This window comes from Cupressus sempervirens, chromosome 10 (assembly GCF_028749045.1).
Source record: "Cupressus sempervirens isolate cs-2001-9-10 chromosome 10, ASM2874904v1, whole genome shotgun sequence".
NCBI lineage: Eukaryota > Viridiplantae > Streptophyta > Pinopsida > Cupressales > Cupressaceae > Cupressus > Cupressus sempervirens.
The window spans coordinates 238,461,234-238,533,322 of NC_143127.1; the positions used below are offsets into that span (position 1 = coordinate 238,461,234).

The following is a 72,089-nucleotide window of genomic DNA, read 5'->3' on the forward strand; positions in this document are numbered from 1 at the left end:
AGAAGAGTGAAAAACAATAACAAGTTAAAATTGGTCATTTTTTCCAAATTGGGTTTCCACATTAAATCCTAGTGTCATATGTGTTCATGCTATTTCTTTCATGCTTGCAAGTAAATTACTGACAATATCTTAAGGTCTGCTAAGTTAAACACATTCTACATTTATCAAGTTACAGCATTTTGTGTGTTTATCAAGTATCAACAGTAATCTATTTTATCATTCTGAATTTTATATTTGACATCTAAAGGATCTAGAATTTATTTTAGTAGTAATTGATTCACCCCTCCCCTCTCAGTTACTCCTCTTATATTTCCAACAATTGGTATCAGATCTTTTGGTGCTTGCAAAGAAGGTTTAAGGACCTAAGCTAAAGATTAGGATGTCTTACAAAAGAGAAATTCCAAAGCTGAATAGAGACAACTTTGCAGCATGGTAAGGACTTATGATGCTTCATCTGGCTACCATCAATGATTCATACTAAAAATATCTTGATGAAGAATACAAAACTCCCATTGGAACATTATCAGTTGAAGACATTGCTGAGAAAAAGAACCATAACATCATGATGATTGATATTGTATCTGCTCTCAGCTATGCTAAATTTGATGAGGTCAAAGACTATAAAACTACTTTTGATATGTGGAACAAACTAAAAGAAACCTATGGAGGAGATGACAATGTAAGAAGAGCCAAAACAAAAAGCCTTAGAGGATAATTTGATCAAATGAGAATGAGAGAAGATGAAAATGTTGCAAAATTTTTGGAAAGAATTAAGGCCAGTGTTAGTGCAATCAAAGAAACTATAGGAGAAATTAAAGAGGAAATTGTTGTAAGAAAAATACTTAGAACTCTACTTCTCATCTATGCAATTAGAGTGTCTATTATTCAAGAAAAGAGATACGATCCAAATAACAAGATAGGCTTGGATGCCCTAGTAGGAAGATTGATAGCTTTTGAACTAGACAACTTTGACAACTATGTTCTGGCTTCTAAGAATATTGGGTCTACATTTGATGCTAAACTCTCACTCAAATAAAATGGCAAGGAAATAAAAGAAAATCAATCAAGAATTGAGGAAGAAACTAAAGAAAGTTCTAATAGTGATCTTGAAATTATTGAAGCCCTACTTGCAAAGAAATATTCCAGGAGTAGAGGAAAGTACAAAGGTAAAATTCCTCTAAACTACTTTTCTTGTGAAGAAATTGGTCATATTCTTGCTAGGTGTCCAAACAAAGAAAGCAAGGAAGAGAGGAAAAGCTACAAGTACAAAGGCAAGAAGGAATTTATAGGTCACAAATCCTACAAAGACAAAGGTAAGAAAACTTGTTTTATGGCTAAAGATTCTGATAATAGTGAAGATAAAATAGTGTATATTGTTGTAAAAGATGAATCTGATGATGAAGGAGATAAGATGGCACTTGTCTCTCATGTTAGTAAAAATGATACTTGGATCATAAATAGTGGGTGTTCTCACCATATGACTAGAAATAAAACTAAGTTTGAAAATTTTGAAACACTATGATGGAGGTAATGTAAGATTTGGAAACAGTGAGCCTTATTGCATAAAAGGAAAAGGTTGTAGCTCATTAACCAATGAGCTTGTATATGACAATGCATTCTGGGTTGAAGGACTAAAACATTATTTACTGAGTGTGGCATAGTTGAACAACATTGGATTCAAGGTAGACTTCATGAATGGCAAGGCAAGACTGTTGGATAACAAAGGAAATCTAATTGGATCATGTAGGAAAACAAAAGGTAACCTATTTTATCTTGATCTTAGTGATTGCTTTTGTTTCATTGCTCAAGTAGAAGAAAGTAGGTCATGGCATAGAAGACTATGTCATGCAAACTTTGATAATATGGTTAAGATAAGAAAACTCAAAAGAGTAAGAGGTATCCCTACTTTGAAGAAACTTGATGTTGGATTATGCAAAAATTGCCAAATTGGTAAAATGGGAAAGATTAGTTTTAAGAGAAAAAAATATCAATTAAAAGATGTCTTGGAAATTGTGAATACGGATTTATGTGGACCCATTGGAATAGAAAGTTATAGTGGAGAAAAAAATTTGTTCTTTTTGTTGATGACTATTCTAGAATGATGACTATTATGTATCTAAAGAAAAATTAGAAGCTTTTGAGAAATTCAAATGGTATCTAGAAAGAGTATAAAAAGAAACTAGAAAAAGATTAAAATGCTTTAGATCAAATAGAGGTGGTGAATTCATCTCAAATGAATTCAACAATTTTTGCATTGAAAGAGGGATCAAAAGACAAGTATCAACCCTTGGTACTCTTGAGTAGAATGGAATAATTGAAAGAAGAAACATATGCATCATGGATTGTGCAAGGACACTAATGATTGAAAAGAATGTTGCTATCAAATACTGGAAGGAAGCTATCAGCACTGTAGTTCATACTTTGAGCCAAGTTCAGTTGAAAAAGGACTCAAACAAAACTCCCTATGAACTGTGGTATGATTGCAAACCCAGTGTAAGTTACTTGAAAGTATTTGGTAGTAAATGTTGTATTTGGAAAGAATCTAGAAAAGGAAACTTTGATGTAAAAGGTGATGAAGGTATATTTCTAAGATATTATTGTAGAAGTAAAGCATAAAAATGTCTGAATTTTTCCACTCACAAAATTATAGAAAGTGCACATGTGAGAATTGATGAGTTTGCAAAAAAGAGTGAAGAAGAAAGAAAAAAGGAGCTAGAAGATTACAAAAGATTTTTTTACTATGAAACTGATACATTGATAAACATATTTTACAAAAAGAAGACTTCATCTCCAAAGCTATCTAAGTCTCCAATAGTTGTTGAGTTAGAGGAAGTGCAAACTAAGTCACAGGGACTCGAGTCACATTTAGAGGCTACCGAGTTAGTGCATACCAAGTCTGAAGGACCCTAGCTATAAATAGAAGGACCCAAGCTTGATGTTGAGATTCAAAATGAAGACAGTAAAATTCATTCAAAAGTCAAAGAACCTATATTGGCTAAATATGACAAAAGGCATCATGCACTTGATCAAATCATTGGAGACAAATTAGATGGAACAATTACAAGAAACAAACTAAAAGGTTCATGTTTACTTGCTAAATTTGAACCTAGAAGTGTTAAGGATACACTAGAAAATAAAATTTGGATTGAGGCTATGAATGAAGAAATAGAATAGATAGAAAAGAATAAAACTTGGACTCTTGTTCCTAGGCCCAAAGATAAAAATATAATTGGTACAAAATGGGTATTTAGAAATAAGTTGAATGAAGATGAAAAAGTGTCAAGAAACAAAGCAAGGTTGGTATGTAAAGGCTATTCTCAAGAAGAAGTCATTACTTATGGTGAGACTTTTACCCCTATTACAAGATTAGAAGGTGTTAAGACATTACTAGCATATGCATCTCATAGAGTATTCAAAGTATATCATATGGATGTTAAATTTGCATTCTTGAATGGAATTCTTGATGAGGAAGTCTACATTGAACAGCCTGAAGGTTTTATTGATCTTGACAAAAGGGACATGGTTTGCAAATTACACAAAGCCCTATATGGTCTAAAACAAGCTCCTATAGCTTGGTATGAAAGACTACATAACTATTTTATATAGATTGGTTTTCAAAGAACAAATGATAATATTAGTCTATATGTCAAGGAAGGACCAAATAAGAAGATTTTGTTGGCAAAAATATTTGTGGATGATACTCTATTTATAGGAAATGATGACTTATGCAAAGCATTTTTAGAACAAATGAATAAAGAATTTGAGATGTTCATGTTTAGTGAAATAAAATTCTTTGTTAGATTGTAGATACAATACTACATAAATGGTATCTATATCACTCAATCTAAGTATATCAAAGAGATTCTCAAGAAATTTGGAATGGAGGATTCAAAACTAGTTGGAACCCCCATGTGTACTAGACTTAATCTTACCAAATATAATGACTCCAAAGAAGTAGATCAAACTTTATACAAATCAATGATTGGGAAATTATAGTATGTAGTACATACAAGGAATGAGATTGCCTTAGCAGTAGGGACAGTAGAAAGATTCTCAGTAAAACCCAAAGAAAACCACATGATGGCAATAAAAAGAATCTTTAGATATCTGAAAGGTACTAAGACTACGGCTTATGGTACAAACTTGGAGACAATCTTGACTTAAAAGTATTTTTTGATGCTAATTGGGTAGGAAATCTTGATGATAGAAAAAAGAACTAATGGTGGAGCATTCTTTCTTGGTAAAAGGTTGGTATCTTGGACAAGCAAGAAGCAAAACTACACATCTCAATCCACAACAGAAGCAGAATATGTGGTTGTAGCAATAAATTGCTCTAACATTGTTTGGTTCAAACAATTGTTGCAAAGAATGAAGGTTGAAATCAAAGAGTCAATAGTCATGTATTGTGATAACACCAGTGCAATCAACATATCAAAAAATATAGTGATGCATTCCAAAACAAAGCACATTGCTATAAAATATCACTTTGTAAGTGAATTAGTAGAGGACAAAGAAATCAGATTGGAATATGTGCATACAAAAGAACAAATTGTAAATATATTCACCAAGCCATTGCCTAAGGAAGCATTTTTGTATCTAAGATGTAAGCTAGGAGTCATTCCCCTATCCAAAGCTCACTAAATAAAGTTTATTGATGCATCAATAGGAACTAAGTTGAAGATCAATTAGTTAATGCAGTATTAACAAGGACATATTACAGATGAATATGTACTCAAGGTACATTAACACTAATCAAAATTGTCTTTGGCATGTGTTGTCAAAGAGGGAGAAGTTTATTGTCACATCATCTTTCTAAAATTTTGTAATTCCAAGAAGGAGAAGTTAAGTAGTTCCTTCATAGAGGGAGAATACTATAGGAGAATTTTTTTTGTGTAAAACCAAAGAGGGAGAAACTTTTTGATAGAGAGAGTCATGTTCTCAAAATTTCATCATGCTATGACACGTTGTGTTGCGATCAATGCCAAAGAGGGAGATTGTTGGATACAATTGATTAATTGTGTGTTGTCTTTGATGTTACATGAATGTCATATTAGTTGATAGTTAGTGCATGCTGAGCTCACTTGGTCAGTGAAGACAGTTTTCCTAGTCTACTGAGTGTTCCTAAGTCTGCTCTATATAGAAGGCAATATCTACTGAGCTCATTTGGGTGTTGAATGAATTTATGTAGAAAAGAGTGTTAACTGAGCTCACTTAGTTAACAAAGGGAAAATTAAACAGAGCTAGTATTAACTAAGTTCACTTGATTACCAAAAGAATTTTGTAAGTCTACAATGTTAACTGAGCTTCTGTTGGTTAACACAAGAAATCACTTCAGAATTAGTTTTTACTGAGCTAGGTCAAATACAAAAGGATTTTCTTATTTTGGTATGTAAAGCTTAATTATTTTACCTACTAATTCTAGCCAACTATGGTAATAAATATTAGTTATTCTAATTTTTATTTGAGCTAAGTTTATAATCTAGAAGATAAGTAAAAGGTCAAATTGTGATTTCAAAGTATGAAAGTTGAATGAATTGAAAGAGATAAGAAGAGAGGAAGTGAACTTGAAGGATCAAAAAGTATCCTTGTCGAGCAAAAAAGTGTTATTCGATCAAGAAGGATCAAGCATAAGCTAGGAAAAAGATTTATAATCAATAAATCAGTTGCATCACAATTAGGTCATTTCATTGTTACTCTCTAACCATTGTAGTAGTGATCCAAAATCTCTTAACACAGTTAGTTTAACAGCCATTTGTAAATCCTCTAACAAGGTGGAAATTCCATTGAATTATATCAAGACCTCTTATAAGGCCACTCCTAATAGGGTGATTAAATCCTTTAATAGGGTCACACCTAATAGTGGGTTTTGTAACCTTTAATAGGGTTGGCTCCTAACAGGGCTCACTTTAGAAGAGTGAAAATAATAACTAGTTACAATTGGTGGTTTTTCCCAAATTGGGTTTCGATGTTAAATCTTGGTTTCATATGTGTTCATGTTATTTCTTTCATGCTTGCAAGTAAATTACTGACAATATCTTAAGATCTGCTAAGTTAAACACATTCTGCATTTATAGAGTTACAATGTTCTCTGTTGACTGAGTATCAATAGTAACCTATTTTATCAGTCTAAATTTTATATTTGACATCTAAGGGATCTAGGATTTATTTTAGTAGTAATTGATTCACCCCTCCCCTCTTAGTTACTCCTCTTATATTTCCAACACATCCAAGGCATGATTCTCCTGAACATGGATGCATTGCAAAAACACATTGCACATGCAAAAACTCTTATCCATGATAATAAATTCTCCATAACTGATCACATGATTGAGTTATCAACAGAAGTAAAGATTGCATTACATACAAGCAAGGTGTTACAAGGAAATTGGGACAAGATAATGGCATTAATTTTAAAGATACATTTTAACTTCTTGTCACATTTTGGCATTACCATGTAGCATACACCTTTGGCATTTATGTCAAGAAGGGGGAGAAGATGAGATATAAAGACATGATATATATATAGTAAGTAAAGTATAATATGTATGTATGTATGGGGTAGCAATATAATGTTTATGTATAGTTAATCAATAAACATCTCTTACAAAAGCAATTTTGAAAAATCTCAAAAATAGAGCATGTTACCAAGTTGAAAACATAGGATGGAGACTAAAGATTCTTTTGAACTTGAAATTTTGAGAATTTATTTTTTGATTGATAAGTATTTTAGTCACTAGTGTCAAAGGGGGGGATTATTGAGATTATGGTCAAGTTTTTTTATTAATGACTCACACTTAGTCAAATGGTTAGCAACTATTGAGCTTATCTTTTCATTTATAGTGTCAACCGAGTAATTCAGGTTCTATTGAGTTATATAGTTGATACTAAGTTCCAAAATTAGTATTTAGTCACATTGAGCAGTATCTACCAAGTTGATGAATATTAGTGCAAACTGAGCTTCATAGTATTTACCGAGTTGCACAATGAAAACTATGGTCTCTAGTGTTTATTGAGTTCATAGCATTAGTGATGTGAATCAAGTGTTGATCAAACCAAGAAGTGTCAACCAAGTGATTCAGTTTATATTGAGCTCATAGTGTCAGTGTTGAGTGATTCTTGCAGCATTAACCAAGTGATTTAGTTTATATGCCGAGTTTCATAGTGTTCACCAAGTTACTAGTCTTGACCGAGTTTAGACTACTTGGAAGTGATTAGCATGAACCAATCTTCTATGTCTATCAAGAGCATGATGATGTAAAGTGTTGAAAATGGCTATCAAGTATTAGAATCTCATCAAGTTTGTCTTCAAAACCTAAGTACTAGCAATTGAGATAACTTTGTGTATTTTGGTGAAACTTGTATTGTAGCCCACTTTGAAGAATCGTAATTTGGATTGATATATATGTAATGTATTGTATCAGATCCAAAGAAGATAATAGAAGAACACATTATGTGAATATAATAAGAGTAAAAGTATGAATTAAGAAGGGTACAAGAAATATAAGGAGCAGCAAAGATTTATCTATCATAGTAAGGTGATCATTACACTTCAAAGGAATCTCAACCAACAAATCAAATTTACAAATCAAAGATCAACCACTGGTTCATCCTAATAGGTGTATGGGTTAAATCCTTTCACAAGGTAGACTTAATTTGAAAATATCTTTACTAAGTGCATACTTCATGGTAAGTTTTGTAAATCTTTTAGTAAGGTGGACCTAGTAGTCCTTATTGCTTCTAATAGGGCAGATCATCAAAAGTGATCAATTATAAGCCTTAACTAGCCAACTTTATACTACAGTAATAAATCTTGTGGGTATCATCCCCACCTTAGTTTTATTTTCTATTTGGAAGGTTTCTAGGTCACCATATCTTGTGTTTAAAGTGTTATGAATGCTTTAATGCTTTTAGTTTTTCATGCATGCAATTAGATCAGAATATACATGAAGGATTAATTGGTGAAATAAGAATAAGTTTTATTGGTTCCTAATTCAATCCTCCCCTCTCAATAACCTACCCTATCCTATATTTCCAATAAATTATAAAACCTTTCCTACAACCCTTTCTACCATTTTGCAACCAAAATAAAGGACAATAACATAATGCCAAAATGCAACTTCACTAATATACCTAACAAAAGAAAATAAAGCTTTAGAGATTTCTAAATGTTAATTATCTTCTTATGCTTTGTTTAATCATTGTTTAAAAATGAGCTCTATCCTATAGTTCTCTGGCAGGAACTAATAAACTAGCACTTACACCAACAAGGCACAATGGTTAAGGCAATAGCGAGATATGCTATAAATATTATACTAATAAAAAATATTGAAATTCTATAAATAATAAGTGTGAGAAAAATGAATATTCTACATGAAGAGGAGAAGATTTTGAAGTTCCTTGAATTAGGGAGCTCTGTGTAGAGGAAATACAAAATTTTGTAAGCCTAGAGGGGTATTGTCATTTGTTTGGTGGGGCAGATTGTAATGGTCACGAATCTTGTGGATAGTTTAGATCATTGTTGAGCTTGATAGCAATAAAAGCAAACATATCACTTTAGGTGTGTAACTCCCTAGGAATGACATATATTGATTTGTTGCTCTTAAACCTAATCCTCTATGATTAACTATTCTTCTCTTAAAGATTGCCCAAAGATGATTTTTATGGAGAGAAGGTTCTCAATTTTCTATTATATGAAAAACTTAAGTGGAGTATGCTAGTAAAGAGTGTAGAATCTTGTCATGAATAATTTCAAGGGGATATTCCCTTAAAGAGAAAACAAAGAGCCCAACTATAAGAAATAAAGGAAAATATTATTATCCCTATTAAGATCAAATTGGCATGCTTTAGACCTTGGTCCTTGTATATTTAAATAGAAGTTTGAGGTTGGGTATAAACCTTGGTGTAGAGAAAGGTATAAAATATTTTTCTATATAGTTTTTTCCATTTAGGATCTTTTTAATGTGGTATTTTAAGCTAGACTAGTTATTTTAGATCCATTCATTTTATGATTTGATATCAGATAGGTTATGCTTTTATTATGATTCTTCTACGTTATCCACAATTTTGTTTACTTTGCTTCAATGGATGGGAACTAAAAGAAGACATTTTTTTCCTAAGAGACAAAGTTTGTTGATTTATAGATTACAAGTTCATCCATCCTGTTGAGAAGAGTAGGAATATCAGTACAAAAAAAAACCAGCCACAATCATAGTAACTTACAATCCCAAATAACATATCAAAGTGTTCATCATTCCAAATAGGTATGAATTTTTTCGTGTTCCAATAATAAGACATGGGAATTTGAGATCTTAGTTAGCTTCCATATCCTAGGTTCTCATTTCCAAACATTTCATGATTTCCTAGTGTGAACTGGCCTTGTTACTTCTTTTGCAAGTTGTCTTGTAATCCTCAATCATTACCAAAGCAAGGATGGGGAAGAGGTGATTCTCAATTGAAAGCTAGGTTATCATGTTCTGCTATTAAGGCTTGGAAATTGGTACTCATATGGTTTGGGTACTGGCTCTTACCAGGATCTTCTTGGATTTATCCTGGGCACTTGAGCTTTCTAGGGTTCCTTCTATGAATGACCCATTCCAAACCCAAGCACCCAAGAAGTACCTGAGGGTAGTGCCCAAGAATAAATACCAAAATATGTGCACATACATGAGATAAAATATGCATTACTTATAAATTATCATAAAATATGTGTAAGAATATACCAAGCAAATATCTATATTAAGCCTTTACATATTTACTGAGTAAAAGCCAATTAATTTTATTAGGTTTAAATGCATAAAATATTCATAAATCTTATCAAATGTCTTATTTTAATGATAGGAAACTGTGATCTTCTTAGGACTACTCTATCTTATAGCTTATTTACAAGAATGCAATGAATGTGGACTATTTCACATTTCCAAGCCATGCAACCTATCTACAATGGTCTATAGGCATTGTTGATGGTACATTCATCTTTTTGAAAAATTTGCATGTAGTTGATGCCATGCAGCCAAAACATCTCCATTTTTTAGCCATTACTCATTATTGTACATCCCCTACCATTGTTTACTCTTATATTTTCCATCATCAATTTGTAGTATGCACTCTAACTAGACATTTAGTTAATCACAAATTAGGAAATAAAAAGACTAGAAAAATTCATGTTGTTTCCAATGTTTCTATTTACTCCTGCATTTTTTTTCAGTTAGATATTGCACATCTACACACAAATGTAGCTAAAACTCTGACATTGTGTTTCCATAGTGCATCTCTCACACAAATCTCCTTTAAGCATTTTTAGATTTTCCAAAAAATAGCAATGGTACCTTCAAACTTTGTTCAATGAATTTACTTTTCTTGGGAAAATCACAAACCCTTGATTCCCTTAGTATGATTATTGAATAAATCTTTCCATCCTTCCCTCAAAATAGGATCCAATCATATACACTAGGTATAATCATGATTATGGATTTGAGCCTAAATGAATTTGGCAGAGGGTCGCAATATTTATGATGCCCAAAGTTATTTAAAAGAAAAATATGAAGTACCCAAATCTGTATATAATGCTTCTAATGGAATAAATATGATTACTAAATGTCAATTATAATTTAATTTTTCATTGTGCAATGACATTTTAAGACTTAAGTATTTTTATTTTTGCAAATTATGAATACGATATATGATGTATTTTATTTACAATTTTAATGGAAATTATATATTTATGAGTATCGCTCTTCTTGTTATATGTATAAATTTTCAATTTACATTAAAAGAAAAACCATAAAAAATGTCTAATTAGGTTAAAGATACCCAATTTAATATTCAATATCTAGAATTGGTGTGACTTAAATATGTTGAGAATGTTTCAAAAAAGTATGTGGTTAGCCTAATCCTTACCTTCAATTAAATTAGCTACTTCTTAGTTTTGTGCTATATAAATGAATCTATGGATAATTTTGGTTGGCTTGAGATAGTGCTAACTGATCAGATTCAAGATTTTGAAAATATTACAATTGGTACCCTCAAATGCCCTTTTAATCCTATTTGATCTTGAAGAGGAATTAATTTTTTTACTCAGTTGGTAGTAACATTGAAAAAGTGGTCACTACACCTTTCGTTAGTGTGCCAAAGGAAAAAAGATGGGATATATGGTTATGATTTCTGGTCCAAAAGATGACAATAGCAGTCTTAAACACATGATTTGTGATGATGTTATGGAAGATAACATCTATGTTTAGGCAATGGGTGAAAGCCATGATTTAGACCCTAAAAAGGGAATCTAAAGAGAGCCCTACTAGAATGTAAACATGGTTAAAGGGTAAATTGTGGAATATAACTAGCTATTTGCATAGTTTTTCAAACCCTAAGATGGCCTTGAAAATCCCATCATCCACAAGTTAAAAGGAACAATCATCAATTGGAAGGTTAGTAGACCATAAGCATATGATATGAAGATAGAGTATACTATGGTTATGGATAAAATATTAATTTTTTCAAGTACATCAAGTAAAGGATTATGTAAATTCCAAGGTATGGCATCTTGATTAAATTTGGCCTAAAGATTTTCATGTTCTTACTAAGCATGAAAAAAGTTAAGGGGGATATGGAAAAATATTTATTCATGAATGGATTAAAACCCATTGAGGCATAAAAATAATTTAGGGGATTTGGTAAACTTGGTGTAAAATGGGTACATTGAGAGCATACATGATTCTATACTAAACAAACTCCTTTTGAACAAAGGACATTTTCTTAATCCTATTGTTGATCAAGAAAGTTTTGTGACTTATTTCTCACACAATATCCAATCATCATCTTATTGAATTAGTTTTTAGGTGCTTCTTGTCTCTCTCAGATTCTCTAAACTTCAAAATTATTGGGAGGGATTGTTTACCTACAGTCACTCAGCACCAAGAAGAATGCTTCCAATGGACCTGCCCATGTTCATTGCTTTCTAAACTAAGACAACCAAATAAAGCATCCATCTAGAAGTTGTAGGAATCAATTCAAACTAGAATAAGTTACCAATGAAGGTTATGCATCATGTGATATGAAAAACACAATTTTTCATATTGTGCATATGAATTAAGTACTAAGCAGATTCTACATTAAAAAACCAAAATGGAATGAAAACCTTATTTTCTTATTGATGTTCAAAAAATACCTATGTGGTTCATTATCTAAACAACTAACATTGATTAATGAAAAGGCTATTTGGTCAAGAATAATGATGGTCAAATGTGTGCTTCTATTGGCATTAATTAATCATAGTATATAGAATTCACAAAATATGGAAGCTCACTATGAGATTGAAAATTTTGGAGTGAGTCTAGAATATACAGAAATACCCTTTTTACTAAGCCTTTTAGTTTTTCATGAGAAACTAAAATGTCTAGAATTGTGTTTCCATAGTAGCAAAACTCTTTTAAAAATCATGATCAAACACAAAAAAAAAAAAAATCACTACTCAACTTAGTTGGCAATCTGATATGAACTAGATTGTTGATGTTTTCATCTAGTAAGTGGCATAATTCCAAAGTTTCCTAGATGCCTGCTTTAATTTTAAAAAGAAAAATATAAAAATTGTTTTGGACTACATATGATGGAAAATCTAGTATTTATTCCTTTATTTTCCATTTATTTTAAAATACAAAATTTTGTAAGCAACTTATATTTGCATGTAATAAAATAATTATTGAAGAATGGCTTGCAAGTGTTGGAAATAATCAAGACTAGCTAGTTTACTAAGAGAGGAGGGGTGAATCAGTAACCTCAAAATTTTTGAACACATTTAGCACTTAATAACATAATCCATTTTTCATTAATTAATCTATTGTATGCATGAGAAATTGTAAGCACAAAACACTTTGAACACAATATTTGATTACCCAAAAACCTTCCAAATAGAAAGTAAAACTGGGGTGGGGATGATACCCACAAAACTTCAATACTACAGTATAAAGTTGGCATACTAAGGCTTACAATGATCACTTCTGATGATCTTCCCTATTAGGAGCAATTAGGACTGCTAGGTCCACCTTGTTAAAGGTTTTACAAACATACAATGAAGTATGCACTTAGTAAAGAGATTTAAGAAAGGACTATTAGGTCTACCTTGTTAAAGGATTTGAAGTTGATTCACCTGTTAGGATGAAATAGTAGATTTGACTTATAACTGAATTGCTGATTAAGATCCTTGAAGTACTAATCACCTCTTTGTGATAGATGTAACTTGAATGCTCTTGATTTGACCTTGCTATACACTTAGCTCTACTTCTGATTCACATTTGCATGCTTATCATCACATTAGCATTCTCATGCATCAAAACATTACTACTGTTCTATTGGGTATGATACAATACATTACATATATACCAACCCAATTCTCATAATTACAAGTTCAACCAAAACACAAGTTAACACCAATATTACTGAGGTGACCCAAATGTAGGAAATCAGGTTCTAAAAGTTGATTTAGTGAATTTTTGATACATGACATCTAGTGTCATTAGTTGACATCATCATGCACTTAGTAGAAGTAGAGGCATGGTCCATACTAATAACTCATTGTAGTTTTGAACTTGGTACACACTAGAGACTCAGTAGATACTATGTCACTTGGTGGAAACTAAATTCCATGTTTACCATGCTTGCACTTGGTAAACACTACTCATCCCATCACTCGATTAACACTAGCTTCACTTCACAAGAACTAATGACTCAGTAGACACTGCGAAGCTTGGTAACCATTGAACTGCTCGGTAAGAATTGTTGAATTTCACACTACCTATATTCACTTGGTAACCACTAGAATGCTCAATATGAACTATGAAACTTGGTAACGACTGAATTGCTCAGCAAACATTGGAGACTGATCTAAGAGCTCGATAACCATACAAAATCTAAATAAGTGTTGTCACTAATAACAAACATGACTTAATGCCAACAATCTGTCCCTTTGGCATTAGTGACAAAAACACTTATTTGTTAAAACTTATATATAGTGTCATGTTGATTTTAATTTTTCAAAAAAATTCTTTGTAACTCTATTGTATATACATTTTATATATATCTCCCCCATACAATGTACATATCATATTAGGAATAATAACATACTAAGTGTATATACAACCTCTCCTCCTTATATACATGTCCCTCCCCCTTTTTTATAGTAATGCTAAAGATTTATGCACAACATATTTATATAGACACCAAAATGTGAGAGGAACTTAGAATGTACCTTAAGAATAAGAGTTAAGGTCCTATCCCAATTTTCTTGCAAAATTTTGTAGGTTTGAAGTGCAACTTGGACTTCTGTAAAGAGTTCAATCATATGATCTACAATTGAAAAGTTATTATCATGGATCAATGTTTTAGAATAAGCAATGTGCTTTTGCATTGTATCCATGATAGGAAGGATCATGTTCTAAATGTCTATGAGTGTAGACTGGATCCTTGCTTCGTCTCTCAATAACTTCGCTTGCATATCTAATAGGAATCTAATACTCATGTGATGTGTAGAGCTTGAACTAGGGTCAAGCTGCAACTTCTAAGCACTAGCCTTCAGATCCTCATCAATCTTATTCTATTTGCCCTTTATTTCTATTGGTCTGATTTTTCACAATATAGGAAAAATCTAAGATTTTGGTGAAAAATCAGTTAGGCAATTACATTTTGTAGATTAGAGTTTTCATTCCTCATATTTTTCAAAAAATTTAGGTTACCCTAGACATGCCCTGATTCGTGTGTTGTTGAAATCTATTAAATTCTCAAGGTTTGTCTCTCAAAATTTAGTCATTATAATACCCTAACTATGAAAAACCCTAGGTCTCTTTTCAAATCTTTGAAAAGATTTGTAAAGCACTCAAAATTTGGCTCTTTATGGTCTTACGGTGTAGGGTTTCATGTAGGAGCAGAATACTTTCTTCCTCATGTTTCTGTGGTCATGCAGCGTAAAAGCATAAAGGATTTCATGTTTTACAATGATATGCTTTTTCTTTTCTTAGTAGTGGAATAGTTCATCCTAAGACTTCTTGGTCATAGAGTGGTCTTTGAGCAAAGAAACATAAAGGCTTATGAATGCTTTGGAAGCAGTTTCATTGCTTTTTGGTAAACAGTTGAACCAGTGAGTGGAAGAGTTTTAAAGAAGCATACCCAATCATACAATATAGTGTTGAGTGTATGATCGTAAAAGGTCTTGAAAGATGTGTGTTATGCTACTTTACAGGGATATGAGTAAGCAATTGAGCAAAGGGGTGGGAAGGTATTGAGTTGAGATCTACGCGTTAACATACTAATGGATGGTGTAAGAGCATAATACCCCAATATGGTGAAAAGGAATGGTTTGCAAGTGCACAAAATGTTTTACAATCATATAGGTAAAGTGGATTCGTAAGAGCAAAGGTGTGATGTAGTTGTGTTTACGTGCATATGATCTTTAAGCTAGTGAGCAACCATAAAGCCATATTATAGCATTGATCATTTCAAAGTGGGACCTGTTGAGTTGTCAGAAGGGCCCTGTATAAGAAAATCAAGTGGTGACATGTCATCCAAGTTAGATGGGCCTAGCTCGCATGGCAAAAAACTTAGCTGCCCTATTTTGCATGTGCCTAAAATCAAAGGTGATATTATTTTCTTTTTGTTTATGCTAAAATCTGGGTCGTTCATTAGTGAAAGGTGAAGTTTATCATTATGCCATTACACTTACAAGATAAGTGTATGAACGAAGATTTTTTTCATCCTTTCTTCATGTTTACGAGTTAGGCTTGAGCATGTAAGCATAAAAGATGAAGTGAAGGAATGAATACAAGGCTTTACACTTATACAAGAAAGGAAAAACATAAGAATGGGATGCCATTTCAAAAGGTTTTTTGGTATTACGAGATTAAAGCTAACTTGGAGAAGCGTAAAGGAGGAACAAAGAAAAGGTAAAAGGCCTTATGATGCCATGAGTTAAGCTTTGTGCATATGACTAGAGGATGGATATGAGGAGTCTTATGATATCTCAGGTAGAAAAATGTGTGTGTGAGCATAAAAGATAAAATGAGGTTATAATAAAGGCTTTACGCTCATATGGTACAGGTTTTGAATTGTAACAATGAAGATCCTAGTTGAGAAAGTTTGAGATCCCATGGTGTAAAGGGTTGCATAGAGGTGTAAAAGAAATTTCAATGCAGTATTTTAAAAAGCCCTAACACTTCTATGCCTGGGATGTTTTAAAGACTCATCGAGGAAGTGTAAAGGCTAGCTAGGGGTGTCTCTGGGGGTACGAAGATTGGAGATCTGGACTCAGTGTAAGAGTGGAAGACTAGAATTTGAAATAAAGTAGCTAATGTGTCATACCAGTTAAGAAAAAAAGATAGAACCGTCATAGCCAAGTAAAATAAAACATTGAAAAGTATGAGAGGATCAAATTTTGTAGTCGATATTACCTTGCTAACAACTTGCATGAATGGTTTTAAAGCTCGTGCATGCTAAATTTATTAAAAGAGCTAGTAGTTGCATGATTAAAACATCAAAGATTTGATTGAATGTCACAATATTTGCCACTTAGAAGAGCTAGTTTCCTGTTCCATTTTGAAATTTGAAAGTTGCAGAGCTTTGTGTATCCTGTGTCACTATGTAAAGAGTTCTACAGCATACTTGTAGAAAAGATGGCTGATAAGAAGGTTGAAGAAGTGCTTGAAGAAGAAGTAGAAGTTGAAGTTGAGGGTGATGATGTGGTAGATGTTACAGTAGAAGGAAAGAGGAAGAAACCTGTTGTTAAGACTTACAAGAAATCAAAAGTTAGGAAGCTCAATAAGCATGTTGAAGATTGGTTGAAACTTCTTCCTGGGTCATTGAATGCTATATCAACTAATGACCACATCTTCAAAGACCCTTATTTCATGGTTAGGGATGCACAGTGCCCCAAAATTGATGGTTTCAACCTATTTTTATATTTCTACCAGAATAGGATAGAAAAGGTGCCAGTCTATAACTCATGGAACAGAAACATGGCCAAGTTGATTTTTCTAGAAGTATTTGTTGATGTAGACCAATTAAAAGCATTGATAAATTCCTACAATCCAGTTACCAAGACTTTTCAAAGACATAATGGGATTTTTTTATGCACACTAGATAGAACTTCTTTTATAGAAGCTTTTGGATTGGAAGGGCAGATGGATGTACCTATTGACCTAGAAGACTTGTAGAGAAAATTTGGCAGCAATAAGACTTATTTTGTAAATAATTTCATGTTACCCCACATCCCTTATAATGTGAAAAAGGTAGGAATGATTCCAAAGAAGGTGGGGGATTTTTTGCCATTGAGCAAATTCAAAAATTATTTCAAGAACATAGTATATGGGTTACACAAAGTTCTAGGGAGTGATGGTGCAAAGGATTGTGTTTATGGCTCCCTGTTCTTGATGGCATGTGATATACAGGACCCCTTCCACCACAAGGAGTATGACCATCTAGCCTTTATCATAGACAACATGCACAATCAGCTTGTCAATGCAAAGAAGGGAGAATTGAAGAATTTCACATTCCACTATTACTCACTACTAATGTATCTTATTTTGTATCACAACATTGGTTACATCAGCCTGGACTTCTTGATCAAACCTCTAATAAATTTGGTAAGTTACCTATGCAATGATGGACTCGAATTTGGGATAAAAAAATTCATTATTCAAATGCACTTGTGTTTTTTAATTTATTCAATTCTGTTATCATGAGGCAACTAGATCATACTTTCTTTAGGGAACCAAATGTTTTTAAGACTTTTCTTAGGCCCTCATTTCTAGATGAGAAAAAAAATTAGATCATAACTAGGGAAGTATCTTTTTACTCAAAGAGTGGACTTTGATGAGAATCTATGCATGCCCACAACCTCCTCACCTTTTACCCAAATATTTACCCCCTAGATTGGCCATTATTGAATTCTTTTGGCAGTTTCTATTGATGAATAAAGAAATGATCCCTCCCTCTCTGCACAAGCCTACTTTTTTCTATAGAACCTTTAAAGTGGGATATTTTGAAATAGCCAAGAATGCATTTGAGGAATTGAGTGAGTATTTAGGCCAGTACAAATTCGCTACTAGGCCCTACAGGATGTATGACCCTGACAATTACATTACCAATGAGATCAAGGCCATTAGGGGATACATCCTACCTCCAAGCAAGCCAATCCTTGTAGAGGACATAATTTTCAACATAGTAGCAATAGAGGAGGTTGATGAGTTATTAAGGAAATATGAGGAGACAAGGAGAGTAGAGGAGGCTTTGAAGAGGACCAACCCTGATTTTAAGGGGTTTTATTCAGAGATTCCATATCCTAATAACTTGAGAAAAATGGTGGATAATTTTGACTATATCATGTCACAAATGCCACATGAGCTAGAGGGAGAGGAAGTCATTGTAAATAGAGAATCCCTTGAGGCAGGTACACAGTTGGAGATTGAGTTGGAAGAGGAGCAACCATCAGCTTCAACTTGGGTGCCAAAAGGAAATAAAAGACAAAAGACAATGCACATCCCTAAAAAGGTGGTAAGTAGAGCCCTACAAGTAATGCCAGGGAATAGTGAGTATTTTGTTGATATTAGGAAAAAATATTTACATCAAAGGACTACAAAAGTAGGGAAGGCCTCTACTGATCTTCAGATTGTAGCATCAAGATTAGATGACAGGCTTATTCAATCTGAAAAGTTCATGGAAGATGACGATTTCATAAAATCATCACAATTAAAAAAATTTATTTATAAAATAAAACAAAATGAACTCACTTTAAGTCTCATGCCCATAGAGGATCTAGAGAAAAATAAGGAATTAGTTGAAAAAAATTTAGCCTATGATCTTGAAAGTGAAAAAATGACCTCTGTAGAAGCCAGAGAGCTGGTACATAGGAGTGGTATGATTCTAATACCACATTGGGATATTGAGAAGGCCTTTGTTCTAGATCAAATGAGAAGACAAGACAAGGCTATAAGTTATGAAGCCACTAGCAGTGAAGGATTTAAGAGAGGGTCAGGGTTTAACATAGACACAAAAACCCTAGCAGTATGGAGTGTGGCCCTTGACACAAAGAAACCCAAAATGATGGATATACAAGAAATTGCATAGGGCAATATGATTGTGTGGACATTGGAGAGCACTACTAGAAAAGAGATCTCTAGCTTGGTTAAACATTTTGCTCTCATGAATGAGGTAAAGGTGGATGAAATTGAGGATAAGCTAGCCATAGTGTACAATAAATGTCTTGACATTAGAAATATGTATGAAGAAGAGCTCAAAATGAGCCATGTACAAAATCAAAGAATAGAAGAGTTGGAGGAGAAAATTCAAAATATGGAAGCAGAAATAATATCCCTTAAAGAACAACTCAAGAATGCATTAGAGGCAAAATAAGCACCAAGGCAAGTGGAAGAAAAAAGGCACACTGTAGAGGCAAAGATTCAGATAGATGAGATACCTATAGTGGTAACAGTGCCAATGCCAGTGGTGAATGTAGAAACAAAGACTCCTCTATCTAACAATGAAACTAAGAAAAGTGTTATGATGAATGTATTAAGCCATAGGATAAATATTTTGAAAAGAATATCTCAAGATGCCTATAGTACATTCATTAATTTGTAATCTTCAAAATAGGTATGCAAGGATGTAGTAAGATGGCTTGATTCAATTTTCCAGCAATGGGGACCATATATGTAATTCTTTGACAGATTGATACCATTGTTAACCAAAAAGCCAAACTCTCTGGATAAAGTTATTGTTGTGAAAGAAGGCATGGATAAGGTAAAATATTTGTTGCATTTTTTTACAAGGAAGCTAGCGGTAATAAAAAGTAAAATGAAGGTTTTGGCAAAAGGTTTTCATTCTTTAATTCTTTCTATTCTTGATTCTAATGGAAAAGTGAAGGAACTCAATGAGTGGTCTAATTCCTTTGATCATATTGTAGATTCACCACAAGTGGCATCTATTTTCCATGATGATATTGATGAATGTGTTTTGAATGAGTTAGTTGATACCCTATTCAAAATTGAAACTAAATTGAATAGGTTTATTATAGAAGGAAGAGTGATTACTGATGCCAAGTGGCAAAAGTCTATTAATGAATTAGCAATAGCCAAGACATGCGAGCGGCCCACTAAAAGAGAAGTCATTCTTTGGGAAGAAATCACAAAAATAAAGGCTTTGCCAACAAGGAGCAGTTAGAGAAAAGGACAAATTTGAAGATTTTATGCTCTAGCTATCCTCTATAACTTCTTTTCTTTGTTCTTTTCGAATTAAAGTGTCCAGATATTTTGGAGTAAAAGTTGATATACTCATTGTTGTAGAGGGACACTTTTCAATCACAATTTCCCTTTTCTTGCTGCAACTCATGTTATATAAATGAGTTTTCAAGGCATTGTGAGGGTCTAAGACTTGTATAAGTTTTAGTCTTTCAAGAAAGTATAGTTGATCCAATAGTATGTAGTTGTTTTGTTTTGAGTTTTCTTCCAATTGTACTCCCTAATGATATATTGAAATGAAAAAATCAACAAGATGTTGTAGGCTTTTCTTTGAGTTCTATTGGTTATTGTATTAGTCAATTTAAAAGGATAATACAAAGGGGCATTTACAATATATTTGTGTCACCAATTTCTGTCTCCATTTTATGAGTTTGTTTTCTTTGAAGTCATTTAAATAAGGTTTAAATTGGCTGAGTGCAATCTGGATGGGTTGTATGCTAGTTTCATTGTTGCTTTTAATTCAAGGAATTATAGAAATGCTTCAGTAAACCAATGGGGTTTGTGAGTTTATAAAAGGTATATTTCATAAGAATGGAAATCGGTGATTACAATTGATTAATTCATTTACAAGTTATTTGAATTAGATCTCCTGCCAATAGCAAATTTTCTACCCAATGGATAAGGTACTGGTCATATAAATTAGAGGTGATTTAAAGTAGATTCTGCTTCTACATGTCAAAAATAATTATAAATTCAAAGTCATTCTTATTCCATTTTTGTTCAAGGTTGTAATGCTGGTCTCCACTCATTTATATTTAGTTTTCTGGGTCCTAGGTAGCCATTGTTTCTAGGAACACTTGTAAACTCAAGGAGAATTATGACCATATCTACTTATATGGGATTCATATATATTTGAGAGATTTAAAGAAAGTTGATAAACTATGTATGTACCTGAGGGTAAAGGATGAGAATCAGAATGAAACAAAAATAATTTTATACCACAGTTTGCAATAGAATCATCCCTAGGTATACCCGCCTTGGTTTAGCAGGGCCTAAAGAGTAGGAAACCATCCATGGTTTTGTTTAAGTTGGGTCCAGATGATCTACTTGTGTCATTGATTATAGGAATTGGCTAATCTTTAGAGTATGTGAGTATTTTCATTCTGGTATTGAGCATTTTGTTGCTCAGTAGTTTCAAACACCAACAATTTCCTTTGGATGCTTTGTAACATCACATAACTTAGCACAAAGAGATGTTACATTTATGAAAGAATTTTCAAGATTTGCCAAAATTGAAGAGAGCTCTACTTGCTAAATAGCTATCTGCTGAGAAATGTGCTCAAACACTTTATTGTCAAACTTCTTTGCTTTCTCTATTAGCTTTTCCTAGCCATTGGAGTCCTTATTGAATTTATTAACTAGTTCTTCTATTTGTAACAAAATGTGTTGAGAAGAATCAACATCAACACCTATAGCCTCTGTCAAAATATTTTTAGTACTCTCAATGATTATGAATTCTCTATCTCTTTCTTCTCTTAGTTACTTCTATTTGGCCTTCTTTTCAAGAAGTTGACTTACTAGTCTCATCTTCTCTATAGTAGCATTATCAAAATCTAACTTAGGAATCTCAATATCCTTATCCAGATCTATATCTTCATCAATTTCCTTTCCACTAATTAGAAGTTTTAGTTGTGCCTTTGGTTCAACTTTTGACATTAATTCTTTAAATTTTGACACAAAAACAATGCTGGAAATAGTAGGGCTTGTAGTAGAAACTTGTATAGTGCCTACAAAATGGAATACTTACTAGAGTACTAAAAGAATCCAAAACTAATGTACTTGAAAAAATTGAAGTATTTATAGGTGGAATACTGATAGAATTATTTACATTTGAAGAACTGACTGGTGCAAGCAAAACTAAAGAATCTAAAACTATAGAACTAGAAACTGTACTTACTACTAATGATCCTGACTCAAGGACTAAAGAAGAGGAAGGTTGCAGCACATTAGATGAAGTGGTAGACACTTCCACTAGAGATACTTTGAGCTGAGAGGGAGAAAAGAGTGATTGGACATTTGATGTATCTGTTGTGGTCACAATCAAACTTGTTGTAGCTGTCTCCATGCTTGATGATGTTTCTTTTATTGCTAGAGAGTGAGGAAGGGAGGCTATGACAGCTACAACTATCCTAACTGGATCACCTTCTTCTTCTTCTTGTCTATCTTTGTCTTCAGCTTCTTCCTTTTTATATTCCTCACCATCCTTTATCAACTCCTGATATTCTTTAGCATCAATGGTGACACAAGGAGTATTGTCTTCTTCATTTTCTCCATCCTTGTCACTATCATCATCATCATCTTTGATTTCAATAGGATCTACACTAGGCTTGTGAAGATGGAATACATTCTTCCATAAGTTTTTAGAATTCTTCACAACATACTCAACATCTTTCATTAGAACAAGACAAGTATTGAACTTTAGAGTCATTTTTCTTTCATTGTCTTTCAATGCTTTATTAACCTCTACATTTGTCAAGTTGGGCACCAACTATTTTAGTGTTTGAGAAAAAATGTCCTTGACAATTTGAATGGTGTTCTCCCATCTACTCTTGACGTTATCCAACAAGATTGTAGAGACTTGAGATGCAAACTGATCAGGAGAGAATTTCCATCTATCTAACTTGTCCATGATTAGATCTCCAACCTCTTTTTTTCCTTTTGGAGTCTTGGTCTCATATTTTAGTGCTTTAAAGTTGTTTGTTCCAGCACCTTCTTTTAATTATTTCAATCTTTCCTGAAATGTGGGAGGTGGTCAGTTAGAGACAACATCACTATCATCTTTTCCCAGTTTCTTCTTAGATCTTATTGTGAATATAGTTGTAGAGGGCTTGGGTGGCTTGGTGATAATCACCTTGCCTTTCTTCCTTGCAGGCTCTTCTTCCTTTTCTAATTCCTCTTCTTTCTTAGATTCTTATTCATCTTCACCTTTTCCCTTGGTAATAATAAGAGGGGCATTTGTTTTTTTCATTTTTGAAATCCTCCTATTTCCCTTGTTCACCACCTATGGAAGCTTGATCTCAAGTTCTATTCTGGCTTTGGCTTCATCATAGGTTCCAAAGAGAGGTGACTTTAGATCTACAAGCTCATTCACTAAGGCTTCAATTATTTCCTTTGTCTCATCAATATTAACCTCATAAGGAAGAGGTTTTACCCACACTATTCTAGGTCTTACTGCCTGGATGTATACCCTGTCACTATCAACCATAAAATAGACATCATCCTTATAGTCTTCAACCAATTTTTGTGGTATCTGAAACCTATTATTCATCTTTTCATTGAATGTTTCAAAATAATTGTCCATGATGCTATCAAAATTTTCACCCATTTCAGCAATAAACTCATTTCTCTGGTATAAGACGGGTGTGTCTTTTCTCCATACCATAGTGCCTTTAGAGGGGAAAAACTTTTGAACATAAAAAAAAGACATGTCAAAAATGAGTCAAATTTGCATGGATTATTCTTTGAGGTCCTAACGCTTTCCATATTCTTGTTCAGCTATTTCAACATTGAATCTGCTAGGTGATATTCCAAATTCTTCTTAACAACCTTATAAGCTAGGTCAACTACCTCACACAACACATTATTGAGTCAACTAGAGCTATAAATCTTATGAGCTATGATATGAATGCCAAATTTGAGTTCTACATTAATCTTATGAGCTATGATATGAATTCCGAATATGATACATTGCTAATTTTCATTCCTCTATTGTCCCACTCGGCTAGGGTTTTCTTCTGAAGTTCATCCTGACCTATGTTTTTTGTGACTTTAACCTTGTTAAGCATAGGGAGACTCGTAATTCAATGAATCATTTTCTTTGTAATCAAAACTAGTTGCTCTAACCACAATTGACCATTATGGACTTGGCTTAAGGTATACCTAATCCATTTAATCTGAAAATTTTTATGGAGGTGAGGAATATGGGTCTCTCTTCTAGGTGTTTATGCTCGGGTTTAAGAGTTCCATCCACACTGAGTTCACCTAGGGCACTATCCATTTCTAAGGTTCCTATCTCCTAAACTACACATTTGAAATGAGTTTGAATGTCATTGATAAGAAGTACCTTTGGTAGAATCTGTGACTGAGCTCCATTCGAGTCGAGGGATTCTACAATTTCTAGCACCAATTTGAAATTTGAAGCTTTCCACTCAACACCTTGCACCAACATTTTAGATCCTTTCTTTGCCTTGTTGTTGCTGCTAGATGCTATGATCACTCGGTAAACTTGAGAAATTTCTTCAAAAAAATTTGGCTACAAATTATGCTCAAGATCATTGGAATGCTCTACAAATTGCTCTATTCTCAATACGTTGAATTCATGGTGGAAATGAAATCAAATTCCTACCTTTTGATAAAAATTTCCCCTTAATTCTCAGTATGATGAGAGCCATAATGACATAGTGTGTGATAGCCTGTCATCCACTATCTGTGCAGATCGCTCGATAGAAGCTTGTAACTTGGCAACCAAACAAAACTTTATTACTCCCAACTTTGCTTGGTATAACCCAACCTTACTTGGTGATTACTAATGCTAGACTTTTTTGATCCCTCTATATCTAGAATACTAATTTGGATCTTTTCTTTCTTTCAATTGGAACTGTTTAAGATTTTTTCTTGAAGACACAATTCTAGTTCTTCCAAGTAAGAACTTAATTGGAAATGGTGTATTCACCCACTTCTTGAGTGACTTGACTACCATCACTTGAACTAGCTTGCTCAGTAGATTTAGGAATCCACTGTTGTCTCATCTTCTTCCTAATGTTATCAGCTTTTGCTTTCTTTTCATCTTGAACTCTACCTATATTCATGCAATTCTTACCTATATGACCAAGTTCAATGCATGTGTAGCATCTTATTGTAGTATCCTTTCTTCTCATGTGATGTCTAACACAATTTATGCCAATGTGTTCATATTCTCCACAGTAATGACAACTACACCAAGTATTTTAGTCCCAACCAAATATTACTTTTATAATTTGTTCAGCTAGATTGAATGGTTTAGATCTACATTCAAATGCCTTGTGACCTTGTTTCTTGCATTTGTGACATTTGCCTTCAAATTTTGGTTTCTCTTTGCATTCATTAGCTTTATGACCATCCTAACTGCAATTGTAGCATTTTCCATTGAATTTTTCCTTTCCATTACTCCAACATTTATTTGATGTATGACCTATCTGCAAGGAAACTCAGGTGCAGAAACAATTTCCTACACTAATCTCTTAAGAGAAGTATGGTGTGAATCCTATTAAAATATTTTCACTTACAGATTCAATATCATGTAAACAATAATATTTTGACCAAGCAAGCATAAAGAAAATAGACAGAGAAAGAAACACATAACACAAAAAAAAATTGGTGGGGAAAAACCTTTCGGTAAAACAACCCCACCCCTCCAGAACCTGCACAATGTATTATCTTCAACACAAGGTTACAATACACTTGCAATGCAAGTTCAACAGCGACAACAAAAGACTCTAGTAGTAACTCACAGTACCAACAATACAATTCTTTGCATCATCCTCTTCGCAACCCTAAAAATGCTTATAACATGCGCTTCACTTTTAGGGCTACTCCCAAAGGTAACCGTATTAGGGTTTTACCATTCTTAGAGAAAATAGGAACCCTAAAAAAAATTTCAGGCCGATGCCCTAAACCCCACTATTGGGGTAGAGTGTACAGTACTCAAATTTATCAGTTGACACATGTCTTCACCTATCATCGAATCTTCCTAACCTAGCTCTTACATGTCATAGGAATTCGTCATAACTATTTTAGCTATAATCTCCTTATACACAATTAAAGATGCCGACACATCAACATTATTTGCAAGAAATACATTTTACAAAACAAATGATAAGATTAGGAATTATCCAAGGTTGAGACACCTTATTCCTAACACTATCTTACCACAGTAATTGCAAGTAGGTCTTTGATTCCTTTGAGCACCTTGTTTGGAGGATTCACCTTCTTCTTTGTATCCAAGTCCTACTTTGCCCTTTTGCCTATAAAGATTCTGCTCATTTTGTTGATTCAATTGGTCCATGTCTGCTTGAGATTTCATTATTTTTTCATTGAGTTTTTTCTCAAAATTTATATCAACTTTCATCCTTTCATTGATTTTCTTTTCAGTGCTTAAATCATTCCTTAACCTTTCATTTTTAGATCTTAGACTCATGATTTCTTCATTTGCATTGGAGATCTGATCAATGAGATTTTCTTGCTGAAGGGATTGATTTTGCATTTCATTTTTCCTTTCCTCCAAGTCTTCTTTTTCCTTATTTATCTATTCCAAAATTTCACACAATATTATTGTCTGAATTTCCTATTCTCGTTTCAATTTTCTTACCTCTTCCTGCAGGGAGCCATTCTTTTCTAGAAGTTCTTTGATTGCATCATTTGCTTCATTTGAAATGCTTGAGAAAATTTCTTCAATCTTCTCTTCAACATATTCATTTATCTAATTTGCAAGTTCCTTACTTCTTTTTAGGGATTGAGAAAGATGCTCTTTTGCTTTCTTGAGTTGAGCTATGGCCATCTCTAGATCTAGCTTTTCATTGTCAATAGCTTTGTCAAGTTTGAATATCTCCATTATCCTTGATCTTTTCTTAAGCTATCAAAATTTATCCTAAGAACCACAAAGCTCTGATACCAATTGTTGAAAATAATCAAGACTAGCTAGGTTACTAAGAGGGGAGGGGTGAATCAGTAACCTCAAAACTTTTGAACAAATTTAGCACTTAATAACATAATCAATTTTTCATTAATTAATCTACTGTATGTATGAGAAACTGTAAATAGAAAACACTTTGAACACAATATTTGGTGACCCAAAAACCTTCCAAATAGAAAGTAAAACTGGGGTGGTGATGATACCCACAAAACTTCAATACTATAGTATAAAGTTGACATGTTAAGGCTTACAATGATCACTTCTGATGATCTGCCCTATTAGGAGCAATTAGGGCTACTAGGTCCACCTTGTTAGAGGTTTTACAAATATACAATGAAGTATGCACTCGGTAAGGAGATTTAAGAAAAGACTATTAAGTCTACCCTATTAAAGGATTTGAAGCTAATTCACCTATTAGGATGAAATAGTAGATCTATCTTACAACTAAACTGTTTGTTAAGATCCTTGAAGTACTGATCACCTCTTTGTGATAGATGTAACTTGACTGCTCTTGATTTGACCTTGCTATACACTTAGCTCTGCTACTGATTCACATTCGCATGCTTTTCATCATATTAGCATTCTCATGCATCAAAACATTACTACTATTATATTGCGTATGATACAATGCATTACATATATACCAGCCCAATTCTCATAATTACAAGGTTGGCCAAAACACAAGATAACACAAATATTACTGAATTGGCCCAAATGTAGAAACTCGAGTTCTGAAAGCTAACTTGGTGAATTTTTGATACATAACATCCACTGTCATTACTCGGCATTGTCATGCACTTAGTAGAAGTAGAGGCATAGTCCATACTAATCACTCAACGTAGTTTCGAACTCAGTACATATTGGAGACTCGGTAGATACTGTGTAACTAGGTAGAAATTGAATTCCACGTTTAGCATGCTTGCACTTGGTAAACACTACTCATCCCATCACTCGATTAACAATAGCTTCACTTCACAAGAACTGATGACTCAGTAGACACTGTAAAGCTGGGTAACCACTAAACTTCTCAGTAAGAACTACTAAACTTTGTATTGCCTGTATTCACTTGGTAGCCACTGGAATGCTCAGTATGAACTGTAAAACTTGGTAACCATTTAATTGCTCAACAAACACTAGAGATTGATTGAAGAGCTTGGTACCCATTCAAAATCTAAATAAGTGTTGTCACTAATAACAAACATGACTTAATGCTAACAACAATAGATGTGAAGGATTGTTTGATAAGGTACTACTAGTTATCAGTGGAAAAAGATGTTGCTTCAACTAATTCGAAGGTACTTGCTATTGAAGCTTTGTTGGGTTCTCTTTCAAATTTATTTTAGAAAGGTAATCTTGCTTTTAACATTTTTGTTTTGAAATTCTACTATGGTTGTTGGCCTGGGCCCAAGCTTACACACAAACTTCCTCAGTTTGATTTTGCAAAAAAGTTGAACATCGCATTTAAAATTTCTTTCAAGCACAATACTCTAAGAAAAAAAGCTTTGATTTTTTTGGACACAGCCTTAGTAAATTATGGGTGTTTGGCCAAAACCAGAGAAAATTGGATCAATCTTTACTAGAAGCTCTTCTCAAAGTGTAGAATTAGCATTTAGTTTTATGAAAAGGAATTTTATGTCATCTTCCTTAAGCTAAAAGAGAGCAAGGATTAAATTTTAAGAAATGATCCTTATTTTAAGAAGGAAGAGGGTTTTATTTGATTATTTGATCATTAGGCCATGGATTTCCATACAATAGAAAATATACTCAATGCAGCCCCTATTTGAATGAAACTTCTGTAAACAACTAAAAATCCTTTAGAAAATAAAATATTTTTATTTTTTGAAAAAAGTTCCTAATGACATCATCATTTATTAATTAATTAATTTTTTATGCCATTAAATCCCTTTATCTTAATTTAAAATATTTAATTAAGGAATCCCTCCCAAAACCGTTTAAATCTTATTTAAAAATTATTTCCTTATTTATTAATTATTTAATTAATAAATTGACCAAAAATTCCAAAATAAATAAATAATTTATTTTTTGCCCAAAACTTAGCCAATTTCCTTAAGACCACTAACCTCTTCCAAAATCTTCTAATCCTTCTTTAATTTCGATTAAAGGCTAATCCCATCATTTCCTATCCCTAATCCCAACTCAAAATATTTAATTAAGATTAAATATTAATCCTCATGTTATTAAAAATGTTTTAATAAATATCTCCTCAACCCAAACCCTTGAAATAAATAAAAATTTATTTATTTTCTAAAAAACTTTTTTTATCCTCATCCTAGGAAGTTCTAGACTCTTCTAGAAAGTCTTCATCCTCATCCAAAGCCTAGACTCTTCTAGAAGATGTCAATCCTTATCTTTAATCATAATCCTAATCCCCTCCTAACCTTGTCACATTCCCTAAACATGGGTTAAGACTTGCTAACCCAAGCCAAAGTTAACAAATATCTCCTCCTTCACCCACCCTCATTTATTGCCATCCACTTGCCTATCCCTAAGCTAATCCTAAACCATCCTAATCCATCCTCTAATCATTTGCACAATCCTAAGCAAGCTTAAAACCTTCCTAATCCAACCCAAGTCGAAATTCCTCACCCTCCAACATGAATGACCCTCAAATACCTCTTACACTCTCCTCCAATGCTCTTACAAAGCACTTATGAAGGGTCTTTATGAAGATATTATACCTTGAGCCTCCTTTATTGACTCATCCTTGCCCTTTCCTCCATCCTCTCACCCTGCGACATGTGTCACTCCTTGATTGGTTGTAAAGAAGCACAATCCATGTGCTCTCCTCTCATTCAATCTAAGCCCTCCATAAGCTTTCTCCTTTCCTTCCATCTTAGCCCTCCATCCCTCAAGCCTCTTTCCTACAAATTGGATCCTTCCCCTTTGCAAACACAACACAATCTAGAAAGTAAAGCCATAATGCCATTTTGAGAAGCCATTTTTACATCAAATCCATTCATCAAAATCTATCAAAAATCCTCCATTGAAGCCCATTTGAGCATTTGAACATACATACATAATCAAGCCATCTTAGCTATTAGGCACACCTCTACATCAAGTGATCATCCTTGTTGAGAGAGGCTATCCATGGCTCATATTCTCATTTGAGGACTTCACTTTGTCTCTCATGAAGTTATGTTAAATTAGTATGCAAATTCTTTTTGATTGTTTTAATTTAGTGTTTCTAACATACTAAAGTAGCATATACAACTTCCACATTGCCTTATTAATTATTGGGATGACAAGTCTTTATGACTATCATAGACAAAACTATGGACCATTTTGTTGATAAGTTTCAGTCTTAAAGAAACTTTCTCCACAACCTAATCTACAAGGAAGTAGAGTTGGAGAAAGGTCTCTCTAAAGCTATTGAGATAAATCTTGATAGATTGTCATATATCCATAAACTTTACTATAACCAATTGCCACTCAAATGTAATAGATGTCATGGACATGGCAACTTTGTCAAGAACAAAATATGCTTCAGACGCTCCAAAATTCTCAATACGCATTTAACACAATCAAACCAAATAGACAAACTAGATTAAGATACCAAATAAGGTCAAACTACTATTATTTTTAACAGATTTGAAATATTAGGAGAAACATCTTAAGGTCTTCGTAAGAGGAATTGCATAATCATGTTGAAGTTAATTCACAAGAAATCCATAGGGAGGTAGGAGGATAAAGCCCTTTTGGAAGGATATTTTGAAGTTTTTTTTACGAGTGAATCCATAGAAGGAACTTACAAAAATACTATACAAGACTCAAAGGAAAGAAATTCACTCACAAAAATGGAAAATAATAACTTGAAAAATGGGAATGATGAGGAAGAATCTATTAACAAATGGAAATGAGGAAAGGATGTCAAAGAAACTTGATTTCTTTTTACCTTTCCCTTGTCATGATAGTTTAGGTACAAGATTTTGATATTATAGAAATTACAATGTGAACCAACAACAACATTTTTGTGAAAATTGCCAAAGATACTGGACTTTTAGAGGAAGAATAAATAAGGAATATTCATGTAGGTGTATGACAATGTAAGAACAAACATTTGGTTTCACACTGTAGGCCTAAGCTAATGACTAATAGTCTTGTAACTACTAGAGTTGATGGTCCTTATCCTACCCACTACTAGGTAATGTCCACTGCACTTTTTTCGACACAAGTAACTTCTCAATTGTAACTCATTCCTTTGAACATAGAATCTATAGGAGGAACTATGCTATATTTTAGACTAGATTCTCCTATTTGTGAATCTATGGCTATAACCTTTAATTTGGTAGATCAACTAATGACAAACAGACAAGATTTCTTAAAGAAAGATGATGAAAAAATCAATTGACAAACTGAAAAATTAGAGATGATAACTCATGTGGATCTTCAATTACATGCAACACTTTGGCAAAAAAGGAAGATCTCATAAATAATTTTCATGCTACCCCTCAAATGGACCAAATAGGCATAACCAAGTCGATCAAGAAAAGAAAATATGAAAGTCCCAGTCGATCAAGAAAAGAAAGGCAAGTTTGAACCTACATGGCTTGGCCCTTATGTTGTCACTGGCTCCTTTGGCTCCGAAGCCTATTAGCTATCTATACTGGAAGGAGAACTCTTGAATGATCCTACTAACATCATTCATCTCAAGAAGTTCTATGCTTGAAGATCCTTGGTATACCCAGCTTTTAAAAAATACAAAAAAAAATAGTAAAGAGAAATAAGCGTCCAATGGTGAAAACTTGGCAATTCAAGCGCCTCAGATAGGTACCTTGGTGAAAACTTGGTAATTCAGGTACCTTGTGTACTAAGACTAATCCATTATCTATCACTATCCTATCCCTCATCCATCCACTCACCATCCCATAAAACACCTGCTTGTTCCCTTGGTGTTCCAACCAAATATCCAACATCTAATGAAGCTTGTAAATACCTCTTGTACAGCTTGTAAATCTTGTACCTCAACTTATAAATCTTGTACCAAAGCTTGTATCATACCTTGTAAATCTTGTATCATAGCTTGTATATCCAAATATTGTCCAAAACTTGTACCATATTCCAGCTTGTAAATAATCTTGTATCCTAGTTTGTATCCTATCACATGCACAAAAAGAATCCCATTTTCCTTAAGCTTTTCACAAAACCATCAAATTATCCAACTATCCATCCAACACACTCTAAAACATTTCAATCTCACAAAACCCAAACATGAACAACCTTGTACATTTGTAACATATCTTGATCTGTCAGCTTGTACATCCTCTTTAGCTTAGTACCATTGTATCTATCTAGCTTTCATGTTAGTTCATCCTTGATCAGCATCTTGCACACATTGCACAACCCTTGGTTAGCTATTCCAATGCATTCTTTAGCTAGATATCCTATCACCAAAGTGTTATCCTTCTTAGTTCAGCTTGCCAGATGCATCACTCATCCAGATCCATTAGCTTAGGTGCTATCCGATAGATCCTTGTAGGATATAGCTTTCCTCATGTCTGATCTTGGTCCGTTAGTACCTCATCCTACCCATCTCGTTGGCAAACGGTTCTCTTTTGGATTTTCACTTTCTTTTGATTTGGAATCTTCTCTTTGGATCTTGAAGTATCTTTTCCAAGCAATCTTTTTGTTCCCTACTCAAGGTTTCCACGATCTTCCATATCATGGTATTCTGTGAATGGGGCAATCTGAGCATAAGATTTTGATTAGGTCTTTTGTTTGTTTTTCTTTTCTGCTTGTGGGTTACCCAGTGTCAATTCCACGCTGCTTCCTCTAGGATTCATGTGTGCTACTGGGGCAATCCTTGTGCATTTGTTTTGAGTCAATTCTGTCAGTCCTTTGGATAGTTGGTGAAAAGGCCTTAATGTTCTTGGTAACCTTGGCAATTAACCAACAGTCCTATAGCAAATCTAGTGCTCAACTACATGGTGGTGCTTCTCTTTAAAGTATCCCCCCGCTCAAAAAGCTTCAATGGAATCCCTTCATCTCCATTATTCCCCATCCATATCCAGCATCTATTTCTCCTACCCCAGCTTATGCTTCAGTATCTCTTTGAATAAATCATCACTCTTAGTTTTAGGGATCCACAATCTTGGTCTTAGGATCCACCAATCAAATCAATCCACCAAGCCTCATCTTTCGAGATCCACAATCCTAGTCCTAGGGATCTCTGAAACCCATCTCTCACCAATCTAGCTCTTTGAAATCCTGTTGCATCAACTTTATCATCCCATCATCCATCTGCCTATCTTGCATTCCTTTTTATAGCACTCTTCTCCTTCATCCTCCCCCCAATGCTAAAAGTCTTAAGCTTGTTTACTCTTGTGCCTCTATTTTTCCCCTTTATCATTCTCCCATAGTGAGAGTTTGAGCTAACTAAACCTCTTCTCTTAAGCCACTCTTCGTCCTCCCACCCACCAAGATTCTTGTACTTTTCAAGAAGCCATCAAGCCTCACTTTCTCTCCCTGCCGCCTTCTTGAGGGGGCATCTCACAGTCCATTCTCTCATCTTCTGCTCTAGCCTTGGGCATCTTATTTTCTTATCTTTGATGTCATGCCACTTGCGGCATCGCATCAAAGAGGGGCAAAATGTAAACACCTAAAAATCTTTTAGAAAATAAAATATTTTTATTTTTTGAAAAAAGTCCCTAATGACATCATCATTTATTAATTAATTATTTAATTAGTTAATTAATTAATTTTTTATGTCATTAAATCCCTTTATCTTAATTAAAAATATTTAATTAAGGAATCCCTCCCAAAAATGTTTAAATCTTATTTAAACATTATTTCCTTATTTATTAATTATTTAATTAATAAATTGACCAAAAATTCCAAAATAAATAAATAATTTTTTTTTTGCCCAAAACTTGGCCAATTTCCTTAAGACCACTAACCTCTTCCAAAATCTTCTAATCCTTCTTTAATTTTGATTAAAGGCTGATCCCATCATTTCCTATCCCTAATCCCAACTCAAAATATTTAATTAAGATTAAATATTAATCCTCATGTTTATTAAAAATGTTTTAGTAAATATCTCCTCAACCCAAACCTTGAAATAAATAAAACTTTATTTATTTTCTAAAAAACCTTTTTTATCCTCATCCTAGGAAGTTCTAGACTCTTCTAAAAATTCTTCATCCTCATCCAAAGCCTAGACTCTTCTAGAAGATGTCAATCCTTATCTTTAATCCTAATCCTAATCCCCTCCTAACCTTGTCACATTCCCTAAACATGGGTTAAGACTTGCTAACCCAAGCCAAAGTTAACAAATATCTCCTCCTTCACCCACCCTCATTTATTTCCATCCACTTGCCTATCCCTAAGCTAATCCTAAACCATCCTAATCCATCCTCTAATCATTTGCACAATCCTAAGCAAGCTTAAAACCTTCCTAATCCAACCCAAGTTGAAATTCCTCACCCTCCAACATAAATGACTCTCAAATATCTCTTACACTCTCCTTCAATGCTCTTACAAAGCACTTATGAAGGGTCTTTATGAAGATATTATCCCTTGAGCCTCCTTTGTTGACTCATCCTTGCCCTTTCCTCCATCCTCTCACCCTATGACATGCGTCACTCCCTGATTGGTTGTAAGGAAGCACAATCCATGTGCTCTCATCTCATTCAATTTGAGCCCTCCATAAGCTTTCTCCTTTCCTTCCATCTTAGCCCTCCATCCCTCAAGCCTCTTTCTTATAAATTGGATCCTTCCCCTTTGCAAACACAACACAATCTAGAAAGTAAAGCCATAATGCCATTTTGAGAAGCCATTTTTACATCAAATCCATTCACCAAAATCTATCAAAAATTCTCCATTGAAGCCCATTTGAGCATTTGAGCATACATACATAATCAAGCCATCTTAGCTATTAGGCACACCTCTACATCAAGTGATCATCCTCATTGAGAGAGCCTATCCATGGCTCATATTCTCATTTGAGGACTTCACTTTGTCTCTCATGAAGTTATGTTAAATTAGTATGCAAATGCTTTTTGATTGTTTTAATTTAGTGTTTCTAACATACTAAAGTAGCATATACAACTTCCACATTGCCTTATTAATTATTGGGATGACAAGTCTTTATGACTATCATAGACAAAACTATGGACCATTTTGTTGATAAGTTTCAGTCTTAAAGAAACTTTCTCCACAACCTAATCTACAAGGAAGTAGAGTTGGAGAAAGGTCTCTCTAAAGCTATTGAGATAAATCTTGATAGATTGTCATATATCCATAAACTTTACTATAACCAATTGCCACTCAAATGTAATAGATGTCATGGACATGGCAACTTTGTCAAGAACAAAATATGCTTCAGACGCTCCAAAATTCTCAATACGCATTTAACACAATCAAACCAAATAGACAAACTAGATTAAGATACCAAATAAGGTCAAACTACTATTATTTTTAACAGGTTTGAAATATTAGGAGAAACATCTTAAGGTCTTCGTAAGAGGAATTGCATAATCATGTTGAAGTTAATTCACAAGAAATCCATAGGGAGGTAGGAGGATAAAGCCCTTTTGGAAGGATATTTTGAAGTTGTTTTTATGAGTGAATCCATAGAAGGAACTTACAAAAATACTATACAAGACTCAAAGGAAAGAAATTCACTCACAAAAATGGAAAATAATAACTTGAAAAATGGGAATGATGAGGAAGAATCTATTTACAAATGGAAATGAGGAAAAGATGTCAAAGAAACCTGATTTCTTTTTACCTTTCCCTTGTCATGATAGTTTAGATACAAGATTTTGATATTATAGAAATTACAATGTGACCCAACAACAACATTTTTGTGAAAATTGCCAAAGATACTGGACTTTTAGAGGAAGAATAAATAAGGAATATTCATGTAGGTGTATGACAATGTAAGAACAAACATTTGGTTTCACACTATAGGCCTAAGCTAATGACTAATATTCTTGTAACTACTAGAGTTGATGGTCCTTATCCTACCCACTACTAAGTAATGTCCACTGCACTTTTTTCGACACAAGTAACTTCTCAATTGTAACTCATTCCTTTGAATATAGAATCTATAGGAGGAACTATGCTATATTTTAGACTAGATTCTCCTATTTGTGAATCTATGGCTATAACCTTTAATTTGGTAGATCAACTAATGACAAACAGACAAGATTTCTTAAAGAAAGATGATGAAAAAATCAATTGACAAACTGAAAAATTAAAGATGATAACTCATGTGGATCTTCAATTACATGCAACACTTTGGCAAAAAGGGAAGATCTCATAAATAATTTTCATGCTACCCCTCAAATGGACCAAATAGGCATAACATGATGGTATGTCATTATTCCTCATTAGACCCTTATTACAGAGGTCCGTAGCCATATGGTTGAACTTTTGGTTGGGGGATCATGCTCCAATAATTGTAGCATTATAGTTCCCTAATGACATTTCTTTTTCCCTTGAGAGTAGTAATTTCAATAATGTTGCTTCAAGGGAAAGGCTTCCTGGTGTGTGGGAAACAAGAATTCCTTGTTGTTTTGTTCTTGGAACTTTAGATAACTATAACAACACTCTTTCTAGGTTTGAGCTAACTATAGGCTCTACTAAATTACTAATGGTAATAAAATTTAGGATTTATATTTTCATATTAATATGGTCCTAATATATTTTGATCAAAGAAGAAAAGAGAAAGCACAACACATGTGCTATTCTAGAGATGTGAATAAGGGAAGAGCTTAATAAAACAATGCAGAGAGACATACCTCAAAATCTCCTTTTTCCAATCTTTGAGAATATGTTTCTATTAAAATTTAGAGCATTCAAAAACAAAACAAAATGGAGTTTAATGGCATGCCAATAGTTTAAAAGGAGAGCTATAGCGCCCCGCCAAGGGATCCAAAAGAATTAACCTAAAGTTTCACTAAGTTTGCTAAACATTTTTTTTTTTTAAAGTAAGAAAGTATAACATACACATCAAACACATAGTAGCGGAAGCAATAACATGTAATCATCAACAAACATACATTGTAAGTTACATTTCTTAAAGATCCCAAGACGTAGAGTCACGTTTAAATTTAATTAATTCTAAGTCTAACAACTATCACATACATATGAAAGAATAATCAGAAAGTCCCATGTCCATAATATACATTTGATCCGAATGCCTCTTGGCAAATTAATTCGGAATGCTCAATCATCCACTGTACAAGTCACAGGGTATGAAAGGCTTAAAAGAATATACATATGTAAAGATAAAGATACAACATCCTCAAATCCATGATACAAAGTACAGTAAAAATATATGAAACTATTCACCATACATGATACATCCATACATCCATAATGATAAAACATCTATCATAAAATCTAACCATCTATCATAATAATCCAAGAACATAGTGAAGGTAAATGCCAATCACGAAAACTCCAGCCACGGTGACCACGAAACGGATCTCAATGGTAAGAGTAAAAGCACTACCACCCGACCACGTGGAACCTAAATGGTCCACTCCCACCGCGCTGAGGAGATAGTCTCAAGTCCCAAACAAGGTATCAAAACACAAAACACAAGTACTCTCTAAGTCTGGAAATCCTAAAAGTATACTAACTCAAGGGTTCCAACATAGATAGACATCTAGACCCAGAGGCACCACAAAGACACGTAGGAAACCTAATATGCAAGCGGGAAAGTGTCATTGCAAAAGTCACGTAGAAGTTACCCGAGCAATCCCTTAGGAATCCCGGGTCCCTACTGATCCCTGCGGCCACTAGTATCCTCTCATACTAACGAGGCATACTATGGAATGCAAGGTCATAACCAAGCGTTCTCTCTACCCCATCCTAGTTTGTACTAGCACTCAAGGCATGGGAGAGAACATACAATTATCTTGTTAGGTTCATTTTCTTCCATTTAGTGTAAATGTTTTCACTTATTAAATCAACTTACAATGGGTTACTCCAGGAAGCCTCTTAGGGCCCCGATCCCCATTGCAAGCCACTTCTCGACTCTACACATAGATAACCTACCCTAGGCTCATGAAATCATAAATCAAAGAATCATAATAAAACCACCTCAGTCCTATACAAGCAACTGAAAAGACATCATAAAAGATAAGCCACAAAACTACATCAATTCTTCATGAGCAACAAATAAGCACCAAATAATAATCATATGACCACGACAGTTCTCTATCAGCAACTGAAGGCATCAATGATAAATCACAAAATCCAATGGTTCTCCAATGAGCAACCAGAAAGTATCCCAATAGTAAATTACAATACTGATCGAAGACTCCAAAATGGTCAAGTCAAAACATGACATCATCAAGAACATAACAAACACTTTAGTCCTCTCAAGCGACCGAAAAGCAATCCAAGTATAACTGATTGAGACTCAAAAATGGTTATCAAATATAACTGATCAAGGCTCAAAAATGGTTAAGTTAGGTATCTCAAATACATACACCTCAGTTTCACACAAGGAAACTGGAAAGCAATAACAAACAGTAAATACAATCATTTCATAGAGCACTTCATCACATTACCATGGTCGGGTTAAGAAAGATCGAGACCAAATCATCATGACATCACATTCACAACCCCGAACCTCTGGTAACAACCTAAGATTGGTCAAAGCTAAGCCAATCCCCAAAAATCACAAATAATAGACAACGTATAGAAAACATCAAAGTCTCATAGATTGGATTTGTTTTTTTTTTTTATTTGAAAAAAATATTGTTGATTTAAACAATAAGGTTTCAGTTTCAGTATTGTCAAACCTAAATAAGATTAATTAATGATACATAAAGAATCATATGATATTTATTAATAATTTATTTATTTATAAAATTATTAATAAATAATAAAATTTCAATATAATTTAAAATTTAATAAATTTTAAATTAACTAATAATAATATTAAATAAAATAATTATATTTAAAACGATTTTTAAAAAAATGATTTTTAAAAAAAGAAATCGTATTACTATTAAAAGAAACGACATTTTTTAAGGCCCGCCAGCCTGCCGTCCACCTGCGGCCGCAGGTGTTACTGCTGCCGCAAGCAGCAGTACCACCTGCTGCGGCAGCGTGGGGAAGGGTGTAGGGGCGTGGGAAGTGGTGGCCCCGCCCCACCCAAAAATATATATATTTTTTTTTTTAATTTTTTTTCTTTTATAAAAAAAATCTCTAATTTCGTTTTTTAATAAATGTATAAAATAAATTAATTTTATTTTAAATTAGATTTATTTAATTTTATTAAAACTATATATATATATATATATATATATATATATATATAAAATAAATAATGTTTATTTTATATTTAATTTTTATTAAGACAATATCCTCCAAGGAAAATATATATATAATATATATATATATATATATATATTTTATTTTTTATTTTTTTTTAAATTAGAACTTTCAATTTTACATTCAAAACCCTTACTCATTTTAATCTTGATTTCTTAATCTAGAAAACAAGGGTTCTAATGACTCTTCCAGTCTCCATGAATACAGAAATTATTGACGAACAATTAATGAATTCACAATATTGAAAGGTTAAAACTTTCATCACAGAGAAATTAGATTTACAAACTCCAAACACGAAGAAGACAGGAAAGGATATTTGCGTAATAAATCGATAATCAATAACACAAGACCCTACCTGATCCTGATGCTATTATGCAATCTCCAGGAACTGTAAGAGAATTCACTCCTCTCAATAACCTTCTTCTGGAAAACTTTCTTGGTATCAGCCTTCTGAAATTCGCTTCCAAAAGCAGTCTCCCCAAAAATTCCCGTCCAAATTCGTGTGTCCCCAAACATGAACCCCCAAAGTTGTGATAAGCAATTTTCTCCTCAAATCGGGGCACTAATTGTGCGTTCACCCGAGAAGACTCTTTGCACAACTCAGTTAACTCCAAATTAACCTTTATTATCTTTTCTTTTAATTTGCATTCATCTTTTATGCACAATAAGTTGATTTATTAAATAACTTTATTTAATATTCCACTTGACTTCTATTTTAAATTAATTTATTACTTTAATCTCATGTGCACTTCATAAAATTAAAATAACATTATTAATTTTTATTATTTAATCTTTTAATTTATTTATCATATTTAAACTCATGCTTAGATCATGCGATCTAGAATTCTTAATAATTTTATATCTTTCAACTTTTTAAATTAATTTTAGAAACTTAATTGATAACATATTTAATTAATTTAAATAACAATAATATTTAGCATTTATTTAAAAATGAACTCCAAATATATTATTATTAAATTAAATTAATATTATCCTGTTCTAAATTTATCTTTGAACTTTAACCTCTAAATTTAATTCTTTTATTTAATTAATTTCTCAATTAATTAAATATTAAAGACATCATATTAATTCTCCATTAAATTAAATCTTTAATTAATCTTTTTAATTAGACTTAATTAATAAAAAAAATACACCAAGGACTCATAAAGCAACATATGAAAACCCTACATAGAAAAACACATATTAAACCAAAACAAAAAGGGTTATAATCCTGAAATTACATCATTTGATGCATTCGGAGGGTACTTAACTCAGATACTTGTCCTAATTATCAATTAGGACAATTGGCTAAAGGGTTTAGGAATTGGACTTAAGAGTTTATCTCCCCTCTCTTACCATTGAGACAATGCGATAGGGTACGCTCATCCTGGCAATTCAGGGAAGTCGATACCCGGTACCTGCAACCTGCATAAAATCCACGCATGTACAAACACAATATTCTAAGCTAAACAGACAATGGCCGGAAGTGGTGCATCGTGTAGATCCCGACTAGCAAGTGACTACGACTCCCTTCCTTAACCACATCAGAAACACCATACATAAATAAAACAAACACGCACACCATACACATGCAGTATGGGGTAAGTATCCATAAGAAGCACATGGAATAATAAACCATCTAACTAATCATCATCGATAACTGAAAACATTGAATAATCATCATACATGCATGAAATATAGAGTACCAAGTAATCTCATCATATAATAAACTGAGTGTAAAACAACATCTGATAATCTCTAAAATAATAATACTAATCATCAAACATAAATTGGCCTAAAAGAGTTTGGCAATGATAACAGAAATGAGACTTAGGGGCAGGCACTACAAGAGCATGGATACAATCTAGAGTAGTTTAGATAATAAGGGAAATGGGGACAAAACAAATTAAATCGAGTTACATACCAATCCATGTCAACAGTGTTTAGTAAGGAAGAAACCCTAATGTTGCACCTGTGCTATAGGATGAGCCATGGAATTTCACAACATTTCTTATTTTTTCCCAGATGCCCAATGTCTCTCACATACAATTATATAAGCCTAATCAAATTCTTGCCCGTTTATTTTCTTGAAAATAGTAATAAATTTTTGGTATTTTCTTGAGTGAGGGAAATTTTCATGGGTGAGATTTGGTGTTTTGCATGGACTAATGTATACCATAAACTAATGTTAAATTTAAAGTGGCTTGTGAATCACTTTTAAGAATATTAAAGATTCTTATGAAATGTGCTAACATATAGCTTTATTGTTTTAATTCATTTCTTGGAAATGAATGGTTCATACTTTATAGTTCAAATTTGTGATTCTTTCAACTAGGTTTTGGTTTTTCTAAGTGTTAATGCAATGTACCCATTCATGATTATCATGCAAAACATACTTTATATATGAAACAAGATTTAAATAACAACAATCAACTAAAATTACACTAAATGTTGATTACAACTTAAAGTGGCTAATATATATCATTTTCTACATCATAGTACACCCAAGTTGAATTCAGTATTAATTTCTCTAACAAGGTGCAAGTATCAAAATATATAAGTGCTCAAGGACTGTGCTTCCTATTCTTGACATACTTTAATTTTCGTCCATGATGTCATCTAACAAAACTATGATTTTGATTATTTGAATCCACGTACATAAGAGGCATAATCTAGGAAAAATCCAAAGAAGCAAGATAAAAGTGAAAAAAATAAAAATTTCTCAAAGTTAAACTCACACTTTAATTATAAAGGTCAGATGATACATCTTTCATTGGAAAAATACGTATTGTCCTTGGAAATAGGAACTAGATTAAAAATGAATTAAGGATATGTAGCTAAAATCATACTGGTAATATTGCTCATTTGGAGTTTAAAGGGACAAATATGAATATGTTGTTGGTAAGGCAAGAGGGATAGCAATCGATAGTGTTGATGTTGTTCTTACATTACTGAAAGGGCATGATGGTAAGCTTCTTAATGATTCCTTAGGACACCTAAATCTTCTAGCATGGAGTCATCTTGGTATGGGCTCATCACCCATCTTGCCTTGCTGGTAGAAAATATGTTACAATAATGATCCATAATTCTTTTTTCCATTAATTGCATTCATAGGATCCATCGTCCCCCATTGTTTTTTTCTCTCACCTAATTCACCCTTCTTCTTTTCTCAAAAAAGGATTATCCTAAATAAGAATAAACCCTCCTCTTCAAAATAGACTTCCATGGAGAAAATCTCAACTTAACTAGAGGGAAAACTATGATTAAAATTATTTCTCAATCCTTTTTCATGCCAAAAATAAATTGTCTAAAATCCTTCCAAATGAAAATGCATATCTACCTACCTTCTCATATTTTATAAATAATAACATTTACATGTTATTAAATATATTTTTAATTAGTAATCAATTATCAATATTTTTGAGTATGTTTCTAACTATCAGATATAAATGAATAATTATTTTATTATGAATAGTGGAATATTAAACAATTGAGAATCCAAATGAGTAATATAAATGAAGAGAACTAAATTAAGAAAATAATTATTAGTTTGTCCATTTATTTACCTTTTATTAAAAAATTAAATCAGTTTTCAATATTGATCGAAGAGCCGAAAATAGTGGATAAAATCTCCTAAGCCATTTAACAAAACGTCATGTACCTAGGAAGATGCAAAGTGAAACCACAATTAGCATGAGAAAGATAAGGTCCAAGGGCCATGACTGAGTTGTGGAAGATAAAATTAACCTCATCCATAGTAAATAAACCTTAGAGAAAGTGAAAAGAGAAAGTACAAATGAAAATTATCTAGTCACTTATTTAATGATTTATTTGATAGTTTATTTAGTCACTTCTGTTTAGGTAACTAATTATCTAGTCACTTATTTCTAGTCATTTATTTGGTAGTCTATTTAGTCATTTCCATTTGGTTGATCTTGTGATTTTACCCAGTGACCAAAGTAGTCATCTATTTAGTCACTTATACCTGTAAATTGTAAAGAAATAGTGAAATGTGATTAATTTTAGTCATGTGACTAAAAATTTTAGTAGTGTAACTAAACTTTTTAGTCACATAGTCGCATATTTGCTAAAATGTATTAGTGATTGTAAATTCAAGAGCTATAGGAATAAATTTAAGAAGACATTTTCAAGAGGAAAATACTTTTCTCATAACTACTTTGGCCTAAGAAAAAAGCTTCTCATTTAAAGTAAGCTAGGTCAACATTTTTTGAGGTTGGAAGCATAACATGAATTGTGTGATACATATTTTTTGACAAGGAGTGCTTGATGAAGGATAAAATTTCAAAGACTTTTATAGATGTATTAAAATTTTGCACTCTTGAATAATACATGGATGGTGGATAATTTTGGAGGCTCAATATTTTCACTGTGAGGATTTTCCTAAGGTACTTATCTTATGTCACATTTATAAAGGAATGTTGTTTATTTTTCATGTATAAATCATAAGTGTTTATTTTCATGACGTCTCAAATTAAATAGAAATGATCATTGTATTGGTTCAAGTTGTCTTAATGTCTACTAGTATACCATACCCTATCATTTACATCCTCTATAGTACATATCTAAGGTCCCTAGTGCTCATATTTAGCATTGCCAATTGTTGTAGCACCCAAGTCCAACACTTTTTTGGCAAGAAGAACTAGCTTAATGTGATATGTGCTTGAAGTATCATAATATCCTGCAATTACATAGAGCACATTCTCATATCATACTTTCTGAATTTCCTTCAATCTTCATCAATATTCAACACACCAGGGATGCACTTCCTCTCTCTTATTTTGTGTTTATTTTAGTATTTGTTTGATGTAATTAGAAACTTGAATAAGTTTCTTAGATTTGATGCATGCTAATTTAACTATTTAGATTGATTAATTTAATAAATATTAATTTCATCCCATAATACTAGATTCTTATACTTTATTTTCTTCAATTAATTATCTCCCACATTCTATTATGAAAATGGACCATAAGAATCTTGTCCTACAATATCCATTTCATATTTTGGAGCAAATCCAAAAATATACTCAATGCACAAATTTAAAGCATGAAAACACAAAAATATAGTCAACGCAAATTTAAATTGCATCCAACTCTAAGATTTACGGACACCAGTAAAGGGTGTCTTAATTTAATATTTTAAATAGGGTTGCTCTTTTACCATATTCTAGAAAAAAAAAAAAATTAAAACCATTTGCAAATATAACATTTAGGTCATATAAAGATTACATAAAAAATTATCAATTTAAATAGATATCAAATTTCTAAATCTATAATTCAATCGCGATTCATCCATCATCCTCATAAGAATAAGAAAAAGCCAAAATATTCAAACTAATAATTATAATATATAAGCACATATATAAGTATACCAAATTAGTACACACATTTTGGAAGACCCTTTTAAGGGTGAGTCTATCATCCACAAAAAAACATCACCTCATTAGGGGTCAATGAGGGGTTTTAGGAAGTGGATGGTCTATCCAAATCTTCTCCTAAAATAGCAACTGCTAATTTTTAGCAATGCTTTTTTCCACTTTTCAAACATCTTATTAGTACTTGTCATAGGTTCGCATTATGAATTAGTCATCTTAACTAGTGATTAAATGAATTCTTTTCCACCAATTAAAATTGATTATACTTTTATATTTTGTTATAAATTTCATGTTTCGTAAATATACATACAAGTTTTTTAACTTAATAATTTCAACAAATTAATTTTCTATTGTTTGATTGAATTTTTTTAACTCTTATATGGGACGATTGTAAAGTGTGATATTTTTAAAGAATTATTCTAGTCGTGATTAGTGCCATGTATGTAGTTGATCCCTATCTTTTCTCAATTCATAGAAATCTTATTTTATTTACTTATACAAGTTCTCATGTATGGAGTTGCATGGCTTTAACCCTTTCAAAATAGGTAAGGATTTATATGAAAAAAAATACTTTTATTTTCAAAGTCAACTTACCCATTTCATTTTAAAGCTAGCAGTTGTAAAATTTGGTGCTAAAGATTGTAAAAATATTACCTTTACATTTGCTAACAATGTATTATTTTCACTTTTATTATTTACATTCTTCGAATCACATATCATGTCTCAAATAATTTCCTAAATCGTGTAGCCTTTCTTATGTTTTGAATGTTTGAGTCAATTTTGAAAATATATAATTGTTCATTCAAAGAAATGAAGGTTATCTGGCTCTAATTCCTGGATAAACATTGAAGCCTTTAGAAATTTTGATCTTGGGTGGACATTTTCCATTAACTGTGTTGTCTGCAATTGAAAAAAGAAATCATTCCTATTATTTTTGAAAACGAATTTGTTTGACAATACTTTGACTAATCTTTTTTTTGAACATTTTAAATATATTTAAATTTTCTCTCTATTTTGATTAAGCAAAAGAAGGTTTTAAAGGAACCGAAACCTTTTACAAAAAGTCATGAGAGAAGCAAAGAAGAAATCTATAGAGAGAGCTATCTATAGAAAACATGAAACAGACCTCCAAAAAATACATCCAAGAGCTCACTCGAAGGACTACTAAAAAAGACAGCAAAAGGATAGCAAAAGAAACAACAAAAAGCCAGCTAAGAAGACTTGATCAGGTCAAGTGCCTAGTCTGTAAGGATGTGCATATTTTCAGCCATAGCCTTGACCTCATTCATTTTGCTCATGTCCTCAATCTTCTTTGAGTGAGCCTTAGTATGCTTGTTGGGACCCTGAATCTCAACAACCTTAGGGGATTCCTGACCTTTCTCATTCTCCACTTTATTCAACAGAGTGCTAACATTGTCAGCAATCTATTTAACCAATTTTCCTAGATTTCTCATCTTAGCTTCCAATTTTGAGATCTTCCCCTGGTTGGCATTAAACTCTTTATCCATCGCCCTGTTCTTTGCCTCTAGCTGTGGGATCTTTTGCATGAGGTTTTTGACTTAATCTACATTCCCAATCACCTCTAATAGTCTATCAATATGTTGTCCAAGTGTGCATTCACCACAAGCCACTTTGCCAGCTTACTCTACCTCTTTTGAAAGTTCTTGCATATCCCTTCCAACCACCTGCATTTGTTTTTTCATAGCCCCAATCTCCTTCAATATTATGCCAGGGTTACCATACAACCCTTTTGTAGACCCTGGCAAATCTTCAGACTTATCCACAACATCAAGATGTAGCCCCTATTCATCAGACTCCTCATCATCTGCCTCCCCATTATGCCTAACTTTCTTTTCCTGATGTCTTGAGGGCTATATCTTCCTCTTCATCCTATGGACCGAGGGTTCATCATCCGAGGAGGAAAAAGCCCTCATAGTAGTAATGCCCTTAATCCTAGTACCCTTACTCCCACTTTTCTTTTTATAATCCCTCACCAAATCCTCCATAAAATCACTTTCTTTGTCTGAATCAGAGTCAACAATCACTTTTCTTCTTCTTCTTTGAACTACCCCCGAAGCCCTTGTTCAAATTCTCCTCACCCCCTTGGCTTCATCTTGGGTTTCAGAATCATAACCCTTCTCTAGAATGCTACCTTCCATATCATAATTAGCAACCTTCAAAGAGCCTTTAGGCTTTACGATCTTTTTGGACTTCAAGACATTCATGATGAGAACCATAAGACCCTCGTGGCAAACATGTTCGCCATTTTGGTCTTTCTATATAGCCTGGATAGATATGCTAAGAGATTGCCTTAAATAGTGAGGAAAATTAATTTTAACATTATGCCTAAAGTGGTTGGCCAGCATGAAATGGTACCCATAACATTTTGTAAATCTCCCATCAAGGGTTAGGTATTCCATAATCACAAACAACACAAAATGCCATGGGTGAGAAACAAAGGCCGGATTGATATAGGAATTACCTATTTTGACTAGATGGTTCTTCTCGTTCTTAGACTCCACAAATTCCTTAATTGCTCTGTCTAAAATTTTTCATTCCCTATAGGAATTGATGCCATCCAGCCCCAAGCCCGTGGTCTCAGCAATCACATCCTTAGTGACCTCCATACACTAATTACCCACCAAAACCAAGCCTTCCTTCCAAGTTTTTATGAACTGTTGTGTAATGACTGGGTTATTACCATTTAACCACTCCATATACCTAGTAAAATTACCATGCCTTAGAATATCCCACACCTCCTCCTTCTTCATCCACTTCGAACAATGAACTGGTTCCACCCTTTTCCTCTTACCTCCCATTTTCCTCTCACCAAAATCACAGTTCATCTTCCTTTGAAACCCCCAAATGAAGCTAAAAATAAGAGTCTCACAAAAAACAAAGAACAAAATGGCCAAACTAACCCAGAATCTGTGTGAGTAAATGCTCATATCACTGAAAATCATGACCTGACACTCGCAACCACATATCCTCACATAATTACATGGTACTGACACTGTCATATTTAAATTTTTTTTTTGCATAGGCCTCCATTTATCATGATGAAAGAATTGGCAACCATCCAGAGATAAAGGATCATAATGTTCCCAAATGATAATATGATCACTATGGCATGCAACATTTGCTGCCCAATCTGCTATACAATTAGCTTCTCTAAAATTATGATTTATAACACAAGAATCAAAGGATTTAATAATGTTAATAGCCTCAAAGATAATATTACTAATTTTCCACAAAGTTTTAGAAGTTTTATTAAGGCAATTAATAATATTGAGTGAGTCACCTTCCACCCATATTTTTTTCATATTCATTTTCTTAGCATAAATAAGACCATGAAGGGCAGTAGAGGCTTCAACAACATAATTTGTTTGATTTTTTATTGGGATACTCATACTTCCCATATTATCACCATTAGAATTCCTTATCACAATACCACACCCTACTTTTCCTAGGTTTCCTTTTGAAGCCCCATCAAAGTTTATCTTGAACCAATTCTCCAAAGGACAATCCCATCTTGCATATTCTTTGGGATTAGGTCTTTGAACACCCATACACAAACTTTTCAAATTCCAATTATGGAGAACTCGATCTTCCCACTCATTACCAAGTTGTTGTTCAGAACCAATAGTTTAATATTCTCAATTATAAGGATCTTTGTCTTAAGGAAAACTTGATTAGGATTAGACTCCACATCTCTAAAGATCCTATCATTGTGCTCCTTCCAAATACTCCAACCCAAATATGGAAGGATGAAATCCCATAGTTTAGCAAGCAAGGTATTCTTGGAGGGGGGCTTCCAACTAGTAAAGAACAACTAAATAATGGATGGGAACACCCATTCAACATTCAATAAGCTACAAATTTTATCCCAAATCTTCTTGGTAAAAGGACAATGCAAAGTGATGTGGTCAATGGATTCCCCATCATTCTTACAAAGAACACATCTATTAGTAATAATAAACCCTCTCTTTTTAAGATTATCCAGAGTTAGGACTTTATTTTGCAAAAGGATCCAAAAGAAAATATTGACTTTAGGTGTCATACCTTTCATCCAAGCCTTAGCCCAGCACGGTTCATCATAATCACCAAAGGAGTCATCATTGGTAGAAGCTATAGAAAACACACCATTGGGTTCAGTTTTCCAAATCAGTTCATCCTCATTTTGATTTAAGAAGAACACATTTAGGCACTTACTAAGTTCACCCAAATTGGGGTCCACTCTATTGAGATCCAACCACTTACTCTCTTCCCAATAATCCACCACAAGAAAATTTTCTCTTTGTTATTGTTGGTTTGTCACATTGAATTAAATTACTATCAAATATATAATTGTGTAATAAAACATATTAATAAAAGGTAAATGAAAGTGTGCTATGGTGAAATTATCTTACATTTTCAATAGAGTGATCATATAAGTGAGAATGTGGTTCATGGAAGTGCATAAATAAAATTAAGTTAAAATAATATATCTTCTTTTTAGTTTATAATTCAATTTATTTATTTCTCATATTTAATAATCTAAATTAAATTGTAAAACTAATATTGCAATCACTCTATAAATTATTATAAAATATAAATAAATTTATTGAGTTTATTAAAATTACAATTATAATTTTATAATATATTTTTTTTAATTTCAAAATTTTATTATTAATATCGATAAGCATTCTACAATGGTAGAATGGGGGAGTGGGGTGGTGTGAGCATGTTAATGTTAACTTTTATTCTTCTAGGTTAAATTTGACAACCATCTACATGTCAAAAGTTTAAATCTCTAGTGAGGTTCTGAATCCCTTCAAAGCGAATCCCCTAGGGGGACCAGGCCTTGGATACCCATTCACATAGTGTACTTTCAGATGGAGTGCAACCCACAAAATACCCAATAAGGTTATTAGCCATTGACAAGCAGATTCAAAATAAAAAATATTCAAAACCAAGTCAAGAGAGGAATTACCTTGTGAAATACCTTGGGCACAAATTTGTGCGAGCATATTCTCGACAAGGCCATTTTCGCATGTAGCAACAATTTGTGATACCAAGCGTAGACTTGGCAATATTGATGTTCTATGCCTGTAAGAAGTCAAAGTCTCTAGGTTTATTCTCAACTTATCTTGCCATGTGATATGGCAGGATGATGTTAGCTTTGCTTCTCAGCATGAAGTTGGTCGAGGTGGTGTAATCACTCTCCTCTCCCCTCGGCTTTTCTCTTTTGTTATTTTCCATGGTTCTGACCCCATGTAGAGAGTTGTTTGGATTTTGTTGTCGTTTCAAAATCATTCTTTTGGCATTGTCAATATCTATGCCCCTGATGATGTGGTTGAGAGCTCACACTTGTGGAGGTGGCTAGCTGATTCTTTGTCGCCTACCACCTAGATATTCTATGGAGAGTTTAATATGGTTGAGTTGGCTCTTGATAAAGTGGGCCTTCTACTTTTTCGATGGTTAGATGTAGAGCAAGAAGCCTAGTTTTACATGCAGAACAAGTTAGGTCTTTTTGATCCCAATGTTCATTGCTGCCAGACTAATGGCATTTACACATGGTCCAACTTTCAAGAGAGCTAATAGGGTCCTTAAAAGGTTGGACTGTGTTATGATTTCTGCTCAGTCATTTTTCTCTTTTTCTCACACGAGTCTGCTACCTATCACTTCACTCCCTAACATGACTCTTTTGGACCATTTTCCCATCCACTTCTCCGTTACCTAGCATTTCGCCCCTCCTTGTAATTGTAAAACTCAATTTTACCTTAATACTTCAATGCTATCTTCAATGCTATCCCATTTTCCCACTGCCACTCATATTTTACAAACTTGGAACCTTGAACCTAGGCCCCACTATTCCTTTGGGTGGATTCAATGAAGGAATGACACCATCACTCATACTATAAGGTTTCTTCACATTTATGGGAGGTAACTGGCCACTTACCGCAAGAGATCCTATGAGCCCACTACCAAAGATCTTTGTATAGCCACTGAAGCTCTTGCCATGAATCTATTTGATACAAATCTCCAGGTTCCACTTGCCAACCTTCACCACCAAAAGTAGCTTGTAGAAAATTATACTACCCGGGGAGCTCAACTTAAAGCCTGCCTTCACTGGTTGGAGGTTGGCGATCAAGCTTCCAAGGAATTTTTCAATGTGTTGAGGGCTCGCCACTCTACGATGGGGATCAAACACATTTGGGAGGGTCAACACTCCTTCTGTGAGCTTCCTGACATTCTCCAAGCTTTTGTTCACCACTATGAAAAGTTTTCACAACACAGGGTCCCTTAGTAGCCCGAAGCCAAGCCTTGCAAGCTTGTTTGGCTATCACTCCTAGAAGACTCGCTCCAGAACAATTTGCATTCTATGAGCAGAAGCTCACTTTAGTGGACCTCAAGGAAGCTATCTTCTCCATGGCGAACGATAAGGCCCCTAGTTGTGATGGCTTCCCTTGTGAATTTTACAAAACATTTTGGGACGAGATTGGACCAAATCTACATAAGATCTACCTAGAGGCCTACAATTCTCATTCTCTAGGCAATATTATTAACAAGGGGGATATCAAATTCATACCTAAGTTGGGTGACCCTAAAGACATATGCAATTGGAGGCTTATTACTTTGCTAAATGTCTCCTACAAGATCATTGCCAAGGCTCTCTCTCTCTCTCTTAAAATCCATCATCTTCTTCCTCATATCATTTGCCTAGTGTATTATTTTCTAGGGCTTGCCTTTGGGCCCCCGGCTACGGCACCTGGGAGTTCCTGACCCCTGTTGCCCTTTCTGTGGTCAACTAGAGACTTTTTTGCACATTTTTTTGGTTCTATAGATGAGCTCAGTGTTACTGGGGATGGATCTGTGATCTCTTTCACCCCTTCTGCCTAGAACCTTTTTCTTAGCATATGGTTGTTCTGGGTGATAATACTCAGATACCCTTCAAGTATGCCCAGATATGGCATGCTTTTCAGATTGGAGATCTTATTTACCATTTGAAAAGATCGCAATGCAGTTATTTATGCTAACAACACACTTGACATTAATGTCACTATGTACACTAAAGCATGTATTTATAACAATGTCATGTTGCAAATTCAAGTACAAACAGATAAAGTGGCCTTGGAGGTGGCTCACTTACAAGAGCTTTTAGCTCATTAGGGAAATGCCCCCTTTATGGTAGCTCGTGTTCCACCAGATTTGGCCTCCAACGACTGTACTCCTCGCAGTCACTATCAAGGACAGTAGTTTTGCTCGTTGCTCACACACACCTCACTCTTAGCCGCACTGCTCTCCCAACGGTGGTCCTTTGGTCAGTGCCACTCTTTTGGAGGTTTTCTGGTGGTCGGCACTACTCTACCTCACCTCCCTAGAGGTCTAGTTTAGGGTGATCTCCAATGGCTCCTCCTGTTGCTCCTGCTACCGATTGGCCCTCTGTGCACTCAGACCCCAAGTGGGTGTTTCCCCGGCTGGACTAAGCCATTTCTCCTCCTAGGCCTAAGGGAGAGAAAGATGAAGAACATGTTGTTGTTGATGATGATGGATGGGCTCCCTCTGAGCCATCTACTCACCCCACCCTCGAGTGGGGCTCCGATGATAAGGATCCTCCCTCGACTGGCGTTGCGCTGGCAGCTTGAAGATTTCTATATTTTCTAATATTTTCTAAAAGTTCTTTTTTTATGAATAGTTGATTTCTAACCTGTGGCCATATGAACTCGTGAGGTGATCCTATTTCCCCTAGCCCCTTTTGTGTGAACATGCAACTTTATTGTATTTTTTAATATAACGAAGTGACTATTCATCAAAAAAAAAGTTTAAATCTTATTATTAATGCCGATAGGCATTCTTCAATGGCAAAATGGGTAGAGTGGGATGGTATGAGCGTGTTAATGTTAACTTTTACTCTTCTAGGTTAAATTTGACAACCATCTACATGTCAAAAGTTTAAATCTTATTATAAACAAAATATACTTTTAAAAATAATTTAATAAATACTACATAAAATATTTGTTTAAATTATAATATTTGGAGATATAAATCATCTAGTTTTTTAGAAATTAAAATAAAAAGATTAAGTTAGTAAAAAACTAAATAAATAGAGATAAAGGAAATATAAATAATTTTAGATGTAGTAAATCAAATTATTATTATTTTGTAGTGGATATCTATTGGCATTTCTTTAGATAGATTTTTTAAAGATATCTATACTAGTAAATAGAATATACTTTTATAAACAATTTAATAAATACCACATAAAATATCCATTTAAATTATAATTTTTATATAAATCATCCATTTTTTAAGAAATAAAAATAAAAATATTAAGTTAGTAAAAAATCAAATTAAAAAGAGATAAAGAAAATATACATAATTTTAAATGTAGTAAATTAAATTATAATTATTTTGTAGTGGATATCTATCGGCATTTCTTTAGAAAGATTTATTTAAGATATATTATACTAGTAATTATATCAACTAAATTACAATTACAATTTCAATTATATAATAAATAATTTTATAGAAAAAAAATATATCAATTAACACTAAAATTAAAATGATATGTAATATTGTAATTAGACCTAACTACCAAATTAGGCAAGTACTATGTCATTACATGGCACTTGTTTTCAACTTGTATAATCTATTTTCACAATGTGGTAAAATATGTAAAAGAAAATTGAATGAAAACATATTAGATTACATCAATTTATGTATTTAGGTCATGTTATTTTTTGTGAATAATAATCATAGTTATTTTTTCAATCTTCCTTATTTAATTATATATGTTCTTAATTTGTGCATTAATAGTAGCTATATATCCTACATTTCTATACCCTTGTTTAAACAACACAAGATAAATCAGAGTTATTTTTTCAGTCTTCCTTATTTAATTATATGTTCTTAATTTGTGCATTAAAAAGTAGCTAAATATCTTACATTTATATACCCTTTGATTAAACAACACAAAATATGGATACAAGCTAATCTTTTTTTTTTTCAAAAACATTGTAATTTCTTCTAATTTTTTGTTATTTTGGACTACAAACTATGTGAAGATCAACACTCAAATTTTTTGAAAGTCACATAACCACTATTAATATAATTTTTAATTTTATTTATAAAAATTAAAGCTATTAAATCAAGTACATATTGGATGGCATGCCTCATATGAAGGAATTGCCAACGAGACAAAACATTCATGGACCCCAAAAAGATTGCCTCCATTCTTTTATACACATTCTACTTTTTGTTCATTAAATAAGAATAAAATTGAGGATTTTCTAGAAATTAATGCAGCTTGCAGTTGACAATGAGCACCAAAGCTAAATTGAAATAGATTTTTTTATGAATAGATCTTTTCTATTAATTAAAATTCAAGGATAAATATTAAAAAAAACTCGAAGATGCAAGATATTCACGAAATTGAAAGAGATATTTCACTCCCAATCATGAGGGAAATTTCTTTTCGAGGAAGTATATATCTGCTTTTAATGCAATGAAGAAAAGTTAATGGCCCCTGGATACCGTATTGCTCAACAACAAAACAATTGAAGTTTAGATAGGCCTGACAGCGTTGTGGTGAGTAATGACATTTATCATTATGCGTGCGAAAAGCTGTCATTTCTTGAATATCTGGACTGTAGAGTTGTAATCAAATAATATTAGGTGACTGTTCTTGTAGATTTGACTGTGTAAGTCGTGGCGAGAATGCTAAAGAACCCGTAAAAGATTTTTAGGAACAAAAGTTGAAGCCTGACATATGTTTCAACGTACTTTCAGTTACCAAAGAATTATTAATATCAATTACTTCTCAAAAAACCGGGAAATTTTACAGCGACCAAAAAGTTAGTATAATTGGTCTTGAAATCCACTCAGTGCAAATTCTCTACATTGGGTTCTGTAAACAAAAAACGATGCCCAGTTTGAAATTAATAAATCTTGCGTATGCCCAATTTTGTTTTGGCGTTTCTCATGCAAAAAAATGTACATACCTCTTCAAAAGAGATTTGGGATACGACTTGCACTTTCCTTTACCACAAGGCAAAGTCTCTGCAATGTACATCATAATTCAGAAAGTGTTTCAGCAAGTTTTCAACCTCTTTCTGAAGTATACGGGCCAGTTGGGGAAAAATGGGCTGTGGCATTTGGTCTAGTGCAAGTATCTTTTAGCAAATGTACAGGTTTTGTTCACACATAGTAGATCATGCCCACCTCAATTAAGGCAAAATGAGGAATACCAAGAACCATACTAGGACCTCTGCAATTCTTTTTAAGAAAAGCATATGCAAAGTTTATGGCTATTTTCTTCAGTAGACAAGATGATTTCTTAGCCTGAACATAAGAGTGGCCCAATATGTAAGCAACCCCTGCATCTTGTGCTTCCAGCAGCTCCATAAGCTCCTCCCCTATGGTAGAATCAATTTCAGGACTCACTGGCACTTGGAACCTCACTTTCTTTTTCCTTTTTGGAGCTAAGCTGACAACGGCTTCGTCCACTGGAGAATTAGGGTATGGAATAATGCCATCTCCCTCCTTATCATCTGAAACAACCATCTTCATCAATGATTCCGAAGGTGTCCCAAATACTGACATTTTGTCATAAAAATCAATTCTTCTAGCATTGTGTGAAACATTTTCCTCTTCACTTTCCCTCTTCATTAATTCTGCAATATTCATAACTAGATGATTCTCAAAATCATGGTTTTCTTGGTGGATATCCTTGTAACCATACCTCACAATGCACCTGAACATATTATATTCTTTTGGGCCTATTCTGCCTATGAGGCAGCGTTCCTCTATAGGGACATACGGAACATGAACCGACTTTATGCAGATAAAGACAAGCACCTTGTGAAAAGCTGGAAGATTTGCCACAAAATGGCCAAAGATGGCAGGAATTCCTGTTACTAACTCTGTATAGATAAGTCCAATCCCAGGAACACGCACTATACCTAAACCAGATCCAAGATTCAGAATTGTCTCCATTGAGACCTTGTTTTGCAGGTCAAATTCATACTTCTTTGAAGTTCCATAATGCCAAATGCACATAATCGCCATGAAAATTGAAGATAGTACTAGAGGGACCCAGCCCCCTTCTAAAACTTTTATAAGGCTAGCGGAGATATAGAGTAATTCAACAGATCCGAAAATGATAAAAAAGGCCCCTGCTGCAAATACACTTCTCTGCCATACCATGATAATCACCAAAGCCATCAAGCAAGTTGTTACAAACATGACTGTTGTAACCGCAAGACCTGCGAAGAAATCAAGAAATTCATGTTGATGAAAATGACCGATCATATTTGTATCTTAAGCACTAGAAATGTAGAGGATTAAAGGAAGTACCGTAAGCATGACCGATCATATTTGTATCTTTGAAGCCAATGGTGACAGTCAAGCAGAGGAACATAAGAATCCAGTTTACTTCTGGTATGTATATCTGCCCGTATATCTGTTTTGAGGTGTGAATAACTCTTACCCGAGGGAAACAACTCAAGGCGGAACACTGATTGACTATTGAAAATGTAGCTGAGATGACTGCTTGACTTCCTACCACTGCTGCCAAGGTAGCCACTATAAAGACCGGCCAGAATACAGCTTCTGCAACATAATCCAGCGGCAAGTAGAGTCATACAAGCCTTCCAATTCTTATTATTTAAAATATATAAATGATAAAGAATAAAAGTGTTCGTATACTTTGAACTTCTGGATTGGATTTGATTGTGTAGAGCTTTTATCATCAAGGTTTCCAATCATACTACATCATCCATCATCTTATGTTCCTTTTGTTTTCTTGCATCCTGATGATGGATCATGTAGTATGATCCTAAATGTTAAAAAACTCTACACAATCAAATTCAGAAGTTGGCATGGATTGTGGAAATCTAAAAGATCTGATAAAAGTGCTTGATCACCAGTCAGAAAAAAAATTCTGTTCTAAAAGACCACAGAGAACGTCACACTAGAACATGGTTAAAAAAATGTTTTCTTAAAATGTTTAACGTGTAAACACCATGGTTAGTATTTTCCACTCTTATGCAGTACGTTCATTCGAATCAATCTCTGTTACTAAGCTTCATTCAAATCTCTTCAGTAATCAGTAAAAATCATATATTATTTTAGCACATATGCTCACCTGGGACGGACATGTAGAAGCTCCTATGTAAATCATGTGGGTGCTTGGTAAGATATGCAGCTTCACCCATGTAGGCAAGAACCAAACAAGGATACACAAATCCTGTGAAAGCTATCTGTCATGACAAAGACAGGATTATCCACCTCAGAGTTAAGACTCTAATTGAAACTTAAGCGTTGCTCAATCACCAATTGCAGTAGTGGAGAAGAGAAAATTTGTTTACCTTGATAGATGACTGTGAAAAGTGTCCCAAATCAGCAAACATGGCCTCCGCACCTGTGAATGAGATGGAACAGTAAATTCTTAAGAATGACCTCCCAGCAAGGCAACCTCTTAAGCGACTTCATTTTGTTCCTTCTTTCACCGCAACTATCTAATATTTACTTAACCGTTACTCAATGTCAAGGGATTTTAGATGTCATACAACTTCCCTTTAAAGACATTGTTTCCCTAGAGGATCTCATTCAAAAGAAATCCCTAAGATATACTAGAAGAGTCCTGCGATAGAGGCAAACCTGTAATGCAAAGAACTATGCCTCCAAGGGACTCCCAGCCAACTTTTTTGCACTTCTTCAGGAGCTTAATCATGTGAACCGGTGACATGGCCTTGAACACTTCAGGGTTCCAGTGAATTATGTTGTAAACACCAATGCTGCTGATGCAAATAAGCCAAGCTATCACAATGGGTGCAAACAGAAAGGCAACCTTCCGTGTCCCAAAGTGCTGGAGTGCAAAGAGAGCCACCAAGATCACGCACGCAATAAGTACAACGTACCCTGACAGAATTCAACACAATCAGATTCTAAAAGCAAACAAATCATTTCAATTCTTAAAATTAAGATTTCTCGAGTTCCCAATAAACTTCAAATTCAAATTCAAATGGACTGCCAACACCATCTTTAAATTCAAAAACCAACAATCTATAACTAACACTCAATTAAGGATTTGACACACAATATCCACGGTGTACCCTGTCTAAATTCAAGTGAATTCCCAAAACCAAATCCGGACATTCAAGAAACAGACAAGCCAAAACTTGTTAAACTAAGATTTCTAAAGAAACCCAAAAGGATCACACACACAATAACCAGAACATACTATGCCAAAATTCAAGCGAGTCCCAAACACAATTCCCAAATTAAAAAAAACGCGAGTCCATCACAAACTTTAACAGTTCAGTTTTCCATGTTCCAGATGAACCCAACACAATGTACCCTGCCAAAAATCAAATTGAACCCCAAGGCCATTGCGGATTCAGAAATAGACAATCCATCTCCAGTTCTTAACTAAGGTTTTTCAAAAACCCAAGAATGTTTTCAATACCTGTCAGAATCAAGCGAACCCCAAAATCGTCACCAAGTTAAAAATAAATAAAAATAGAAATAATTTATGATCTTCCAAGCTGTCAAGAAACCTGAAAGGATTGAAAAGATCACACACGCAATAACCAGAACGCGCATTGTCAAAATTCAAGTGAGCCTCCAACGCCATGCCCAAATTCAAAAACAAAGAATCCATCTACAATTCCTTAAAACTTAGGTTTCTCGAGTTCTAAATAAACCCAAAAGGATCTCAAAGGCAATAACCACAATGCACCCTGTCAGCAGCTTCCCCAGCTTCAAAAAATACGAAAAAAGAATTGAGTTCATGTAAACTGAGGTTGTGCTTACTTTCTTCGAGATTCGGAGCCTTCACTTTGATCCCCTGGACGGCTGAAAGTACTGCCAAAATCCCAAAAAGAATGAATAAGGAAACCCTAAGAGAGAACAAAAAAAGAACAATTGACGTGGATTCATTACAATGCAATAAAATTGCAAGAATAATTCAGTCTGGGAATTTACCAGAAATTGCAGGCGTCAGCACACCATCGCCAATTACCATGGATGTTCCCAGCAGCACAACGAACAAAAGCCCAACACGGAAGTTGCGACGTTTCTCCAAAAACGCCTTGATCGAATAACTCAGGCCGCTCTGTCGCGCTATCCCGGCATGATAAGTCGATAGCTGCTCATCTAGTGCTTGCTGATTGGGCAGAAGGCTCAAATTGGCGTGTCTACATAGCAACGAATACAGAGCAAAAGTCCCACCTATCATAGTTCCGCAACACCAAGATAAAAATTTCAAGAATTCAGAGCTCATTCTCTGAGATTCGAACCAGGGAGCAACCCAAAGATAGAAAAAAAAAACTAGACACCCAAAATTGAAGTACCTTCACCGTTGTCATCCGCAGTCAAGACGAAGAACACATATTTAAAGAGCGGAATGAGCGTAAAGGTCCAGAAAATAAACGAAAGAACTCCAAGAACCTCATCCTCCCGCTCCCGAAGCGTCAAAGCTCCAGAGAAAGTGCTCTTGTAAACATACAGAGGTGACGTGCTCAAATCCCCATACACTATACCCAAGCTCTGATACGCCAAAGCCAAAGCTGTCGCATATGAAGCCTGTACAAGCCCCCAATTTCATCAGAACTTCCACTAATTAATCTTAAACCAAATCAAAATTCTACTAAACATAATTTCACAATCAAATTTGCCTTACCTTTTTCCCAAACCTCTCCCTCACAGTTCCTCCTCTTCCCAGCGCCGCCGCCTCAACATCCATTTCTCCCTTTAAATTCCTCCCCCCACCAATCCAAAAGGCATTACTTATTAAATGTTGTTCAAATACTTAACCAATGCAAAGCCTTCTGAAGTGGGCACTAATCTTGAAACATTTTAATGGCACTCCCTCAGTAAGCAAAAGAAAATCGAATCCTCTTTCATTATGATTGTCCTCCTCGTCGTTTTCCTTCATTTCCAATTATCTTTTGTCATCGCCTGTCATCCATTCAATTCATTCCCACAAGTTTTCCCCAAACCGCCAGAAATAACACACGTCCACAGCCCCCAAAAGACACCAGCTGTTCACCCCTGTTTACAGCCTGACGTCATTCTTCGAGTTCAAATAGACTGCTCGTACAACTTTTACGGACAGCTGTGACGGCCAGTCAGCAGGTCACCAAACCCTTATCCTGACTGACAAAAAAAACCCCTAAAATATACATGCCCGTATCTGCCACACTTGAACATTTTTATCATAATAATTTGAAATTCTAACAAGACTCTGCATCCCTGATAAGATTTGGAATGATTATCAAATTTTCTATGGGGAAGCTTTTGGATGGATTAGGCTATCAAAATTTCAGTGATATTGAAATGAGAAAATGAGTGCTATTTTCTTGCGCATATTCCTTGCATAACACGCGATCTTTTTAAAAATGAACGACCGGCGATTTATATAAAGAAATGAAATGAAAATGATAGCAAGGCGGCCGTGTCTATGCTGGTATCAAAACCGTAATTTTAAAATAAATTTTAATTTAAGATACAGTTTTAAAATAATTTTCAATTTAACTTTTAAAAACAGTCGATTTGATGCCGGCATAGACATTGGCAAAAAAAGGCATGTGAACGTTTGGTCCACTATCCACTCACTCACTATACGTAATGTTGATGTTGATTCACCTCGCTAGCGACCCTGCCGGCCATGCTTTAAACTTTTAACTATGATCATGGTCATTCGGCCACCATCCACTCTTTGCTACGGCCTTTGTTTTTTTAGGGTTTTTTTTGTTGAAAAAATCAAAAGAATACAAGATTATTTATTTATTTATTATGTATGATTTGCATCTATCTTCGTTTCTTTTAATGTTTTAGGTATAGGATTATGTCGTTATGGTTGAATTTGTATCAAATTTGTTTTGTTTCTTTGGATTTCAGAGATTAGTGTGAAAAAATTATTTGCCTCTATCATGTCAATATGATTTGATCTTATAATTTAAGAATATATAATTTCTGAATATGTCAATATGATTTGATCTTATAATTTAAGAATATATAATTTTTTAATATGACTAAAAGATGCATTAAGAGACTAATGTGAATTCAAAATGAATTATCTAGCAAATGTCTTTACTTATTTGGAATTTGTGAAAGAGGTCAAGGAACTTAAAAGACTATTCATTTGACTTTAGATATTGAAAGATTGAGTTGAACAAGTTTTAGATTATAACGAATGTTCAAATTATGTTTTCAAGTTGCAAGATCACTTTCATGTATTAATGTATTTGGCCTCTCTTTTTTATGGACAAGGTATTTTATGTGAAATTTGTTTTTTTTCTAAATATTATTCATGTTCGTCAAAATTTCAATGATAGTGTTGTTGGAATGTCGATGACATATAGTGTTATTAGAATTCTGATGAATACGGGCAAGTTATTTTTATTAAAAAAAAATTGATGGTGCGAGCAAAGCATTGAAAAGATAAGGCTTGTGCGGCCAAAACGAAAACACGATAAGGCTTGATAAGGCATGTGTGACCAAAACCAAAACCTAATGGCACAAGCAGAGCAGGTGGATGAGGCGTGTGTGTTGATGCATTGCTACCCGTACATTTTCCAAGTAGGAGCATTCCCCAATGATTTGTTACACTACATCTTTCATGGCATTGGCAGTGTTGTAACTCTCATTCGCTATGGGTAAGCTTTAAAATTTTGGCTTGATGTTGTAGATAACCTTCTTGGATCCTTCCACGTTTTATTCTTGAAGGGTTTCCTTTTATATGTTATCATGGCATTCTAACTATGCTACCATTGGTTTTTCTAGAATATAAAATGCTTTGTTGTAGATCAAATTCCCATAAATGTTATGGATTTGTATAAATGTCTCAATTTGTTGGAAATTTGGCTAAGGTAGATGATATGAGGTTCTCATTTATGGCAACATACATTTAATATTAAATGAGCAAATCATGAAGAGGAAGTTTTGGTATAAAGACTTAGAAAATTGTCTAAGTATCATGAAGGTTATCTATCAGCATAGGCACAATTTTGATTGGTGAGCTTCACAGAGACATTATTGGCACGAGCGCAGTTACCTAGTGATAGTACAGTATGTCAGAATATCATACCTAAGTGTTTGAGTTAGTATGAGTAGTACAGACAGATATATTAAGGATTTAGTGATAACTATTATGCACAGAGAGAACAAGACAAAGTCAAGGAATCAAATAGTTTATGTTAATGAATTATTTTGTTTACCAAAATAATTACTTGACTAATTAGGGACGACATCCTAAATGTTAACCCTAAGTGGGAATATTATAGTTTTTTGTATTTTGGGACACACGTGGAAGCATAAAGGCCAACAATATAGAATATTATTAAATATTATGGTATAAAGGAAGTATTTGAAATGTGAAGTTAAGTGTGGTTATTGTGATAACTATGCTATTTTTTGTAATGTGAACTTGATGATTATAGTAGTGTAAAGGTAGAGTATGAAAAGTTGGTACAATGAGCTACAAAGATCATATCAGATATTGAATATATCAACAATTTTAAAGAGGTTTGTATCTATTCCTTTTGTAAACAGAATATCATTGTATATTGCATGTTTGGGAAGTGGACTCATCTTGCATACATTTTGTAATTGTAATTGTTACTCAATTCTTATACATGTTCAAATGGAGTAAAGCATACATGTTTATCACTTTCAAGTTATACTTAGAATTACAAAAAACAAAGCATTTTAAATTCATATTGAAATAATATACAATGTTTTTTGTATTATTCATCATGATGGTACAATTGATGTTTACAAGAGTGGAATAAAGATATTGAAAGTAAAATTCTCTTACACATTTAACTGTAAGAGTAGTCCCTATCTACTGATATATACTCCTATTCTACCAAAATGAATAACACGAAAGGAGTATAAGAAGAGGAAAGGTCATGGGTGTTAGTCATTGCCTGTAATGATTGGCCAAGTTGCAACCATCCGTAATGCAAGAGCATCCTAGGGTAGTTAGCTATCTTGCATGATCAAAAAAATTTGGTGGGGTTGAGTGGACCTATTTGGATCTTGGGTAATTAATTTGGGTGTATTTAATAAGTATTGTAATTCTTTAAAGGCATTTGGTATTTAATTTTTGTTGGAGGTTGACTTGTGGCTCTTCAAGTAGTTAATGTAAAGAATATTTAATTTGTAGCTTATTGAGCCGACTTGTGGCTTAGATTGGTATAAGTACGGGTTATGGTGAAGTCTTTAGTCATTATTCATCCATCTTGGAGAAGAGGAGGTGGTAGAGGAGTGAATTTTGAGAAGGGCTAGTAGTTGAGGCTTGGGAAACAAGGAGATTGCTTGGTGGGCTTATGAGTACCAATTAGATCTTCCTTGGAGGTTTCTACTAGAGTGTGGATCTAGACTAGCTAGGGTTGGGATGGGATCTTGCAGAACTATTACTTTCTTTGTATTTGGTCATAACTAGGAAGGCCTTACAGCTCGACACATTGCATGTAATCAGTTATATCTATGAATAAATTATTGTGACTTGGGCTTCAAATCTTGTATTGTTGTTTATCTTTCATTGTGTGGTTATTTGTTGGAGGCTAGGACATCTTCTTTGGGGTTCTCCTACCTTGCATTACATCAATCCATGCCCATCTATTTGTTGCCCCAAACTATGTCCCTTCTGTGCATCTGATCCCTACATTCATAAAGAAAGATATGTTAGATTCAATAGATCTAAGAAATGCTAGTACTTTGCTTCACCTCACATTCCTAGTCCTAACATGCTACTCATAGAAACAAAATAAAGACATACATCAATAGAGAAAGAGGATAATGTAGTGCCTATGCCTAGTTTACATTTTGTTATCATTGCCAAACTCTTTTAGGCCAGTTTTATGCTTGATGATTAGTAGCATTATTTTTGAGATTATCAGATATTGTTTCATATTCAGTTGATTTTATGATGAGACTACTTGGTACTCTATACTTCATGTATGCATGATGATTATTACAGTGATTTCAATTATTAATGATGATTAGTTAGATGGATTATCATATGTGTTTTCTTATGGATACTTACCCCATACTGCATGTATATGGTGTGCATGTATTATTTCTTTATGTATGACGCTTCTGATGTGGTTAAGGAAGGGAGTCATAGTCACTTGCTAGTTGGGATATACACGATGCACCACTTCCTGCCATTGCCTATTTAGCTTAGTATATATGTTTTTGTATGTGCATGGATTTTATGCAGATTGTAGGTACTGGGTATCGACTTCCCTGAATTGCCAAGATGAGCGTACCCTATCGCATTATCTCAATGGTAAGAGAGGGGAGATAAATTCTTGAGTCCAAATCCTAACCTTTAAACCCATTTGTCCTAGAAAATCGGGACAAGTATTTGAGTTGTTTACCTTCTGAATGCATCGCATGATGTAAATTCGTGAATATAACCCTTTAGTTTGATCTTGTATGTGGTATTTTATGATGGGTTTTCTTATTTCGTCCTATAGGTCTTTGGTGATTTTTCTATTAATTAAGTCTAATTAAAAGATTAAATTAATGAGTTAATTTAATAGAAAATTATTATGATATTTTTAATATCTAATTATATTTAATTAATTAAATAAAAAGAATTAAATTTAAAGATAAAATTATAAGTTTAATTGTAGAGCATAATAATATTAATTTAATATAATAATAATATATTTAAGACATCATTTTTAAATAAATGCTAAATATTATTATTACTTAATAAATATTTTTACAATTAACGCTTTGAAAATAAATTAAAGAATGAAAAAGATATTAATTTATTAAAGAGTTTTAAAATTGCATAAAGTATGCATGAGTTAAAATATAATAAATTAATTTAAAAAGAGAAGGCAAGTGAATTTAAATAAAGATATTTAAAATTGCATAAACGTGCATAAAAACATAAAATAAAGATAATAAAGAGTTAAAAGAGTTATAAGCAAGGAGTCCTCTTGGGTGATCACACAATTAGTGCCCCGAATTTAGGAGAGAACCCCTTGTCAATAATTGAGGGTTTTTTTTTGAGGGATCGTGAATTTTGGAGAAGGAATTTTCACAGAGAAGGTTTTATGAGAAGAAATTTCTCACACAAATCTTTTGGGTGTTTGTGATTTTAGCATCAGAACTAGGTAGATTCTCGTGTTTTGATTCACCCAGTTAATTACGTTATTTATTATTCCTGTCTTCTTCATGATTTTTGAAATCTATTTCCCAAATTGCATTGTATGAATCTTTCAATCTTTCGTTCCAAATCTTTTGTTCTTTTGTATCAAATTTTCTTTTGAATACATAAAGATTAAAATATTGTAGAATCCTCATTTAGTGATTTTACAAATTGGAATTTAAACCAGGAAGGGTTTTGAATTGAAAAGGAAAATTTAAATTGAAAATTCGACTGGTTGGCCGTATTTTCCCTATCAGGGTATTGTTGGAACTTTTATTTAAAAAATTATTATTAAAATTTATTACACATAGGGGTTTTGTTTATAATATTTTATTAAAACAAAATAAAATAAAATAAAAAATAAAATTTATAAATATATTTGGGAAGGGGTGGGGAAATCCCCACACCCCCCCATACCGTTGGTATTTAATGTTGTGACAACAGGGCAGACTGCCTGCCGCAGCTTGCTGCTTGCGACAGTAGTCAGACTCGCCACCACAGGTCAAAGGCCAGCAAGCCTTTCTAAAATAAATGCTTTCCTTTGTTTTGTTATTCGATATTTTTAATTTAATTTTTTTAAAAATTATTTTATTTTAAAAATATATAATATTATTAAATTTTAAATTATTATATAGTATTAATTTTATTAATATTTATTAATTTAATAAATAATTATGATCATGGTCATTCGACCGCCATCCACTCTTTGCTACGACCCTTATTTTTTTTGGGTTTTTTTTTTGAAAGAATACAAGATTATTTATTTATTTATTATGTATGATGTGCATCTATATTCATTTCTTTTAATGTTTTAGGTATAGGATTGTGTAGTTATGGTTGAACTTGCATCAAATTTGTTTTGTTTCTTTGGATTTCACAGATTAATGTATAAAAATTATTTGCCTCTATCATGTCAATATGATTTGATCTTATAATTTATATAATTTCTGAATATAACTAAAAAGTACATTAAGAGACTAATATGAATTCAAAATGAATTATCTAGCATATGTCTTACTTATTTGGAATTTGTGAAATAGGTCAAGGAACTTAAAGACTATTCATTTGACTTTAGATATTGAAAGATTGAGTTGAACTAATAAAAAATGTTCAAATTATGTTTTCAAGTTGTAAGATCATCTTCATGTATTAATGTATTTGGCTTCATTTTTTATGAACAAGGTATTTTATGAGTTTTAATTTCTAGATTTGATTGTGTATAGTTTTTTACCATCAAATCCACATTTAAATCTAGAAATTAAAACTCATTTTCATGGATTGTGGAAATCTAATAGATCTGAAGGTATTTTATGTGAATTTTTTTTTTAAAATATTATTTGTGTTTGTCAGAATTTCAATGATAGTGTTGTTGGAATGTCTATGACATATAGTGTTACCGAAATTCTAATGAATATGGGCAAGTTGTTTTTTTTTATAAATAAATTAATGGTGTGAGCAGAGCATTGAAAAGATAAGGCTTGTGTGGTCAAAACCAAAACACGATAAGGCTTGATAAGGCATGTGCGACCAAAACCAAAACCTAATGGCACAAGTAGAGCAGGTGGATAAGGCTTGTGTGTTGATGCATTGCTACCCATACATTTTCCAAGTAGGAGCATTCCCAATGATCTGTCACACTACATCTTCCATGGCATTTTCACTATTGTAACTCTCATTCGCTATGAGTAAGCTTTAAAAATTTGGTTTGATGTTATAGATAATCTTCTTGGATCCTTCCAGGTTTGATTCTTGAAGGGTTTCCTTTTATATGTTATCATGGCATTCTAACTATGCTACCATTGGTTTTTCTAGAATATAGAATGCTTTGTTGTAGATCAATTCCCATAAATGTCATGGATTCGTTTAAATGTCTAAATTTCTTGGAAATTTGGCTAGGGTAGATGATATGAGGTTGTCATTTATGGCAACATATGAGCAGATCATGAAGAGGAATTTTTGGTATAAAAACATAGAAAATTATCTAAGTATCATCAAGGTTATCTATTAGCACAAGCACAATTTTGACCGGCGAGCTTCACAAAGACACTATTGGCATGTGTGTAGTTACCTAGTGATAGTACAGTATGTCAGAATATCGTACCTAAGTGCATGATTTAGTATGAGTAGTACGTATAGAGATATTAAAGATTTAGTGATAATTATTATGCATAGACATAACAAGACAAAGTCAAGGAATTGAATATTTTATGTTAATGAATTATTTTGTTTACCAAAATAATTACTCGACTAATTAGCGATGATATCCTAGATGTTAACCTTAAGTGGGAATAGTATAGTTTTTGTATTTTGGAACATACATGGAAGCATAAAGGCTAACAATATAGAATATTATTAAATATTATGGTATACAGGAAATATTTGAAATGTGAAGCTAAGTGTTGTTATTGTGATAACTAGGCTATTTTTTGTAATGTGAACTTGATAATTATAGTAGTGTAAAGGTAAAGTATGCAAAGTTGGTATAATGAGCTACAAAGATTATATCAGATATTGAAGATATCAACAAATTTACAAAGGTTTTGTATTTATTCCTTTTGTATACAGAGTATCATTGTATATTGCATGTTTGGGAAGTGGACTCATCTTGTATACATTTTTTAATTGTAATTGTTACTCAATTTTCACACATGTTCAAATGGAGAAAAGCATACATGTTTATCACTTTCAAGTTATACAATGCTTTTTGTATTATTCACCATGATGGTACAATTGATGATTACAAGCATGGAATAAAGATGCTAAAAGTAAATTTCTCTTACACATTTGACCATAAGAGTAGTCCCTATCTACTGATATATACTCCTATTCTACCAAAATGAATAATATGAAAGGAGTATAAGGAGAGGAAAGGTCATGGGCACTAGTCATTGCATGTAATGATTGGTCGAGTTGCATGCATCCACATCCATCCATTCATTGCCCCAAATTGTGTCATTTCCATGCATTTGATCCCTGCATTCATGAAGAAAGATATGTTAGATCCAATGGATCTAAGCAATGCTAGTACCTTGCTTCACCTCACATTCACAGTCCTAACATGCTACTCATTGTAGTAAAATAAAGACATATATTAGCACAGAAAGAGGACAATCACGATAAATGTTTCAGTATTAACATATTTGTTTCCTATAACAACGGATCATAACAAATTGAACTATTTGTGTGTGATTGATTCATAATAGAAAAGAAAAAGCATTAAAGAGACAGGTCATTTTGATTTGAAACCTTTTTTTTTTAATATCAAAAAAAGTCAAACATTAAAGGGACAAGTCGAATATGCTTGAAGCCTTTTGTTTCAAATAGAATAATAGGGCTGAAAACATCAAGCTACAATATACAAGCATGTTGAAAAGTGAAAGCTATAGGAAAATTTAGAGAATGCTAACATATTAGTTTATGATTATGAGTATAAGCTACAATGTCATCAAAGAAGATTCCTACCATCAAGCTCTAAGGGAAAGAATGGAGCTAGGTAGTTATGATTTAAATCAGAATGCAAAGGAAGGAACATGGAAAATTCTCATGATTAAATCACCAAAATATCATAAAATGAAACAACAAAATATGTATTTATACAAGCATAGCATCCATAGATGCAATAGAATATGGGAGAAGCTCTTCAAACAAAGTGTAGAGATATTTCAAAATAGTGCTCAAAGTGGCATAACAATTTGGTGATTTGTCTGGCATGTCTATTGAATAGGAATGAAATTAAAACAATGTGTTTTGACATTAAATATGGATAGTGATAGTGTAGAAAACCATATTGTTCTCCATTGCTGCTAAGGATTTCCTTAATTTTATTTTATTTGGCATTTTCTTTTCTCATGTCGCAACAAGGAGAAAGACATTAATGGCAGGAAATAGCAACCATTTTTGTATTTTTAGAAAAACCCAAAAAATAGAATAATAATAAATTTTCAAATACAAGAAAATAATAATTTTAATTAAAGATTAAATTATTGTCGAAAAGGATAACAAGTCACATGTTGATTAAAGGTTATGAGGGGAGTTGCATTCTTAGATGCCTAAATTTGAGGGTAAGGTTTTAGTTGCTATTTTTAGACATATAGATTAGAATCATGCCTTTGGAGTCAGTTATACAAATTTTTTTGGCATTTATAGAGTCTTCTTGGACTTTGTATACATCTATGTTTGGTCAAGGTACAGTTTGGAGTGCATGTGACATGTTTTTTGAGCTATAAGGCTATTTTTGTAAACAATTTTCTCTAGATTTTGACTCTCACTTCCTGATTTTGTGGGAAGGTGGTTTTGTTTCAATATTGTTATATACCCCTCTTGTTTATAGAGAAGGGGTTTAGATTTTGAGAGGAGAAAGGTGTGTATGTGATATTCATCCTTGGCATCTTTTTCTTGAGTTTTCTAAGCTATTATGCAGAGATATTATTATTTGGGCCTTTGATCCCTAATACAGTTTTCATTGGACTCATCTTTTGGAGTAAAAGGATTTGGTTCTATGCAGTGCAGTGATTGATTCTATCTAGTTGTGTTTATTGATAAACCTTTTGGATAATGTCTTGTTTTGCATCTTCTATGTCTGATATCTATTATTCATAGGTTTTGACTTGTGTTTCCTTGATATATTCAATTGTGATTTATTTCCTTTCATATGTTCCTATTTTAACCTTCTCTTAAAATATTTATGTTGATTAACAGTACTTTCAAGCTGTGTTTTCATGATTATCTATTGAAATCATTCATTGTGTTATAAGTATAATAGTAATTTGCATTATCAATTTAGGTGTATCACCTTAGTTTTTATCATTTAGGTTTTCCATTTTTAAGTTTGCCTCTTTATCCATTTCTATACAAAGTTCATGTCTTCATTAGCATATGCAAGACATCAAATATATCACATAGGAACGAGCCTAGAATTTGGAAGTTCAATCAAGTAATAGGTTACCCACAACCTCTGGTTGATCTCATCTTTCTCCAAAATTGTTGAGGGTTTCAGGACTTAAAGCAATTAGGGTGCAAATTTTGGAGATAATAATTTTTCACACGCCTATTGGGAAACTTGTCTTATTTTTTAAGGAAGTTATTGTTGTTTTTGATATGCAAACAATAGGGTTTAATTATTGTTTGCTCAAGGAGTTTAAAATATGCATATCTGGCGACTCTATGACAAAGAAAAGTGCAGATCAATGTTGTTAATGAAAAATGTATAGACTAAAAGCTCTAATACATTTGAATATCTACAGCTTGAGACAACTAAAAGGTGTGGTAGAACTCTTTTTAGGAAAAAACCAATAAAGAGGAATCAATAATCAACACTAGATACTCGATTTTATCAAAGAAAAAGTCATGTAGGTAAGAGAAATAACAAGCATTTAGCAAGTTCAACTTGTAGAATCAAGCCTTCTGAATCATGAATTTCTATTACTTTCACCAATCCAACAACAAGCTCAAGTTCCACTACATTTTTTTTCAAAACTAGTTGTAGTTTCAATACACAACCAGCAGATTAGTTGTCAACCATCATTGATGGCATTACCAAGAGCTTTTGCTTTTGTGCCCTTTTAATCAAGGGAGTACTTTTCTTCAACAACATAATGACATCCCTTTGGTAGCTCTAAATGAGGTATTTTATTTCAATGGAGAGGGCCAAACCACAAATTTTGAGCATGTTAGAGATGTAGCAACTCTCTGCAATGTTCATCATGTAACACAAGAAAACATAGTAGTCAGATTATTGACAACTTCATTCAAAGGAAAAGTATTGGAATGATTCAGAAGTGTACCGATGGCTTCAATAAGCACATGGGATGAATTAGGTGATGCATTCACCAAGTTTTTTGAAGATAAATCTAATCACTTGTCATTGGTAGAGAAGCTAACGACTATTAAAAGGGATCCACAAGAGTAGATGACTTATTTTAACACACGTCAAAAAATGTAGGATAGGATACCTGTTGCTGTTAGACCAAGTGTTGATCACACATTTTTGTACTATTTAAAAAGTTTGAACAATGACATTTCTGTTATGTTTCAATCTATGGAAGGTACTACATTGCTACAATCATTTTCTATATCAACAATGGTAGAAAATAGCCTTATTCAGGCAGTTAAGATTGCTCCTAGGCCTCTTATGCCTATTTTTCTTAATATACAGCCTAATATGCCTTTACAAATGCCATCATTCAATCTATTGCCAATTTTTTCTAGTGTTGTAGGACCTTCTCAAGAGTTGCAAGAGATTAAACAATGCCATCAAAAAATTTAAATCTTAATGCAAACATTTAGGAATGAATTGGTCAACTTTAAAAAGCAATAGTTCTAGCCAAGACAGTCTTTTTCAAGCACATAATTTTGCTACAAATCAAGGCTATCAACAGTATAATCAAGGCTATTAGTAGCAAAACTAAGGTCAATCTCAAAATAGGTAAAATATTCAAGGGGTAGTGCTAGTGAAATTACAACAAGTATTGTATTTACAAATAATGATGAAAATAGGAGAAAACTAGCCATTCCAACTATCAAACATCCTCCCTTTTATGTGTCATTAATAATAGGTGATAATTTGGTTCATAATTGCATGATTCATAGTGAAGCTACAAGCTTGGTCATGCCTAAAAAGGTAGTAGACCAGCTAGGGCTAAAATATCAACCTTTGAAGAAAGGGTTAGTACAACTAGGTGGGTCATCTATCTATACAATAGATGTCATTAAGGATGCTAGTCTAACTCTACATGCATGTCCAAATTTCTCAATACCTTAGGATGTTTGCATCATAGATCTTCTATCATACTTTGCATTATGTTTATCTAGGGATTTCACAACAAATATTGGTGGTTACTTTTCATCAGATTGGTCTCATATGCTCTTCGGGTCAAGATATGGTACTAAAATCATGTAATCAAGTCTGAAAGTTAGCTAACCATATAGAATCTTATGTCCTTGTTGCCATTAATGCAAATCTAATGTCATTTGATAAAAATAAACCTACTATAATAGATTCCAAAACATGTATCAATGGTATTCGAGACATTTTACTTGATGAATGGGCTATTGAAAATGTTTTTAACAGTCAAAATAATGTTATTCATGACATTGGTTTTGGTAATTATATGATATTGGATTAAATTCAAAAATCCCAAATTTGGTCAAGGACACAAATCATATTAACAAATAGCAAAAATAGGTATGGAAAATGTATTTTGATGGTTCATGAAGTAAAAATGGTGTTGGTGGAGGTGTCATGCTAGTATCAGCTCATGATGATAAATATTTTGTTGCTTTTC

At 33.3% G+C, this 72,089-nt stretch overlaps 1 protein-coding gene and 1 pseudogene across 1 annotated transcript; one reads left to right on the plus strand and one right to left on the minus strand.

Annotated features, from left to right (window-relative positions):
• Positions 1-35,613: 35,613 nt before the first annotated feature.
• LOC149533520 (cyclic dof factor 2-like) lies at positions 35,614-36,376 on the plus strand (annotated as a pseudogene).
• An 18,043-nt stretch (positions 36,377-54,419) lies between these two features.
• Positions 54,420-60,022, minus strand: LOC149533521 (potassium transporter 1-like). The gene is made up of 9 exons (XM_089807722.1): positions 59,314-60,022; positions 58,985-59,216; positions 58,617-58,862; positions 58,446-58,496; positions 57,291-57,551; positions 56,999-57,051; positions 56,776-56,890; positions 55,986-56,240; positions 54,420-55,894 (listed from the first exon to the last, which is right to left on the minus strand). The coding sequence occupies exons 1-9, from the start codon at positions 59,374-59,376 to the stop codon at positions 54,828-54,830; spliced, it is 2,343 nt and encodes a 780-aa protein (XP_089663848.1). The 5' UTR covers positions 59,377-60,022; the 3' UTR covers positions 54,420-54,827.
• Positions 60,023-72,089: the final 12,067 nt, after the last annotated feature.

Coding starts and splice junctions, on each gene's coding strand:
- LOC149533521 (XM_089807722.1), bottom strand. CDS start 59,376: ATGGATGTTGAGGCGGCGGCGCTGGGAAGAGGAGGAACTGTGAGGGAG. Junction 58,497..58,616: donor GCTGACGCCTGCAATTTCTG/GTAAATTCCCAG, acceptor GGATTTTGGCAG/TACTTTCAGCCGTCCAGGGG. Junction 57,552..58,445: donor GGCTCCGAATCTCGAAGAAA/GTAAGCACAACC, acceptor GAATTCTGTCAG/GGTACGTTGTACTTATTGCG.